The 72,089-nt window shown below is 36.2% G+C and overlaps 1 pseudogene; it reads right to left on the bottom strand.

Annotated features, from left to right (window-relative positions):
- Positions 1-38,297: 38,297 nt before the first annotated feature.
- LOC149189681 (MYB-like transcription factor EOBII pseudogene) lies at positions 38,298-69,160 on the bottom strand (annotated as a pseudogene).
- Positions 69,161-72,089: the final 2,929 nt, after the last annotated feature.

Raw genomic sequence — 72,089 nt, 5'->3', positions numbered from 1 at the left:
TTTAAAAAATATAACAAGGTTATTATTATTAAAAAAATGAAGACAAACATAAAAAGAAAAAATACTTTATTTAAAACAAAATTATAGCTTTATAATTTTGTCATATAAGATATTCCCACAGAAGAATCCATTACAACTATTATATATACGAAGAACTATGAATGTCAAATGACTATATATTTATAAATGCATCTCTATCAATGAGGATTACATAGTAACACATCTTTGAAACTCTTCCATATAGCATATAACAAATTCACATGGAACTAGAGCGTGGATGAAGACCACATGAACTATGACCAAAACACCTAGTATTTCCATATGACTTCACTTGATTATCTGGATATGTGGCTTGGAATCCAACTCTTAACCACCCATCATCAATTTGCAAATTTTATGGAAATTTTTATATTGTTGAATGATTTCTCATAGTTGTGCTAAGAAGCATTCTACAATATAATATAGGTGAGATGATGTAGTGAAGTGTTATATGAGATGTTGTAGTAGGTTCGTGAATAAAAATAATAATAATAAAGTATAATGTTAGTTGAATTAGAAAAATAATAAAAATAATTTAATCAATTCAATTAAATTTGTTATTATGTAATTTTGTTTTTATAAATAAAATTGGGAAAACATTTATAATATGTATACCACATTAAAGAAATGTAAATAATGATGATTGATATGTCATATTTTTATGTTTAAATTTAATTAGTAAACATATGATATAAATTAGGATCCATTTTACCATATAAATTAAACAAATAATTATTCTTATTATTAACCATGATATTTTATAATTTCATATTTAAATTTAATTAATCAATATATAAAACGATAATACATAAAATAATAGTACATTTGACTATACATATTGTATTAAAATTTTATAAAACATGTTAAGAAAAAATGTGAGGATAATATGTATGTTACTATACGTATTAATTAGTTGTAATAAAAGTAAATATAATAATATTTTTATATATAGAAATGTTAAATTTATATATAGTATAAATAGTAGTATTAAGAATTAATATAAGTTTGTCTTAACTCTGAATTTACCAAGGATAGAAAAGAATCAAATATTTACACTTGTGTAAATATTTCCTATTTTTTACATTCAAAAAGAGACTTACATCTTACTATTTTTTATCCCTCTTACACCATAGTAAAACTACAATTAATTAATATAAAATTATATTGGCTAAATTAGTATAAAGTGTATTGTACTAAGGAAAACTACATCTCAAATTGTCTCATGTACCTTTTCTGAAATTCCAAGTTATTAAACAAAAGAGTTACGAATTTACCTCGAACACGGTAGCCCTTCCAATAAGTCATGCTTAGTATTTTGTTAATATTACACTCGACTGTTAAGGAGAGGGCTCGACCAATGGGAGAGGAATTTATTGCTTGCTTGAAATTAGGAAAGCAAGGAGAAGCGCTCGACTGATAAGGAGAGGATGCATAAACAGGCTCGAGAACATAATAATATGGAGATCTATACAATGTTGACATACAATATTCTAAGAGAACATAATAATATCCGCCCTAGAAACCTATTATCCATCTATTTTTTTATAAATGGTTAGTATGTATACCTATATATGCCAATATGGTTCCTTTTTACAGTGTTTTACAGCTTTAAAATCAATACACAAGCTCATGGGTTATTATTTTGAAATATCTAAATCCCTCACCCCATTCCTATGTTAACCACATAAATCGTGATCAAAACACCTAGCATATTCTCATACTATCGTAACTGACTGGATTTGGCTACAACCCTTGGCCTTCCATGGATAGTCTATACATTAAATGAATATCCCTCCTAACAAGTTAAAATGACGAATGTGGTATACTAAATAAAGTTATGAATATAGATGGAAATTATAGATGGAAATCATGGGTTATTATTTTGAAATATCTAAATCCCTCACCCCATTCCTATGTAACCACATAAATCGTGATCGGAACACCTAGCATATTCTCATACGACCTTAACTGACTGGATTTGGCTACGCCTTTCATCGATAGTCTATACATTACATGAATATCCCTCCTAACAAGTTAAAATGACGAGTGTGCTATACTAAAGAAGAAAATTATGAATATAGATGGAAATAAAAAGGTATGAATAGATCATTATTAAAACGATAATTGTAAAATGGTTAGAAATATTTTGTAAAAATATTCAAATTATACAATTTGTAAACTATTTTATAATAATTTTATTTTATAAAGTTTAGGTGAATCAATGATGAATTAATTTATAATAATTTTATTTTATAAAGTTTAGGTGAATCAATGATGAATTAATTTTGTGAAAAAATATGAAAAGTTAATCTATATAAAATTTAATTTCCATAATAAAGAAAAACTTCATAAATTTAATATCAAATTAGTAATTTATAAATTATTAGTATATATAAGTATGAACAAAAATACATTTACTTATCACAAAATAATGTTAGAAAATTTTAAAATGAATAAGAAACATTATGAATTTTTCTTTCAAAATTTATAAATCCAAGCACCCTATTCTTATGTGCAATCTAATATTAGTAATCCAAAAATATTATACCATCCTAGATCCATCTTAACTCAAGATAGAGTTAACATGCATTTAGGTTGGTTTAATTTCTATAACTAAAGTATTTCCCTCTTTAAATAGGCTATATTCTAACATGAATACCATGGGTTCTCATAAACCTCGAACTTATTGTATCACCCTCCTCCCACATTTACCCAAGCAATCGACCAAGTGAGGTAAACATGTGATGAGAAGTTACTATGATATGATTCAACTCCCTATGTGTCAGTTAAGGAAGTGGAACCGACATAATGCATCACATAGATCTTCCACATCAGCAAAAGAACTCCCAGGATCCATCCCAACCAATTAGGTAATCAACCCTTGAGACCAACTGAATTTTTAGACCATTAAACCCTTAGATGATCCCTTGATAGAGACAAACATGCGTTAAGGAGGCTCGAGAAGTTCCCACAACATGGGTATGGATGCATCTGGGGACTTTTCTACCCAGTGTTGTGCCTATGTCTCCGAGATTTGAGCCACCCTTTTAGGCCCAGATCCCAGGTCACTACCTAGAACTCAATGACACTTCCAGAACTAAAAGATAACAATGGAGCAATGATACAAATGAAATTACTTGAATAAGGACTTGACTGGACCCCTTCTAGCCATGACAGACATTTCATCAAACGTGACACAAATATGTAATCAATATATTTAAACAACAAATCTGAGCATATGGGTCTTGTACTCAGCTGAGCATCGCTAAGAAGCATTGATGCCTCAAAACATTAGTTGCAATTTCATCCATTAGGCCATAGAGACATTGTTCAATCATTTACAAGTTAAAACATGATGAGATCCATACATAACCATTGTCATAAAACAGGTTCATAACCAACATAATAACAATAGAAATACCAAGGCAATAACAATCATATAATCCGCATATAAACCAGTATAATATTCATTAAATAATGAGAAATAACCTCATAATACTAATGTAAAGGCCAACTAGTTATGGGACTTCCATGAACCACCTGGTTGTATACATGGTTGAGCCAAATCTCTCTTTAGCCACTCACACACGTGCCATATTCCAGAATGAATGTGGGATCTCATAGAACACATCAATAAAAACCATCTAGGGCTTCCAGAGGCCAAACCACCTCAACCTATCAAACATTGATTCCACCTCACAGTCAGACATAAAAAAATCCATCATCAGATTGGTCTCTACCCAAGCCTTCCATGGAACTATAGTGTTTGTTCTCACCAAGGCTTCGAGGACTAGTAACTCAACCCACAGTTGTCATCGAGCTTCCATAGAACTTGTCCATCCATAGCTTCTAGGACTAGTAACTCAACCCACTAAGGGATTCCAAGCATTTATCCATCCAAGTCTTCCAGGACTAGTAACTCAACCCAAGTTGTTACAAGGCTTCTAAAGTGTTTTTCCAACTAGGGCTCCTAGGAACTAGTAACTCAACCCAAGCTAAAGGAAACATGAGAACCAACCAGAAAAACAAAAACATAAACTCACAACACCATGGATATCCAGGAAATAGCAAGGCAAATAAATTCCACTGTCAATCCAGGAAATCCTCCATGCCAATGACAGATCATGCCCAATAAACCACATGCATATTCCATGCATTCCAAAACTAGTGAGGAAAACATACATGTAACTCAGTATATGCAAGCAAAACCTGTTGTAGTTGTTGATCCCGATGTGCCCTTTCCTTTCCCGCTCTTCCTTTTCTTTCTTGCTCAAAAGCTCCAAGAATGCCACACTCTCCAAGAGTGCTCCAAGAAAACTCAAGTTTCCAAGAGTATGAGAGACAGAGAATGGAGAGAGAACTCCAAAAATGAACTGAAAAAAAGTATGTGAACTGATCCTCAGAAGCCTTTTTATTAATAAGGCCTCTATTTTCTTCATTTTCCATTATTTTCCTTCATTTTACTTCATAAATGCAACTTGTGACCTTTCACCTCCCTTTTCTCCTAATTTCCATTATTTTCATAAATAAATGTGCAAAAATTTCCATTTTTCCCTTCTAAAGCCTTTGCGATTTCCTTTTCCAATTTTCTCAGCCATTAATCAATCATCGTTGATCCCCATCACTATTCTTTTTCCCAACATTCAACTTGGAATACGTGCCCCATCAACTGTGGTTATTATTTTGCCTTTATTAACTTTTACATGGATTTTTCACCAAGGTTGTTGCAGAACCCTCCCCCTTGGGGGAACACTGTCCTCAGTGTTCAAAAACACCTACAACAAACAAGGTTGTTGTAAGAAAAACATACTACCCATGGAGCTTTATAACTTATCTCTTTATAGTATTTACAATGATCATCCTACTCAGAAGCAAACTAACATGACAACATAACAAGTATAACATCATAATAACATGACACCCATACCGCTTATTGGAGCTTTATAACATATATCATGGTAGTATTTACATCCATACATAGATTCACATATATCAAAAATCACCAAAACATGTGCCAAAGCATATACCAAAGACATATACCAAAACATTATCTCAACCAATGAATAAAGAAGGATGCATAGTCGACATATAATCCACAATCTCCCATGTAGCTTCATTAGGCCCAAAGTTATTCAATTGCACTTTAACCTGCTCATTTTCTCAATTCCGAAGCATGAGCATCTTCTCTGCCAAATGCATTGTGGTTTCAGCTGGAATTCTCCTTCTAGCTCCACCTACAATACATACTATTCAATCACATGATCAACATCTTTAACATACTTCTCAAGCAATTACACATGGAAAACATCGTGGAATTTCACAATCAGGGGCAGTGCAAGTCAATAGGCTACTAGCCCAATCCTCTCAATAATCCTAAAAGGTCCACAAAACCAAGGTGCCATCTTAGCACATGATCCAATCCACATGGAGCTCTTCTTTAGTTTGATGCGCAAGTACACATGTTCCCCAACCTGAAATTCATTGAACAACCTATACTAATATGCATATCTCTTCTACCAATCCTATGTTTCTTTCAAATTATTCTTTACCTACATTTGCTAATCCATGTCTTCCAACATGTCCGGTCCAATCAACACCCTGTTAACTGGATCACTCCAATTGATGGGAGTATTGCAACTCCGCCCATACAATGCTTGAAAAAAACTCATCTTCAAGCATTCTTGTTACCCATTAAGTGAACTCTACCATTCGAAGGCACTCTTCCCACTTTTGTTGTTGATACATCACATTCATCCTCAACATGTCCTCCAATATCCTGTTGACCCTCTTTGTTTGTCCATCTATCTATGGATGACAAGTTGTATAAAAGGCCAACTCTATGTCCAAACCTACAAATAAATCCTTCCAAAACTTCGAAGTGAACTTCACATCCTTTTTTGACACAATCTTCTTTCGAACTCCATGCAATTTGACCATGTCCCTGATGAAGACCTGTGTTGCATCACTCATTGGGAATGTAGACTTCATTGGAATGAATTTCATTACTTTTGTCAACCTGTCCACCACTACCAAGATGGAATCATGTTGTTTCACTGTCCTCAGCAAACCTATGCTAAATTCCATGGAAATGACCTCCAATTTCCACTCTGGAATCGTAATCAGTTATAGCAGTCCACCTAGATGCTTACACTTTTCCTTCACCTGCTGACAATCCAAGAACCTAGCCACAAACTCTGCTATTTCTCTCTTCAAGTTTGGCCAATAATAGAATTTCTTCATTGTTGTCAGCTTCTTATGATAACTCGGGTGACCTAAATATGGTTTCGCATGAAACTCCCCCAATATCAACTTCTTGGTCTCACTACTATCTAGCACATATATTTTGTCCCTAAATCTAACCAATATATCTATCGTGAGATGATGGTCCACATCCTATGCACCTACATCTATACCTGTACCTATACCACTACTTGTACATGTACTCATACCACTACTTGTACATGCACATGTACCACTACCTGTACCAGTACCTCTACTATGCTGCAACATATGCACAATCTCCATATACTGATCATCCTTCTAACCTACCTGCAAGATCCTACCTTGTAAATCTATCTCGTAGGAGCTCATAAATGCTATATGATTTACTTATGTCTACCTGCTAAGAGAATCTTCCACCATGTTCTCTTTACCTTAATATACACAATCTCAATGTCGAACTCATTGATCATGGGCAACCACCGAGCATGCCTGCCATTAAGGTTCAGTTGGTAAAATAGATACCACAAACCATTGTGATCACTCATCAATACAAACCTCCTACCAAGAAGATAATGCCTCCACATCTTTAATGCATGTATGATCACTTCCAACTCAAGATCATGTGTCGGGTAGTTCTACTCATGCTCATTCACTTCTCGTGACTCATAGCATACCACTTTTCCATCCTACATAAGGACACCTCTAACTCCTCCCTTGCAAGCATATGTACATTTTACAAACTCTTTGTGTAAATATACAATCTTTAGTGACTGGTGCATGTGTCAACAATTGCTTGAGCTACTCAAAATTGCTTGCACACTCCTCTATCCATTCAAACTTCTTACCTTTCCTCTGCAATGATGTGATAAGATAAGAAATTTGCGAGAATTTTCTGATGAACTTCCTGTAATAACCTGCTAACCCCATGAAATATCCCACCTCATCCACATTCCTGTGAGCTTCCCACTCCATGATAGATCTTACCTTTTTTGGGTCCACTACTATGTCATCCTTGGAAACCACATGTCCCAAGTAGTGTACCTCAGTTTGAAATAAGTTACACTTGTTGAGCTTAGCATTCAACTAATTATCTCTCAACAATCTCAACATTGCTGCTAAATGCTCGACGTGCTCTTCATCACTTTTAAAATATAACAATATATCATCAATGAATACAATAACAAACTTGTCCAAATACAGATGCAACACACTATTCATCAAGCACATAAAGGTATCTTGAGCATTAGTTAAACCAAACGGAACTACAACAAACTCATAATGCCTATACCTGGTCCGAAAATTTTTCTTGCAGATTTCCTCTTATTTAATGCATACCTGATGATATTTGGATCTCAGATCAATCTTTGAGAACACTATTGCTCCCTCCAATTGATTGAACAAGTCATCAATCCTTGATAACTGGTACCTATTATTGTGGTCACTTTGTTCAACTACCTGTATTCAATGCATAACCTCATATTACCATCCTTCTTCTTCAAAAACAATATTGTTGCACCCCCATAGTGATGCATTTGTCCTAATGTATCCCTTGTCAAGAACTTCATTTAACTGTCTCTTCAACTCAACCAACTCAGGGGTACTCATCCTGTAAGGTGTCGTTGATGTTGTAGCTACCCTTGGCACCAACTCAATAGAAACTTCTACATCTCTGTGAAGTGGAAACTCTGAAATATTTGCAGGAAATACATCCTGAAACTGTTATAGAACTGAGTAATTGCTCAAAACATATGCATCCTAAAGTTCCTTACCTTTGTCATTACAAATGTACATTTCAAATAACACACACCCTTTCTTATAACTACGCTTGCCCTACATATTTTTCACCATTCTAACTGATGTTTCTTTCTTCTTACCCCGCAAAACTTTTTATTCCCCATTGTCATCCAAGCACTCAATGGCTTTTCATAACAATCCACCTTGGTACTATGAAGGTACAACCAACCAATGCCCAACAACATACTGTATGATTCCAATGGTAATACATTCAAATGTGTTGAGGTAGGCATACAATTCAAATCAAATGCACAAGATCTTACCCAATGATGAACTCTCTTCTTGGCACTTGTATCCAATTGCACTAACAAGGACTTAGCATGCACTTATTTATTCAAACAACACTTATCCACCAAATTAATATTGACATAACTATAAGTATATCTAGATTCAATCAAAATAGAAACAACTTGATCACTAATCTTATCGTCCATCTCGATAATAGATGCATGGTGATCTACCTTTCTATTACCCAGCGCTACATAGACCTTAGGAATACTCTGCCCAATATCTCCCACTGTCTGTGCTTCCTAAGCACTATAGATCTGCAGTCTACCACCCTAATGTTGTGGATAATCTCTCCTACGATGATCTTTTCCACAAGTCTAACACTCTATAGGCTTCTAGACTACATCCTTGTTCTGCTCCTCAAATCGAAGTCCTTATCGTTTGTCAGATGCATTGAACTTCTTAAATTGTGTTACATTCCTTTTATTACTTGTACCCTAAGATATTTCTCACTCCTTGTCCGACTTTCATTTATTCTTATCATTACCCTTCCAATATTGCTTAGTCTCATATTTTCACTTTGATTGCTCATAATAATGCTTTAGCTTTCAGATGGAATCCTCCAATGATCTACGCTCATCGAACTAAATATTTTGTTTGAATGAAATCAGTAATCCACTAATGAATCTATGAATTTTGGCCTTCTCCTCCTAGAGGTAAGGCACATACCTCAACAGCTCCAAGAACCTGCTAGTGTACTCCTCATCTGTCATCGATCCCATCTTTATCTCATAGAATTATTTTTCCCTGTCATCATGGTATCTCTCTGATAGATACTTCTTTCGGAATAGCCTCTCAAACTCACTCCAAGTCAAGTCCTCCTCATGAATACCTCTAACATTCTTCACATCTTCCACCAAATATCTTCTTTACATTTGAGACCGAATGTAGCTATTATGGCTTTCATGTTCTCTAAATAGTCCTGCAACCTAAAGAACTTCCTCATGCCAAGCAATCATACCTCTGAATCCTGTGATTTCTTCCTGTCTCCATCAAATGTAGGTGGACTTTCTTTCTTAAACTCATTCGAAAAATATCCTCTGTCACTCCTCCTATAGGGATGATAACAATGTTGATCATAATTCCTGTGAGAACCAAAACTAGAATAGTACCTCCGTCCATCACCGCTCCTATCCAGAGTATCCAAAAACTTGGCATCTTTGATCGTGTTCTCTCCATCCAACCTGTACTCACCACAAGACTTGTTTCCATATGCCCCATTAGTTTTTTCATCCTACTCATTACTGATCCAAAGAGTTCCCTATCACTACAATTATGACAAACTCTGAAGTATCACTGCATTTACCTATGCATGTTTCTCCCATGCCTGTATGCTTTTGTCATTTTCTGCCTTACAACTCCTTATTTATGCCTTTAATCTTCTTAGTATGTCTGTGAAATCAGAAGAGTTCCCAACACCACATTGCTCATCTGATGCATAGGGAGAGTCTCGGGAATTATAGTCTACAATCTTGCAAGTCTTCTTTGATATTCTTCCTGCAAGATATATCATGCCAGCTAAACTAGATCACAACAAACCAACATACCTCAGCATAATTCAAGGAGGATACCTCATCTGCTGGATCAAAAAATTAGTGTAATACATGTATAACATAATCATGACAGCATATAGATATATAACACAAAAGCGTATAAGCATATAACCATCATTCTAGCTAGAATCCAATCATCAATGCATGACCATATCAACGACATATACCATGACCTCATGCATGGAAACAACCACCAAATCACTGTAAACTTGAGCACATGTGAATAGTAACTTTCATGAACAATGTATAATCAACCATACACTCATGATGACATAATCCACAACAATAACACCAACTTTCCATGGCGACCTCAGTGCATCCATAACCCATAACATACAAATGCAATATGCACATGATCTTACAACATAAGGAACACATATGAAACTGACATGAATGCATGAACAACACGCATCCCATCCAGTGCGAGGGGTGAACCATGCTCTCATACCACTCTGTAACCCCCTCCTCCCACATCTACCCAAGTAACCGACCAACTAGGGTAAACAAGTGACGAGAATTTACTATGATATGCGATTCGAAATTAAATAGGAACACAACAAATTATAGATATAACCATAAATAGAGAGATGAAATAGAGATAACACTTCATTTCATTAATATCAAATACTGAAATATGCTTACAAACATAATGGAAATAAATCTATCTTGAGTGATGGTAGTTATTTTTCTAGAAGATATGTGGCGGCTACATGCTTATGAACTATGTTACAATGAGGCTCAAGGGCCTATTTATTTGAAAAACAAGGGAAAACTCTAAACAACCAAAAACCTAACCTCGGGAGATGGAACACTAAGAGTTTGTGGGCCCTATTGGGGTTAGTTGGGCGGCCAACTTCTTGGGGTCATAACTTGCTCATATTATCTATGTTTGGGGCATACGATACCTTGTTGGAAATATCGCTCCGAGTACTACATGATTTGTGGTAGGTGGTTGTGGTCTTGCTGGGAACCTATAAAAACATCACTTAGGGGGTCAAAATTGATCCAGAAGTTCAAGACCTGAAAAAAAACTAAAAATAGTAAATGCTGCAATAAACAAGGAAACAGATGAAATTGACTGGAGGTCTAGGTGGAATAGGCGGTTGGCCACCAATATCCTCCTGGATCAATCCTCCCTCCTTAGGAAGCAATAGTCCCCATTGCATGCAAACCCTCCATGAGGTGAGGAAATTTCTATTGAACCTGGTCCGTAGTGAACCATTTGCCCTGGTGAAGGAGTTGGCCTACTTTGAAAACTCAATAAAACTAGATCCTTTGTTGGTGAGTATTCTTGATCTACTTGTCCATGATCTGATTAGTTTTGGCCTATTCCATGTCGTCTGGGTTAAGCTATGTTGGTGTGATTTGTTCTACAATGTCATATGTGTCTAGCTATGGCGGAAAGTATGGTCGCATGTGGTCTAAATTGAACATTGGGTGCAAACCAAGGAAAGGTGGAATGTTGAGCTCGAAGGCATTGTCCCCTACAACCTTGGTGATGGTGTATGGCCCATATCGAAGTGGGAAAAGCTTGTGGTGGGGTCCAACAAAGCATTTCTTCTACAAATGTAGCCAAACTTTGTCGCCCACTTGGAACCTGTTCAGCACCCAATGTTGATCATGGTGTTGCTTGTACTTAGAATTGGCTCTGTTCAATATATCATGGACCTATTGGCGGATGTGTTGAATGTGCTCAATGAAGTTGTTATCCCTATCGTCTTTGGAATGGATCTGAGCCGAATCTTCCAGAGTCACTACAAATGGTATGCCCACATTAATGGGACATAATGGCTGAAATCCCAGCCCTACGTGAAAGGGGCTGTGGCCTGTCAAGCTATGGAGATCTCTTTTTTAGCTATGTTATACATAGGGGATGCTTTCATCCCAAGTGAGTGGATGCTTAGAGTTGTACATGCGGAAAATGTGTACGATCATCCTATTGACGACCTCTGTTTGGCCATCAGTTTGGGGCTGGAAAGCTATGGACTTAGTAAGTTTGGTATCCAACATCGACCAGAGACTTGAGCAAAATTCATTTAGGAATCTTTTGTCCTGATTTGAGACAATGGACTGTGGGATCCCAAAGTGTATCCACACTCGCTCAAATAGGAGCTTAGAAGTGGCATGTTGGATAGTTGGTGGTGTATGGGTGGTCATGTTAGTGTTTTCATTAATGTTAATAAGGTTCATCATGATGATTGGGTGTTCAAAAGGAATTCGATGGTAGCTGTAGGCTTTATGTAGAGAATCATCATAGTAGCAAGCTTTGGAGAAGCCATAAAAATATGGCTATGGTGATGGGAGTTCAACATTCTAAGCACAAGAAGAAGAGTCAAGAAGGAAAGTGTGGCAGAGAGTTTGCAGCCATCTCAAAGGTAGAAAATGAACTCAAAGCCTACATTGGACCTTATCCAATGAAAAGTGCCCTAAAAGAGTTTTCCAACTATATGTAAAAGTCCAAAAATGGACTCCTAGATCAAAATATATGGTCTGCCAAAGTCTAGGGAATTGAATCCTTAAGAAGGATGAGATATCATAGCAGGCAACATATCAGATATCAAAACCTCAAAGATCATCGCATTAGGATATCTTCATGTCGGATATCGAAACCCCAGAGATCAACACTTTAGGACATCATCATATCGGATATCAAAACCCCAGAGATGATCACATCGGGGCATAGAAACATTGAGACATCAGCATATCGGGTATCGAGTATTAGAAATTCTTAAGAGATGAACCTTTAGAAGTTACAATATGTGATAGTGTTGACAGTACCAAAAAGCACCGAGTAATTCCAAAGAAAATTAGTGAATGATCTTGTTGCAAAACCAAGGATTGATTGGCCCTCTTCTCTCTCCTATGGCAGGACACATGGCGACATAAGATTGACTTCGAGAAGCTACAGTGACATCTGACATCAGCATGATGCAAAAGTCAGACAGGACAAGCGACAGGAAGTTTCAACATTATTGGGTGGCCTAATGGGCCAAATCTGGGTGACACATGTCACTGCTAAGGAGTCACCACATGGTGTAATGATGTCATATCAGAGGATGAAGACCTCATAACATTAGTGAAAATGATTTTTGGAAAAGTTATAATGGAAAGGGCTTCCGATATTGGGTTGACACTTGGTCATGAGAGTTCAAAGAACTAAGGGCACAAAGCAGTTATCAAAGGAAGTTTGGCCCTCTATAGGAGCCCAAAGGACTTAGCACCCAAGAATTAAGCCATTAGTCATGGGTCTAGTCATATTAGAATTGAAATGCTCAAGGAGCTAAGCATCAAAGGAGTTGAGGATATCAGGACTGAGAAATATCGTAACATTTCAAATGTGAAAGTTGCAATATTGAGAAGCTCTGATACAGTGCTAAGCACTTTTCATAGCTCTTGGTCCTATGAGAAAGGAGATTCCATAGGAACTGAAAACAAAGGGAGCAAGGGATATCAGGGAGTACAACATCGTAATGTTCCGCCTTTGTAAAGTTACAATATGGCATTTCTCCGATGAAGCAGTTAAAGGGTATATGCATCGATAGTTGGGAATTGAATGCAACCTTAGGGTAGTTGATCACTGAAATGGGATAAACCTATAGAAGACTCTGTAACAAGCAATCAAGGATGAAATTTTTGGTAGAGACAAATTTTCGTGAATGAAGGAAGCAATTGACTACTTGATGTGCACGAATGGTTGTGATAAATGAGAATAAAAATGGTCACCTCTGTGAACTGTCCAGTTCTGTGGAGCAATAAATGAGAATGGGGATCTCGGAGGAGTTTGCAGGTTGCCTAAGATTTAGTTTATCAGTATGGAACTCTACGCAGTTAGATGATAGAGAGTTGCAAGGTCAATCACTAATTTTGTACTATGACAAGAAACTGCCAAGAGATGCAACAATGGAAAAGCTAGAAATGTTGAAGTACATTTGGGGAGCTAAAGTGTAGATAGTAAAGATTGCCTTACGCAGAGTACCTGAGTGAAATAGAACCATCACCTATAATTAAGTAGAGGTCGGGGGGGAATTTCATAGATTTCTAAAGCATTGAGAAGATAGTGGTGTGCGAAGTGACAATGAAGTCGAAGCAGCAAGGAGTATACTGAGTGATACAGCTGCAAGTGCAGGAAGAGTGTTGTGTGGACAATAATGGGGGTATTGTTGAAGAGAAGTAAGTAGAGATCCCTTGACAGAGGAGGCAGAGCACAAAGGAAGTGTTGTTGTGAGAAACAAGTAAAGATCTATTGCATGAGAGCACAAAAGACAGAGTGAAGAATTTGAACCTGCAAATAACCATTTTGGTATTTTACTTGTAATATTGTATGCCTTTGTTTTCACTTTGAAAATTGTATGAAATAGTAGAACAATGGAAAGAGTAGGTTGGTGCCTACACACTGAAGAGGTTGGTGCCTCTTGGAAAGTTGGTGCTTGCTTACCAAAGGGGGTCGGTGCCTCCTGTGAGTGGGTGCTCACAAACAAATAGATGTAATTAAGTGGGTGCTTAATTTACATCATAAAAAAACAACAAATTTGGTGGTTTTTTCCCTCTAGGTTTCCACGTGAAAAACATTGTGTCAAATGTGTGTGTGATACTCATGTGATTGTTTTAAGAACACGTGTGTTTGAAATTGTTGATTCACTTCTTTTGTGAATGAATTCTCTCATAAGTAAAATAATATAAGACGAGATTGTAATCATAATATAAAAAGGAAAAGAGTTTCGGAATTATTGATTCACCCCCCCCCCCTAGCAATTCCTTATTTCAACAACTGGTATCAGAGTAAGGTTCCTTCAGCAACTGTCTAATCACTGAAAGGTAGATCTATAAGGAATTATGTCTAGGAAAGAGAGTTAAGAGGCTTACTCAAGTAGAATACTAGTATTTGATGGGATAAATTATGCATTTTGGAAAGTAAGAATGGAAGCGTATCTTATGTCCCTAAGCGTAGATGTTTGGACATCAATACTAGTAGACTACAATGTCCCTAATATTCCTCCCACTGATGTAGATGGTAAAAACTTATATGGGAATAATGATAAAGCCAAGAATTCCATTTTCTTTGGACTTAGTCAATCAAAACTTGTAAAATTTATGCACTGTAATTTTTCTAATGAAGTGTGGGTAAAACTTAATCACAGTCATGAAGGAGATGACAAAGTCAAGGAGGCAAAACTTCAGACTTTCAGAATGAGGTTTGAAAGCTTGAGAATGAGTGAAATTGAAAGCATAGTAGAATAATTCCTTAGAGTTGATGAAGTGACCAATATGATTAGAGGACTAGGTGAAGAGGTCAAGGAAGAGATTGTTCAAAAAATATTAAGATCTCTACCCATGAGATTTAATGCCAAAGTCTCATCTATTGAAGAAATGGCTAATTTAAAGGATCTCAAGATGGATTAGTTGCATGGTACTCTCATAACCTATGATATGATATTAGGAATAGAAAAGTCTAAACCTAAGGAATCAACATTCAAAGTATCCAAAAAGGCCAAGGAGCATAAAGATCATCAAGGTTGCTCCAGCTGTGAATCTGATCAGGATTTGGCTTAACTAGCTAAAAAATTGAAATGTGGCTTAGGAAAATATAAAGGGAAGTTTCCTTTTAAGTGTTTTGACTATGGAAGGGTTGGAAATTTCTCGTCAAAATTCTGTTATAAAGAAAATGAAAAAAAGGAAGAGGATCTAGAATTTGGAAACAAGTTTCAAACACATCAGAAGAAAAATATCTATAAGAAAAAGGAGTTCTACTGCAAAGAGGATAGCTCAACACCAGAGTCAGATAGTGAAAATTCGTTTGCGAATGATTCAGATAAGTATCTTCTTATGGATTTCAAAACAGACTCTAAGAAACAAGGTATTATGGACTCTGAAGAGGAAGAAGAAGAAGGAGTAGTGGAACTTGAAGGGGAACTCATCAATGCCCTTGATGAGTTAAAGAAAGCAAGGAAAAAGAATAAGAAATTGAAGGAACAGTTACAACATGTAGAGGAAGGTATGTATAACTCTGACAATGAGGAGTTTTCCTATCAAAAAGAAAAGCTTGAGGAAGCTATCAAGAGAAAAGATAGTCTAGTCCTTCTACTGGAAGAAAAAAATAACCTGTGAGAGACTAGAAGAGGAGATCAATCATTTGAAATAGTAGTTGCTCAAGTTAAAAAGGGAAATGATCTCACAAACATGGAAAGATGATATCATGTCTTTGAAAGTTAAACTAGAGGAGGAAAAATGAAAATAAAAAGTTCTTCAAGATCCGATCCAAGAATATATCTTGAAGCAGAGGTTGTCTCTCTAAGAATATATCTTGAGAAAACAAAGACCAAGAAGGTTTTAAATGAAAATTCCATTGAAAGGACAAGGAGACTAGATCATATTGTGAGTAGTCAAAGGCCTTCAGGAATTAAAACCGGCCTTGGATACTCTAAGACACAAGAATATTCTATGGGGAAGACAAACTTCAGGTCCCCAAGTTTTGAACAACCATAGAACCATGGGAAGAAGCATCATGAAATAATTAATGAAGGAAAAATAGTAGCAGAGAAACGAGGAGATTGTCAATGGAGAATGAATCAATCAGTCAAATTCCCAAGTTATTTTCCTGCATAATCTCATAATAAGTCCAACAATAGGCATGCCTATTTATTTTATGTTTACTGTTATAAGTTTCATACATTTCGAGATAAATCTATTGACTGTAGAAGGATCAAAGTTGAAAGAGGTGAAAATCCCAAATATAATATGTATTAGATTTCTAGAACCCAAAACTCATCTCTTACAAATCAAAATGTCTTCTCTCCCTTCCTATGTGAAGTAGAATTCTTCAAATGTAATAATGTTTGGAAAAAAGCTAGTGAGTGAAGATGCAGGCTTGAATACCTATCTAAGTCCCAAAATATTCAATAGTCATCTATCCAAAAGAACAAGAGGATCTGGAAACAAAAGACTAAAAAGGGCATGTAGTGTGGACTCACTTATCATCTTGTAATCAAGAAAAAAATAGTATGTTGATAGTGGTTGTTCCAAACATATGACTGGGCACAAGAGAAAATTTATGTCACTAAAAGAAAAGGACAAAGGAAACAATTTCACCTTTGGAAATAATTCTCTATCTAGAATCAATGGCAAAGGAACTATTAGTCTTAATAAAAAAATAGAAGCATGAAATGTGTTGTATGTGGAAGGTCTCAAGCACAATCTTCTTAGTGTTAGCAAAATGTGTGATAATGGCTATGATATAACTTTTCGATCTAAAGACTGTGAGATCTGCAACATGAAGAATGGAAAGTTGATAGGAAAAGCAATTAAAACCGACAATAATGTATATGTATTTGATGATTCTAGGGACAATTTTTGCTTAAGAAAAATGAATGAAGCATATTTGTGGCACAAGAGGCTTGGGCATATGAATTTTGATAGTTTGATAAAGGTTAGTAATATGGAAGTAGTGATAGGGTTACCGCGACCATCAAGACCCAATAACTTAATATGCAAGTCATGTCAATTTGGAAAACATACTAGGACTCATTTCAAGTCAGAAGCATTCTCCTCATCCAGACCTCTGGAGCTCATTCACACAAATATTTGTGGCCTGACTAGAGAAAAAATTTCAAAAGGAGAGAGATATTTCATGTTGCTCATTGATGATTTCACCATGATCACTTCGATTGTCCTCTTAAAAAAAAATCGAAAGCATTCAAGCATTTCAAGAAGTTTCAATCTTAAGTAGAAAATGAGATAGATTTAAATATAAAATGCTTAAGATTAGACACAGGAGAAGAGTACACCTCAAGATAATTTGAGGAATTCTATGAAGAGCACGACATCTGGAGGCAGTACTCAGTGGCTAGAACTCCACAACAAAATGGAGTAGTAGAGAAGAAGAATAGAACAATATAGGAAATGACCAGAGCAATGTTGGATGATGTGGGATTGTCTCACAACTTCTAGGGAGAAGCATCCCACACAACTCTATATCTTCCAAACATAACTAACCTTAGGCATAATAGTGATAAAACTCCATATGAGTTGTGAAAGGGAAGAGTTGCATCAGTTAAACGCCTTAAGGTGTATTGAAGCAAGTGCTCCATCAAAGGGAATGATAAGGATCCTCGAAAGTTTGATTCACATGTTGATGAAGGGATATTGCTCAGGTACTCTGCTTAAAGCAAAGGATATATGTGTTACAACAAGCGGAAAAAAAAGATTTAGGATTTCATTGGCGTGATAGTAGATGAACTAGGTTCACAACCTCAGTGCTCTAAAAGAAATATGAACTTAGATGATGAAGAAAGTTTAGATTTGATGCCCACGGATCTGGAGGAAATAGATTTAGATAGTGAAGGTGAGGAAGTAGGCACGACTTGAAGGCTATAGGCACCCTCCAAGTATGTACAAAAGGAACATCTTGAGAGTTAGATTCATGGAGATCAAATTCATGGTGTCCTGATCTGTATTTTTATGATTAGTTTTAGTGTGCTAATAAAAATTATAGATTTATACACATGTGCTTTCTTCTTGCTTTTTGTGCTAAGGTTTCCTTAGTTGTTGGTGCTTACAAACATGTAAATTTGCTTAATTTTATCAAGACATTCATGATAAAAATAGCTTCAAAAATGAATAATGAACAAAAAACATGTACAGTACAACAAATCATCAAAGAGACACATTAACACAGTGTTTTGATGAAGGAGTTCACCCCTCCTGGGCTACAGTCCTTGTTCTAGCTTCCATGGATTGGGCCTTTGTACTAGCTCAATGTGGAAAAAAAATATTGCTTATAAAGCTCTATGGCTCTTGATACCTACACCAATGTGTTTGGAAGGTCAAAATTAGCTAAGAACACTTCTTTCTGTTCTCAATTTGGTCGAAAATTCAGCAAGTTATGGCTCAAACAATTTTTCCTAGAAAACCTCCGTTAAATATGGAGAGACTCCAGTTAAGTCCACCAAATTTGGTGGTGGTTCTAAATTTGGTGGCTCCGCCAAAAATTCCACCAACTTAATCAATAGATTAAATAACTTCTAAGCTTGATTAACGATGCTCTAAATGCTCTTAGTGCTAGCATTGGCCCTTGGTCGCGTGGTTGAGGTCATATGGGTGGGGGTTGGCCCGCAGTGCTGGCTCACACCACCCCACCTCGTCGACATCAAGTTGTAGCATAAATAAATGTGCATGGCCACATATTTCAAAGTATGCAGTAGCGGTTTGTTGGTAATGCACGAAAATAGGAGGGGGAGGTCACGAGTTCAAACCTGCCCTCCCCCAATCACATTTTTTAATACCATAATATACACCACCCAAAACTTGGTTTAATGCGCCATTTGATATTTAATATGTCATTTTAAATATAACATATATCCAATGCAGACTTTGGGTTGATTAATATTTAATTAATATTTAAAATATAATATATATATATATAGTTTAAAAATTATATAATATAACATAAAGCTTATATATAAAATATATATAATAATATTTAATTAAATAAAATAAAAAATCAAATTCCACCTTAGAGGCCAATTAGGAAATTTCCCTTGCACACAACCACACTGGCGAATCCGGAGGTGACACTTGTCACAACCCCATTGGGTGAAAACTGAAGAAGATTCCCCTTGCTGATTGGACTGTCATGTTATCATTCTACAATATTTTTAGTTGTTTAGGGTAATGAACAATAGGCCTTTTCTCCTTCATCCAGAATCTGTTTTCGACGAAACGAATTGTTTTGCGATCTTCTTGATGATACGAACACAATCATATAGCTTTCGAGCCAATCTGATAACTTTGAATTTTTGAGCTAAATACTGAGCACCTAATCATTCCTCCCCACTAGAAGTCTTTTGGACCCCAAAAGATACTATTATCTAACAAGCAGATGATGGTACAACCCCCTCACCTTTCCAAGCTCGATCCAATTGGCTTTTGACGAATTTGGTTCCTTGATCTCCTCCCTCAGCAAATCAACATTCACTTCCCTTGAAGACCTTATTCTATGCATGTACTTGTCTTTGCCCTTTCCAAGCTGATCTTACACTATTTTTTGCACCATGTTCAGGCATTCATGGAAACTCATGGTTTTGTCCATGTCGCCATCAAAACAAACATCCTTCTTACCAAGATGACATAACAAAATGTAATGCAAATGGATGACAAATTTCACTACTTGGTTTACATCTCTCAAGCCCAATTGTACATCTTGAAAGTATGAAATTTTCTGAAAATAACTTTCATGTAAAACATAATGACGCTTGAATACAACAATTACATAACCAATAGGCCTAAAAGGCATAACAATGAACTTGTTGCTTATACCTCTTTTGTACCTTCAAACCAAGTGAAATTTTTGACAAGTATCCATCTAATGAAAGTGCATGGATCATTACAACTTAATCTTTACACCATGGAAATCTTCTGAATGAAATAAGATGGTGAAGTTTCTTGCATAAACCTGAAACTCAAATGAACCTTTCAAGTTTGAAATAGCATAAAAAAGAATTGAACTGATCTTTTGGTTTGAAGCAACACATGCCTCTTGTTGTTTGCCTCCCCACTGGAAGAATTTGCACACACATGACAATGCATGGCAAAGAGCTTCAAAAGAAGAAATGACAACAACAACTCTCCTGCAACATTGGGCTGCTCCCAACAAACCTCTTATCAATATGACGATCTTGGGCATTGGCCAATCAACAATGGCATCCAACTTGGAGAGGCTTGCCTTCAACTTACCTCCTCTAATATCATGGCCCAAATGCATCAAATAAGTGAAACCAAACTTGTACTTTGATATCTTCAAGACATCAAATAATTTCCCTTCATAAATGAAATGTACATAAAAAAACTTTCTAAACATGTGTATGTCACCCAAGTGGACAATTTCTTCAAGAAAATACTCTTTTTTCCGTAATTCTAATACATGCATGTAATGGAAGTGCTACAAAGAACATACAACATTAAAATCGATACAAACAATTCTTGTTTGGTGTTATGTATATTCTTGCACTGACCTCTTTTTACAACTTTTCTTTGGCAAAAACTACTCCTTTTGTCATATTTCTTGAAATACTTACCATTCCTCTTTGGCACCATAACCATCAATGCACAACATGGCATAAGGGCTGATTGAATGAGCCCATTGTTCAACAAATTTTTGCATTGCATTAGTGTCTCTATACTTTGCAATTTTTTCAGAGAAACCTCTTGCTGCAAAGATATTTCATGTGAAGTTTCTTTCTCCTTGAAGGACGATTCTTTCACAACCTGAAATAATTCATGACTCTGATGAAATAAACCAACCAAATCAGAATTGAAATTTGCATTACATGCAACAACACTTTCATAAACAATATCATCATTTGGCTTGAACATGAGAAGTACTAAACGTTTACTTGAATTCACTAGTCTTTTTGCCTCCTCGACATTAACCAAGGAAATGTCCAGCTTTTTGCGATGGCCTCTCACTATGTACTCCACACCATCCTTGAACAAGTGATATTTGTTTTCATTGCGGTAAAAGACTTCTTTCCGGTCATACAAATATGGACTACCCAACACCACACCCGAAATATCAAGCGGTACCACATCTAACTCTACTATGTCAACAAAATTTGCAATGATTGCAAACTTAAAAAACCATTTTCTTGTAACTTGTAAACTTGCATCTCTTGTTATCGATCCCAATGAGTATGGTTTATGGTGAGGTACATTTTCAAGATTTAGTATGTTGACTAAGTCTTCAGAGATTAGATTCACTTGTGACCCACGATTGAAGAGTGTGTCAATCTTGGTGCATTTATATATGACCCTAACATGAAATAACTCAATTCATCTCTTTTCATCTAGAGTAGTAGTAGTGTTACAGTTTTGTGAACTAGTGCTTGCAATATCTTGTTTTCCTTGATTCCCATGAAAGTAATTTTGTTTTCATCACCTGATTCAGAACCCAAATTTTCTTAAGTGATAGCAGTGGTTTTCTGTTTCCCTTTATTGTTGAACTTATTTGGTATCATTTCTGGATGCAATTTCTAGTAGTGGGCTTCATCATGCCCCTCTTTGGAACAGTGTTCGCATGTGATTTTCTCCCCTTCTTTCTTAACACTTGCATTCTTCTTTCCCTTCCATTTTCTTCCTTTCTCTTTCTCCTTACCCTTGGGTGGCTTTTTATCACTACTCTCTTCATAAGTGTTCTTTCCTCTAGATTCAAGGTGCGTGGATTGCACACATACTTCATCTAAATTAGTTGGATTGAACATAAGAATAGTGTGTTTAAGATAGGAATGTAAACCCCCAATATATTTCAGCAGTGCATCTTGAGAATTCGAATTCAATCCTAATAACAAAGCCCTTTTCCTAAACTCCTGTGTATAATCTTGGACTGCTTGGTCGTTAAGCTGCCTAAAATTCTACCAACTCATAATGGATTTTTGTAGATAGGCTAAAGGATAAAACTATCTTTTAATTGCATAAACAAATTCAACCCAAGTAATGGATATCATACCATGGATTCTCATTTCCTCTTGAGTCTTTGCTTCCCACCAAACTAGTGCAGCCCCTTTTAGCCTTAGTGAAGCCAATTGGATCTATATGTCGTCTTCTTGAAGGTTCTGAATTCTTCGATATACCTCGAACTTTCGAATCCAATTTTCCAACTTTTCTGCATTCACTTCCCCATTGTACATGGGAAGTTCGAATTTTATGTCCAATTTTAGCAATGGAGTTTTTCCTTTTGGGGTTTCGGAATGAGTATGGGCAGTTGCAGTGGCGGTAGTGGAAGATGATGCTGTGTGAGATGGTGAAGATGACGAGTATGGTGGAGATGGAGGTGGCTTTCTACCATTCCGTTTGGAATCCTTCTTCTCATCTTTTCTGTCTTCTGAGCATCCTTCTCCACGTGGAGGTTTAGAACTCTCTCCAACCATTCTGGTGTTCCTCTCTTTATAGAGAACTTTAACCATCTTAGTCAAAGTGTAGAAAGCTTTCTTGAATTCTTCCTCTTATGAAGGGGGATCTTCACACTCTCTTTCTCCAGACATAATGGCTATGGATTTAGGCTCAGAAATTTGTACCGATTGTACCTCTTCAATCTCAATTGAAGGTAAAACTTGAGGAGTTTCAAGTGTAGGTGGAATTGGAACTTTGGGTGTTGGATATTGTGCCCTTGTGGCTCTCCTTCTTCTGGGAATTACCTCAGGAGTTTCAACCAATAACTTCCCTTTTCCTCTCTACAACTTTAACCTTCTAATCATCACAATTTTGCAACCATTAAAATCCTAATTGCACAAACTCAAGCAAGAAAGCAATTCAACCTTGGGCTCTAATACCAACTTGATTTATATTTGTTTTGTTCTGCTAATAACAATTATAGATTTCTACACATGTTCTTGCTTCTTTCTTTTTATGCTGAGGTTTCCTTAGTTGTTGGTGCTTACAAACAGGCAAATTTCCTTAAGTTAAACAAGACATTCATGAGCAAAATAGCTTCAAAAATGAATAATGAACAACAAACATGTACTTTATAGAAAACCATCAAAGAGACACATTAACACAGTGTTTTGATGAAGGAGTTCATCCCTTCTGGGCTACATCTCCTTGGTCCATCTTCCATGGCTTGGGCCTCTATATTAGCTCATTGTGTTGAAAAGTTTGTTTACAAAGCTCTATGCCTCTTGATACCTCCACCAATGTGTTCAGAAGGTCAAAATTAGCTAAGAATAATTCTTTATGATCTCAGTTTGGTCGAAAATTTAGTAAGTTATGGCTCAAACATTTTTTCATAGAAAACCTCTACTAAATCTGGAGAGACTCCAATTAAGTCTGCCAAATTTGGTGGTGGTTCCGAATTTGGTGGCTTTGCCATAAATTCCACGAACTTAATCAATGGATTAATTAACTTCTAATCTTCATTAACGACGCTCTAAATGCGCTTAGTGTTGGCACTGGCCCTTGGTCATGTGGTTGAGGTCATACAGGGTGGGAGCTGGTCCGCAGGGCTAGCTCCCACCACCCTGTCGTTGGCAACAAGATGCAGCATAAATAAATGTGCGCGGCCACATATTTCAAATTACACAGTAGTGGTTTATTGGTAATGCACGAAAACATGAGGGGGAGGTCACGGGTTCAAACTCGCCCTCCCCCCATCACATTTTTTAATACCATAATATACGCCACCCAAAACTTGATTTAATGCGTCAATTGATATTTAATATTCCATTTGAAATATAACATTTAATGCAGACTTTGGGTTGATTAATATTTAATATATATATTAATTATATTATAATATATAATTTAAAAATTATATAATATAACATAAAAATTATATATAATAATATTTAATTAAATAAAAAAAAATCAAATTCCACCTTAGAGGCCAATTAGGCAATTTCCCTTGCACACAACCACACTGGTGAATCTGGAGGTGACACTTGTCACAACCCCATTAGGTGAAAACTAAATAAGGTTCCCCTTCCTAACTGGACTGCTGACTAGATTGCCATGTCATCATTCTGTCCCATTCTACAATTTTTTTAGTTGTTTAGGAAAACGGACAACAAGCCTTTTCTCCTTCATCCAATTTTGTTTACGAAGAAACAAATTGCGTTGCGATCATCTTGATGAGATGAACACAACCATATAGGTTTCGAGCCAATCTGAGAACTTTGAATTTTTGAGCTAAATACTGAACCCCTGATCATGTCCAAACTAAGAGGAAACTTGTTGGCAGTACAAGTTATGCAAATTTGGCTATGTTATCACGGATAGAATCCAAGAACCTCTATCAAGCAAGTAAAGAAAATTTCTAGGCGAAAGTTATGAATGAAGAACTTGATCAGATTGAAAATAATGACACTTGGGAGCTTGTTCAAATGCCTAGACAGAAAAATGTTATTGGAACCAAATGGATTTTCAAAAACAAACTAAATGAACAGGGTCAAGTAATCAAGAACAAAACTCAATTGGTCTACAAAAGGTATGCCCAAATAGAAGGGGTAGATTTCGAAGAAACCTTTGCACCAGTAGCACCAATGGAAGCTATCAAGATCTTTATTTATCTTGCCACTCATAAGAATATCAAGGTATATCAGATGGATGTGAAGTCTGCATTTCTCAATGGAGATTTGGAACATGAAGTTTACATTGAGCCTCTAGAGGATTTATACTCACTTCCGATGAAGGGTTAATATGGAAATTGAAGAAGGCTCTGTATGGAGTAAAAAAAAACCCCAGAGCTTGGTACGAAAGGTTGGATAAGTACCATCAGGAATAAGGGTTTAAGAAAGTAACAACTGACATTAATCTACTGAGAGTAGTTGTGTATCTGGATGATATAATATTTGGCAGCGATATGGAACAATTGGGGCACCAATTTGCAAAATGTATGTAAACAAAATTTGAAATGTCCATGATCAGAGAGATTTCCTTCTTCCCAGGTCTGCAAATTACTCAGTGTCCATAAGGAGTGTTTATATCCCAATCCAAATATCTCAAGGAAACTCTAAAGAATTTTGGGTTGGAAGATTGCAAACCAGTCAGCACACCTATGAGTACAGGCTGCAAGTTGTGCAAAGAATATGGAACAATGCTGGTAAATATGATTGAATATAGATCAATGATAGGAATATTATTATATATCACAACTTCAAGGCCACATATCATGCAAGTAGTGGGGTTGTGGCAATATTTCATCTGTTTTGATGTGAGAGTCTTGTTGTTGTTGTCAAGAGGATTTTCAAATATCTTCAAGGAACAAGAGAGTATGGTCTGTGGTATGCTAGGAGTGAAGAATTCAAGTTGACTGCCTACACAGATGCAGATTGGGTTGGAAGCCTTGGAGAAAGGAAGATTACTTCTAGTGCATCTTTCTTCCTGGAAAAATGCTTGGTGTCGTGGGTCAGCAAGAAACAAGTCTCCATTTCTTTGTTGACAACTCAGGTAGAGTATATTTTTGTTGCTACCTATTGTACGCAGATTCTATGGATGAAGAAAAATTTCATAGGTATTCAAGTAGAAATCAATACTCCCATTCCAATAACGTGTGAAAACACAAGTGCAAGTGTCATCAACATCTCTAAAAATCCAGTCATGCATTAAAAAGACTAAGCATATTACTATCAAGTTCCATTTCTTAAGGGAACGGGTTGCAACTACTATTGTCATACTTGAGTATGTGGCCACTAAAGAGAAATTGGCAGATATATTTACTAAGCCACAGACAAGAGAACCATTTGAATATCTCATGCAATAGATAGGAGTTGTGACTCCTCCCTCCAAATGACTTCATTTTCAAAGGTTGTGGCAGCTACTCAACATGTGGAACTCATGGGAGAGTAGGTTGCAATGGTTTAGGGGGTTATTCAAGAAGTATTTTTTGCCACTGATGTCAAATGGGGATAAGATTGACATTGGAGTAGACCATGCCTAGTTTGAGGGGGAGCTTATGGTGTTGCCATCAATGCCAAAGGAAGTGGATCGGCGCTGCACTACACTATATAGATATAGCAGTGGTACACAAGACTATTAACTGAGTTCTACATCCGAGGAAAGAGGTGGTTATCTGCTCGGTCACACATAATACTATAGCGATGGATGGTAGGCACGACCTATTCCTCTCTGTGCCCACAGCGCATAAGCATGATCCGCCTTACTCAACTATTCCAGATCGGCACTACTGGCCTCGAGATGTTACTTGGAGATGTTACTTGGAGATGTTACTTCAAGGTGGATCGGAGAACCGACCTAACTATTGGTTATATCAAGATTATGTTCGCCCGTCAGGTCATGCTCTTCTTTATTGCCATAGCTGCAGTGATTCCAGTGAATACTGATTCAGTGAAATTGAAACATCTATATTCTCGCCAGAGGTCATCTCCTCCATGCTGAGTGGGAAATGCATACGAGCTGGGTGAAACACCTTAAAATCGTGATGTGTTTGCATCTTAATTCCGAGGGGAACTCTCTATGTGCCAAGTCACAATTGGTGGTGTATGGGTGGTTGTGTTAGTGTTGGAATTGATGTCAACAAGGGTCAACATGATGATTGGGTGTTCAGGAGGAATTCCATGGTAGCTATAGGATTTATGTAGAGAATCATCACAGTAGCAAGCTTATTGGAGAAGCCATAAAAATATGACTATGGTGGTTGGGAGTTCAACATTCCAAGCACAAGAAGAAGAGTCAAGGAGAAAAGTGTGGTAGAGAGTTTTCAGCCATCTCATAGGTATAAAATGGACTTAAAGCCTGCATTGGACCCTATCCAATGAAATTTTCTCTGGAAGAGTTTTCCAAAGATATGTAAAATTCTAAAAATGGACTCTTGGATCAAAATATATGGCTTGCCGAAGTCCAGGGATTTGAAGCCTTAAGAAGGATGAGATATTGGAGCAGGCAGCATATCGAATATCGAAACCCCAGAGATCAACACATCGGGACATCGACATATTGAATATCAGAACCTCGGATATTAGTGCATCAGGAGATGGGCATATCAGAAATCGAAACCTTGGAGATTAGCATATTGGGGAATCAAAACATCAAGACATCGGAATATTGGGTATCGGTGTATCAAAACTTCTTAAGAGAGGAACCTTTAGAAGTTACCGTATCTAATAGTGTTGATAGTACTTCCGATATTGGGTTGACACTTGGTCATGAGAGTTTGAAGAACTAAGGTCACAAAGTAGTTATCAAAGGAAGTTTGGCCCTTAGTAGGAGCCTAAAGGACTTAGCACCCAAGCGCTAAGCCATCCTTCATAGGTCCGGCCATATGAGAAGGGAAATGCTCAAGGAGCTAAGCATCAAAGGAGTTGAGGATATCGAGACTGAGAATATAGTAACATTTCAAATGTTAAAGTTACAATACTAAGGAGCTCTGATACAATGATAAGCCTTAGTCACATCTCTTGGTCCTATGAGAAAGCGACTGCCATAGGAGTTGAAGGCAAAGGGAGCCAAGGATATCAGGGAATACATCATTGTAACGTTATGACTTTGTAAATTTACGATATGGCATTTCCCAATGAAGTAGTACATCGAGTTAAATGGTGTATGGGTAAAAAGCTATGGAATTGAAAGCAAGCTCAGGGGAGTTGATCATTGAAATGGGCTAAACATGCAGAAGACTCTGTAATAAGGAATTGAGGATGGTATTTTTTGCAGAGAAAAATTTGGGTGAATGAAGGAAGAAATCGGTTGCTTCACATGCACAAATGGTTGTGATAAATGAGAATCATAGTTGTCACCTCTATGAACTTTCAAGTTCTATGGCACGATAAATGAGAATGGGTCTCTCGGAGGAGTGTGCAAGTCGCCTGAGATTTAATTTCTCAACATGGAACTATATGTAGTGAGACGATAGAGAGTTGAAAGGTCCATCTCTGATTTGGTACTATGACAAGAAACTACTAGAAGACACAATTGTAGCAAAGGTGGCCATGCCGAAGTACATTTGGGTAGATAAAGTACAAACAGTAAAGACTTCCTTGCACAGAGTGCCTTAGTGAAACAAAACCATCACCTGCAATTGAGTAGAGCATGGGGGGAGTTGAGCAGATTATTGCAGCATTGCGAAAAGAGTGGTATGCGAAGTGACAGTGAAGTCGAAGCACCAAGGAGTATACTGAGTGATACAACAACAAGTGTAGCAAGAGTGTTGTGTGGAGAATAGTGAGGGTAGTATTGAAGAGCAGACAACAAAGAGCCCTTAACAGAGGAGGTAGAGCGTAGAGGAGGTGTTGCTATGAGTAGCAAGTAAAGATCTGATGCATGAGAGCAAAGAAGACATAGTGTAGAATTTGAATATGTAAACAACCATTTGTGTATTTTACTTGTAATATTGTATACCTCTATTTTTAGTTTGAAAATTGTATGAAATAGTAGAACAATGGCAAGAGCAGGTTGGTGCCTACACACTGAAGAGGTTGGTGCCTCTTGGAAAGTTGGTGCTTTCTTACCAAAGGGGGTCGGTGCCTCCTATGAGTAGGTTCTCACAAACAAAAAATTGTAATTAAGTGGGTGCTTAATTTACATCATAAAAAAACAACAAATTTGGTGGATTTTTCCCTCTAGGTTTCCTTGTGAAAAACAATGTGTCAAATGTGTGTGTGCTACTCATGTGATTGTTGTAAGAACATGTGTGTTTGAAATTGTTGATTTACTGCTTTTGTGAATGAATTCTCTCACAAGTAAAATAATATAAGAAGGGACAATAAGAATAATAAAAAAGGAAAAGAGTTTTAGAATTACTGATGCACCCCCCCCCCAGCAATTCATTATTTCAACATGGCCTCTGCTATGTACTCATCTTGCATGCCACCATAATGGATATCTTAGAGAATCTATCGACAACCACAAAAACACAGTCGTTGTCGTGCTTAGTAGAAGGAATGCCCAACATGTAATCCATGGAGATGGATTCCCAAGGTCAATTGGGAGTAGGAAAAGTAGTATATAGGCATTTCTTCTTGATGGTTGGTTTGGTAATGGCACAAGAAGTGCAAGATCGAATGTACTTGCCAACATCCTGAAGAAGGTTCAACCAATAAAAATATTTATGCAATAATTCCACTGTTTTCTCTACTCCGAAATGTTCAGTGAATCGATTGTAGTGCGCCTCCTAAATCATCTTGGCACGCTCGCTTGAAGAAACACAAATGTGCTATGTGAATCCTGGAGGTGAAAATTTAGAACTTTCTTACCTTCTAGGAGTGTCTGGTATGTGCAGTCTAATTCTAGATTTCTCTCGTAAAAATGTGGCCACCCCAAAGTCTCGTTCCAATAAGAGTCAAGAATAATGATTAGCACTATGACTGGTGATCGACTAAGGTAGTCTACAACATTATTATTTGTTCCCTTCTCTTACTTAATGTTCGGATGGAACTGTTGCAGATATGTGGACTATTTATGACGGTGATCATTTTGCAACCTCCCTTATGTTTGTATGAACTGTAGGGGTCGACGGTCTGTGTCGATATTCGTTTCCTTCCCTAGAATGTAGTTCTTCCATTGATGGCATGACTACACAATGGACTACATTTATTTTTCATAGGTGGGATACTTCTGGACTATGTATGAAAGTGTCTCACTGTGGTAAGCCACTAAATGACCCTGTTGAGTAAGAACTTCACCAATAACATAGTTTGAGGCATCTGTTTCAATCTCAAATGGTTACTGCAAATCTGGTAATGTGAACACTAGTGCAGAGCCGAGGTGATGCTTTAAGTCGGTAAATGCCTTCTGTTGGATTTCGAATAAAAATAACTTTACTTTTTCTCCGCCCTTGGTGACTTGACTTAAAGGCCAAGTGATATGAGAGAATCCCAACATAAACCTACAGAAGAAATTGGCAAGACCCAAAAATATTCGGAGCTCTGTTATAGTGGTTAGGGTTGGCTAATATTGAATGACTTTTATCTTATCTGGTTCCACATGCACACCCTTCTCATCAACAATGTACCCCAAACATTGAACCTGGGTCATGCCAAAAGTGCATTTCTCCAAATTGGCACACAACTTTTGTTGACGCAAGGTTTGGAGGACTTGTCGAATATGGTGGAGGTGCTCTTACCAAATATGGCTGAAGATCAAGATGTCATCTAAATACACCACCATGAATGTATTGGTGAAGGGTCACAAGATGTTGTCCATTAATCTTAAGAAAGTTTTGGGGGCATTCGCCAACCCAAAAGGCATGCTCGACTATTCAAAAAGGCCCTCCTTGGATTTGAAGGAAGTCTTCCACACATCAGAGGGTTCGATAGGCACCTGGTGATAACCGAACTTTAAATCAATCTTACTGAAATATTTGGCCCCCTTGAGCTAGTCCAGAAGGTCATCAATCCATGGGATTGGGTAACTATTTCGTATAATGATCTTGTTCAGTGCCCGATAGTCAATACAGAGTCTTTAGGTCCCATCTTTCTTTTGTACCAATACAATCATGGGGGCTTCACTGGGGGAGCACTATCATACCACGTGGATTCATATTGGGGGATATATATTAAGGAAAAATTGACATAATATATTGGGGGATATATAGGGGGTAAAGGGTTTTTATATTGGAAAATAAAAAAAATGGAGTTTAGAGTTAATGAAAAAGTTAAAATTGGTATAAAAAATGTTAATGAAAAAATGGATACCTACAATATCTAGTGAAAGTAGTAGTTTTTTAAATTGGAAAGCTATATTGGGTTCATATTGGTAGGGGGTTAAATAATGTGATTTTTAGAGAGATTTTCCAATATGTAGTCAAATTAAGGGTATTTTTTTAATATGCCACCAACTCATGTGATATGTCAGAGGCTCACTTAGTGAATCCCCCGTAAATACAATCGGGCTCCCATAGGGTGATGAGCTTGGCTTGATGTGCCCTTTCTACAACAACTCATGGATCTTCCTCTTGATCTCATCATTCTCCAGAATAAAGCACTGATATATTGGTCCATTGGGTAGCAGCGCACTTGGGGTTAGATCTATGGGGTTCTTGACCTTACAGTGTAGAGGCACCCCTGTAGGTGAGGAGAAAATGTCCATGTACTCCTCTAGACCTTGTCCATCTGTTGTTGTTGTGCGGAGGAGCCCTGTCTGGAAGATGTGGCCACAATCTTCTTCTTGGCTTGAGGGAAAATCATAAGGAAAACAAATTTCCTAGTCTATGAAATGATCTTACTTCATTTCTTTGCAGTTATCAAAGAGATGGTGGTAAGTGGGGTTACCTCCAATATCTTGTACAACTTATTTCCCAAAGTAATAATCAAAGAGTGAGGTCTAGACTCATATACAACATGTTTCTTCCACAAGTATGGTCATCCTAATAATTCATCATAAACTTCAAGAGGGGAAACATCACACAGTACCTCATTCGTGAAGGGCTTGATGTTGTAGGGAAGGCGGAACTACTGGATGACATGAAGATCTTGTCCTTGGTGAATCCACCGATGGTGTATGACTCTGGATGTGATGTAGTTAATAGGCCTATCCGTTTCATGACCTTTGCTGAAATGAGGTTCTTTTAGCTCCCACTGTCGACAATGAACTGTAGCGGAGAACCCTTCACCCGCATCTGTGAGTGGAAGAGGTGTTCCCCCTCCTCTAGATCTTCAGGCTCATTCTTCTGGATCTTGGTGGTGGCCATGGTGGCAATTGACTTCGCATCAATGATCTACTTCCCATTATCATTCCCCTTGTTGAGTTCTGACTCAGAGTCGGAACATGCATCTGATTCGGAAGCCTTTAGCTCAACCACCAGTGACTCCTTGGCCCGACACTCACCTGTGTTGTGAGTGGAGCTCTTATGGAACTCACACGATTTTCTGTGTCCTTCTTTGGATTCATGGTGTTGTTCTTTCCTTGAGGCTTCGGTGGGTTGTCTTGGGTTGCCCCGTCTTGGATTTGTCCTTTGCTCTACGGTTTGGGGGCACCTTTCCCTTGCTTTGGATTCACAGATCCAAAGTCTCGCTTCGTCTGTTTAAACTTGTGCTCAATCTTGACAGTGTATCATTATGTTGTGTCGAGCAAGGAGATGTACAAGAACTCCATCTCTTCCTAGATGTATCTCTGTAGGCAGTCACAGTACTTGAGTACCAAATGCAATACATAATCCTTGATACCCAACCTTTTGTGAAGGGTATGAAAAACATAGGTGAACTCTCACATGTCTTGGTCCCTTCACTACCGCAGCATGGTCCACTTTATGTATTTATCCTCATAACTCCCAATAGGGTAGTACTACTCCTTGATGGAGACCTAGAACAAATTCTAAGTGGGTGTGGCTAAAAATAGTGAGGGTGTACTTTCATGCTTCTTCTCACAGCAGATTCTCCACTAGTCCTTGACGTGGGGGACAACTTTGAGAACTGTGAAGGTAATATTTTCCCTACTCGAAAAATTATGAACAAAAAATATCCTTCTAGCTGATTTTAACCATTTATCTACAGCATCTCCATCTATCTGACCTTCAAATATGGGGATGTCAAAGTTAACTTGTATCTTAAAGGGTGTGGCGCTTCCAAAGTAGCTGCTGGAAGAAGATGTGTCATCCTTGGGCAACCGCTAAACGATTTGGGCAAAGTTATCCATCATCATGTTCCTCTGTCGCTCGAGGGTTTCTTAGAGCAATATTTTGAAAGGATCTCATGCCCCCTTGTCTTTATTCTCTTCTGACATGGGAGGCCGATGAGATTTGTGAGGCTGGTCTTGCAAAGGTTCGACCAGTTCGAGCCCTCACTCCTTATATCCTGACCTTGTTGGGGACATGCAAAGAAAAATATAGAAAGAGCAGACTGCTCTGATACCACTAATCCGAACTTAAACAAGAACACAACAAATTACATATATAAGCATAAATATAGAGATGCATCAGAAATAACACTTCATTTCATTAATATCAAATACTGAAATATGCTTCCAAACATAATGGAAATAAAACTAGCTTGAGCGATGGTAGCTTATCTCTAAGAAGACATGTGGTGGCTACATGCCTTTGAACTGTGTTACAATGAGGCTCAATGGCCTATTTATTATTTAACAACAAGGGAAAACCCTAAACAACAAAAACCCTAACCCAAGGAGATGGAACACCAAGAGTTTCTGGGCCCCATTGGGGTTAGTTGGGTAGCCAACTTCCCGAGGTCGTAACTTGGTCATATTATCTCTATTGTCCGAGTACGATATTATCTCTCTGCGGACCTCAAAAAAACATTGTTTAGGGGGTCAAAACTAGGCTCGAAGTTCAAGGCCCGAAAAACTGCTAAAAATAGTAAATATTGCAATAAACAAGGAAACAGATGAAACCAACTAGAGGTCTAGGTGGAATAGGCGGGTGGCCACCAACATCCACATAGATCAATATGATTCTGTCAATTAATAAAGTGGAACCAACAAGACACATTAGCAACAGAACTCCTTGGAGCCATCCCAACCAATTAGGTAACCAACGCATCAGACCAACTGATATTTTAGACCATTAAACCTCGGGAGGCTCCCTTGATGTGGACAAGAATGCGTCAAAGAGGCTCCAAACTCTTCCAAAACATGGGTATGCATGCGTCTGGGGACTTGTCTGCCAAATTGTGTGCCTGCGTCTCTGTGATTGTAGCCACTTTTTCAGGCCCAGAGTACAAGTGACTACCTGGAAATCAATGACACTTTCAGAATTAAAAGATAACAACGAAACAATGATACAAATGCAATTACTTAAATAAGGACTTGACTAGATCCCTACTAGCCATGACAGGAATTTCATCAAACATGTCAGAAATATTTAATCTACATGTTTAAACAACAAATATGATCATAGGGGTCTCGTACTCATCTGAGAATCGCTAAGAAGCATTGATGCCTCAACACATTAGCTTTAGTTTCATCTATTAGGCCACAGATAATTTTTCATTCATTTATAAGTAAAAACATGATGATATCCATACATAACCACTGTCATAATACATCTTCATAACCAACATAATAACAATATAAATAACAAGGCAATAACAACGATATAGTCCACATATAAACCAATATAACTATCAGAAATAACAAGGAGAAATAACTTCATAATATTAATGTAAAGGCCAACAAATTGTGGGACTTCCATGAACCACCCAACTGTAGACATGGTTGATCCAAATCTCTCTTCAGCCAATCACCCTCGTGCCATATTCCAAGCATGAATGTGTGATCTCATAGAACACATTAACCAAAACCAACCAAGGCTTCCAGGGGCCAAACCACCTCAACCCATCAAATAGTGATTCCACCTCATAGTCAGACATCACAAAACCAACATCAGATTGGTCTCTACCCAAGCCTTCCAGGGCTCAAGAGTGTTTGTTTCAACCAAGGCTTCCAGGACTAGTAACTCAACCCACCAAGGGCTTCTAGAGAGTTTTTCCAGCTAAGGATTCCAGGACTAGTAACTCAACGCAAGCTAAAGGAAACGTGACAACCAACCAGAAAAACAAAGAAATAAACCCACAACACCATGGCTATCCAGGAAATGGCAACGCTAGGCAATTACACTTTCAATCCAGGAAATCCTCCATGTCAATGACAAATCATGCCCAATAAACCACATGCATATGCCATGCATGTCAAAACTAGTGAGATTAACACACATGCAACTCGGTACCTGCAAGTAAATCCTGTTGTAGCTGTTAATCCTAATGTCCTCTTGCGCTTTCCTGCTCTTCCTTTGCCTTCTTGCTCCAAAACTCCAAGTATGCCACTCTCCAAGAGTGCTCCAAGAAAACTCTAAGTGTCCAAGAGTATGAGAGAGAGAGAGAATAGAGAGAGAACTCCAAAACTGAACTCACAAAAGTCTGTGCACTGATCCTCAAAAGCCTTTTTATTAATGAGGCTTCTATTTTCTTCATTTTCCATTATTTTCTTTCATTTTCCTCCCGACATGCAACCTGTGACTTTTCACCTCCATTTTCTCCTAATTTCCATTATTTTCACAAATAAATGTGCCAAAAATGTCGTTTTGTCTTTTTGAAGTCTTTGTCAATGCCTTTACCAATTTCCTTAGCCATTAATGAATCACCAATGATCCCATCACTATGCTTTTACCCAACTCATCAAATGAGATTATTAGTTTACTTTTATTAACTTTTACATAAAATTTTCACCTAAATTATTACACTTATTCTTATTATTTTAATTTGAAATTATTTATTATTTTAATAAAGCTATTTTTATTTTTAATATTTTATTTACATAATACCATAAGACGTTATAACATATTTTCTATACTAAACTAGAAAGCACCTTGGCCAAATAATTCACATAAACAAAAAAAATTGAAAAATACAATTATTCTAATAAATTTAATAAGAAAATAGCATAGCACGCTTTTTATTTGATGATTGTACAAAAAGTGTTATAGCTGTCGAACTTAGCTCTATCATTTGAAGAAAACATAACATACTCTAATTACATGGCATTGAAAATATATTGGAGTTTATATATATATATATGAATTAGGTTTTTCAATATTTCAATGTTATTGTTAATGATCATGTTTGCATGTAAACTTATTAATTGGGGATAGTTCGAGATTTTAATTAATAATAATGTGTTTAAATTTTATTTATATATTAATATTATAATTTTTTATTTTTTATTTTTAATTTGATAAGATTTTTTTATTTTGAAATTACATGTTCATTATTCATCTTACTACAAGAGAATAGTATAAGAAATCTTGAAATTTCATTCCATAACAATCACCACTTGAACTACTCCAAATAGACATTACAAATTTATTTATTTATTTATTATTATTATTATTATTATTATATATATATTTAAAAATATTTAAAATAATTTGTATTTCAAAAATGTATTTCTTTATTTAAAAGAAAAACAAAAACAAAAAAACAAAACCATCCACTTTGTTTATAATACACTTTTTAAAAATATATTTTTGATTGAAAAGCCACCCTAAGAAATTTGATGATGATGATGATGGTGGTGGTCGTGGTGGTTAACGTCCACTGAGACCAAATTGGTTTATCGGACCTATAATTTTCTTAGTTTTTAATTGTATGGCTCCTCGTCTTTCTTGGTGAAATTGGTGCTATAGCTTTCTCTTTTTTCTCTATGGTCTTCCAACTTCCTTTATCTTGCATCTCCTTCATCTCTTCTCGTTCTTGGGACATTGATGTCTTAGCTTCCCAATTTGTTGTGTTCATCCTTTTGAAGATAGTCAGAGAAGAAGTTTGGTCCAGGTGATTTGCTTTGCTATTAAATGAAGATTCATTTTGTGTGGTATTCGAATCCTCATCACTGTTGATGCTTGACGGGTTGTCGGCGGGGCTTTCCCTCTGCTTGTTTTGAGAGTTGTTTCTTTCTTGCCCAATTTCTTGTGATTCGGGGTTTTCTCGAGAGTATTCTTCTTTGATGACAGTGTAGTGTTTTTTTGTGCTCCTTCCCACCATGTAGATGTGTGATTATTTTTTCTAGCATTTTTCTGAGAGGCTTTTGGGCAATTCCTCTGTTTCTGGGCACCTGCAGTAAAATTTTCCAATTGCATTTCCAATGGCTTTTAGTGAAAAAAATTTCCAGAAATACAAAGATAGATTTGGCAATCTCACCCAAACTAATGCTAAAATTATGATTGTTATGGAAAGAAGACACACTTAACCCATCATTAATTTATTATATAATATTCATATTTACTATATAATATTCATATTGCTTTTTTCCATCCTACTTCTTGCGGGGGAAGGAGATTGGGTATAACTGGATTTGGTAGAGCTACTTCTTATTATGGAAGGAGATGGCGTATAGAGCGGTGTTTACCAAATTTAAGGCAGTTGTAAAAAATTTTAAGAAATTAATATCTGCAGTAGTGGTCACATAATACAACTCACGAATTTCAAAAACTAATATTATACAGACGGTAAATAAAAGAATTAAATAACAGTGACAAAGAGACACATTATATAAGTCAACCTTCCCCAATTCCTACGCTTGACCATGTAAAAGAGAACTGATGATTGATTCGATTATTTTTGGAAAATGTTATGCACTCCGCCCAATTTATGTTCAGCGGGTTGCAATTATCTCCGTACAATCACCAAGTTATGTATGGCCAGACATGTCCGTGGTGAGATGGAAAGGCCGATGGCAAATGCAGGACGTTTCAATAATCACTAGGAAATACTAATGATATGAAAAAAATAGAGAAGAACCTCTTTAAGTCTTTGCCACGTACATTAATCATCCACTGTCAGGTATTCATTGCACTGCAATCATAAAATATTCAAACGGAAAAACTAGGCTAGAAGTGCTACAATGTGTAGGCATTTAGAAATTGTAATACGTGAAAATGATCATACTGCAATTCGTAATATATTTCACCGGAAGAATTAGGATATCAGGCAAACAACGTGTTAGAAAATTAGAAATCGTATATCTGAAAATGCTCGGACTGCAATTCATAAGACATTTACCCCGAAAAGCCAGGATATTAGATAAACAATATGTAGAACATTAGAAATTGTATTCTCTGAAACCGATAGGACTTTAAAAACATCAGGTAAGAAAAAATTAAATTGCTGGTGTCTACGAAATCCTAGCTGTGATCTACCTGTATAGGCAAAGAAAATAGATACAGTAAACTATTCGAACCCATGGTTTCTTTATTGTTCTTTAATATGATTTTCTGCCATCCCCACACCCGCCGGACTGTGGACTGTCCATGAAACGGTCGTGTTGTTCATCCATGTTCCATAATACACCTGAATAATCCATGTAAGTGTCATCATCGTAGAAGGGGTTTGGGGAAGCTACCATATAGGAAGATGGCGGTGTTTGTGCATTTTGAGTGGCCCCATCTGCAAAGAACTCAGAAGATAGCAGAGTTGAAAGCGGACCCAGTGAAAAATTGTATGGTAACCAATAGTTATTTTATTTTTCGAAATCTTCCTCTAAAGCTGGGCCGGGTTGCCCATCGGCATTGACTTGAAAAGGACCGGGAATTTCTCCATGGAATCCGTAATCATAATTTTCTTCAGTAATCGGAATTGCCTGCGACGGAATCTCGTCTTGCAAACATGGGGTTGTGTTTGTCTGAGGAATTATCTCATCACTGCTTTCCCTTGTAATGCTGGTTGAAGGCTCTGCACTGTCTAGGTCATAAGCTCTTGGAGATAATGCTGTCACGCAGTAAGAACCCGTTGAACTGTCTAGGTTGTCTGCCTCAATGCCGCTGCTGCCACTCTCAGCTTGTACATTCTTTCTTTTCTTGATAACTGTTCTCCAATAATTCTTGATTTCGTTGTCCGTCCTTCCAGGTAAACTCTGTGCAATGCGAGACCACCTGAACATTTTGAATTAGCACATATTTATAAGAGAGATGATCATCATTAACTTCCACAACATTTATATGGTAGATTACACCACTAAGTTGTATGGTCAGAATTGACAAATACATAGAATTTCTTAACATTTTACTTTATTTGAGAAGTACGAACAGTCCTCTTAGATCACCAGAATTTTGTAGTAAAAAAAGAAGAAGTGAGAAGCGCTCTCAGATCACCATTTTATTTTTATTTAAGAAGCAGGAGCAGCCCTCTTATATCACGATAATTTGGTAGAAAAAAGTGAGACACTTTTTAGACCATTACTTTATTTTTATTTAAGAAGCAGGAGCAGTCTTTTTAGATCACCATAATTTTGTAGGAAAAAAGTGAGAAGCACTCTCAAATCACCATTTTATTTTTATTTAAAAATTAGGAGCAGTTCTTTTAGATCATCATAATCTCGTAAAAAGAAATGAGAGAAAAGCTCTCAATGTTCTCATCACTTTAATTTTGTAAAAAAAATGAGAAGAACTATGGGATCACCATAGTTTTTCAGAAGAGAAATATTTTAAAAATTAAATCAAATATAAATATAATATTAACTATCTGAAAAGAATTGCAATAAAGAAAAAATAAATTAATTACCAAATACCAATATGATCATTCATTTTATGAGTACATACTTGTTCCCCAAAAGGTCATGGAGTTTGACAATCAAATGCTCCTCTTCGGGAGTGATCTTGCCGCGTTTGAGATCAGGCCGGAGATAGTTAACCCACCGTAGTCTGCAGCTTTTTCCTGTTCTCTTGAGACCTGCACAATATATACATTTCAGGTACTGCCTGGACCCATAAGCAAATCTGCACAACGAATTAATGTTCGTGTTTTCTGCAAATGGTCATTATATCACATAAAAGCATTTCATCAAAACCTTCACCAACAAATTGCCCTGTGCTCCATGCAATAATAAGAACCCAGGACACAGAAAACACTAGAAATTTGTACTGCAGACGTTAACCAATCACAGATTTATGTAGTCACATAGTTTTATTCATACATACCAGCTGCTTTGGCCAGAAATCTCCAGCTGCCATCCCCGTGTAAACTTATATACCTAATCAGCTCCATATCCTCTTGCATGGTCCAGGGACCCTGCTCCATATCCTCTTGCATGGTCCAGGGACCCTTCCTGGTCTGGGTTTGCTCCTCATATTCACTCGCAGAAGCCAACGAAGAAGTACTCTCCTCCATTAAGTTAGCCCACAAGTATGTAGCTTCCTCAAATTCTAATCACAATGCTCTTTTTCCCCTTTTTTCCTACAACGCCGCCTCTTATTTGGAGATGGGACTTGTTTTTCCTAATGTATTATCCAAATTTATTAGCAATTTTTTTAAAATTTGGAGTTGAACATCGATCAGGGAAGAAAACTCAAGCTATCATCGTTGTAAAGGTGGAATACACGATATATTCAAATAGAGTTTAAGTTGATGAAACTCTACTCTTGAATGTATCCTGAAGCAATGTAAGAAAACTCAAACTATCATTCCAAATTATATTTCACACTGGGAATTTGGATAAGGTGCATCTGTGTATAGCTAACAACGAATGCAACCCAGTAAGCCGGGCCCTATCGAATTTACAGGTGACCATCTTGACGCCATTTATAGGCATCTGGATTCTGTACAGGGTGCCCAGCAGGGAAATTTAGAGACAGACGGACAGAGTAAAGGAGATGGAAAGATCTGCCTTGGACCACAGGTATCACAACTAAAAATAGGAGTTTTAATAATTCTTAATGCACGTGAATGACCATTTCCAGTAACATGGTTATGACATTAAAAATTCTCCAGGCACGTGGAATTTCCATATGCAGCCCCACTTAATTAACCTTTTGCAACCGGCGTTTCAGCGTTGGATTGGAAAAACGCAAGCGTGGCCAAAGACCACGTCATAGTATTTAGATTTAGAAAGCCGAGGTACGGCATGAAACAGCCATGGAAAATCTGGTTCAACAATGGCCTTTGGAATTCCTAACCATCGTAATCATGGAATTAAATTATTGAAATCTAAAAACAGGCCGCTACGTGGTTTCAAATGGTAGGGTGGAATATACATTAATTCCGTCCGTGTTTTGTTAGGTTCAATATCACAGCTAAGATGATATCGACGACCTGCCACGTGGATCGGGGGTGTTTTGTTTCCCGTAAAGTGGGGTTCATTGGGACGCTTGAAAAAAGGGTTTATTCCCCAGAGAATGGTGGCTCAGACACGCGTCAGTTGATACGACAAAATGAACTGATTTAGGATTGTCTTCAGGATCCTGGTTAACTAACAGTGATGTCTCTAAACGTTTAGCCATCTTTTTCGCTTTGGAATAAATGCTCATTTCGCGTAATTGTTTTCAAATTGGATTAGGAAGCGGATAAAGTCGGAATATTTATTTGTGAGATTAGTTTTGATGATAAGTGGGAGCGGTCGTTGTTTCATTTTTATTTATTAAGCTTAAATTTATTATTAAACTTAAATTTATTATTAAATAAGTGTAATTAATTAAATAAGTGTAATATGTAGTGTTTTTATTTAACATTTGTTATATACCGGATAATTTTAAATAATAATAATTTTATTGATATATAATAAATATATATTTAAATTAAATATATTTTGTCAGACCAGGTAGTAACTCCATAAGGCAGAAATAATTTGACTGTATTATTCCATCAGGTAGGTCCTCGTTATATACATGAGGGAGAGACTCTTTAGTTCATCTCCCGATGACTGTTCATATTTCTTATTTATCTATTTACAATAATTCACCCAATCACAAGGATTAGGTGTCAACATTCCCCCTCTTAATCTGAAGGGATGTTGGTGAGTCCAAGCATCATTCTGAATCGTTCAAGCTTTTCCCTTCCAAGTGCTTTGGTGAAGATGTCTGCAATTTGCTCATTTGTGGAACAATGACGGAGATGGATTGTTTTGGCCTCAACATGATGTCGAATCAGATGATATTTAGTATTGATGTGCTTCGTTCAATCATGGAACTTTGGGTTCTTGGCCAACTTTATTGCAGAGATATTGTCAATCATGAGTGGAGTTGATTGTACTTGTTTTACCTGCAAATCTTCAAGAATTTTCCTGAGCCACACAATTTCTTTTGTTGCTTCAGCTGCTGCCACGTATTCTACTTCTGTTGTGGAATCTGCTGGAACTGATTGTTTGCGTGATCTCCAGGAGACAGCTCCTAATCCAAGACTCATAGCATATCCTGAAGTTGATACCCCAGTTTCTTTGTCTCCATCGAAGTCTAAATCAAAGTATCCAATCAAACTGAAGTCATCCACCTGTGTATACTTGATTTCAAAGTCTTGAGTTCCCTTCAAGTACCTTAGAACTCTTTTTGCAGCAGACCAATGTCCCTCACAAGGCTTTTGCATAAACCTGGAGAGGATTCCAACAGCAAACGAAATGTCTGGTCTGGTAGTAGTTAAGTAGTTGAGACTTCCTACAAGCTGACTATACTTTGTTGCATCCTCAAATTATTTTCCTTCAATAGATGTGAACTTTAAGTTTTGTTCCATTGGAGTAGCAAGAGGATTGCACTTTGTCGTGCCAAACCTGTTCAACAGATCTCCAATGTATTTCTTTTGAGAAAGAAATATGGACTTTGGATGTTGGGTTACTTCAATGCCAAGATAGTAATGAACATAGCCCAAATCAGTCATTTCAAAACTTTTCCCCAATTCCTTCTTTATGGATGCAATGTAGCTTTCATTGTTCGCTGTCATCAAAAGATCATCTACATATACCACAAGATATACAACTGTTTTGCCAACTTTCTTAACAAATAAAGTTGCATCATCAAGATCAAAATGTTTGAAATTGAGTTTCAGAAGATGCTCAATTAGTTTTTCATACCAAGCTCACGGTGCTTGTTTGAAGCCATACAAGGACTTCACAAGTTTGCATACTTTATGTTCATGTCCTTTCACAGCAAATCCTTCAGGTTGGGACATAAAAACATTCTCTTTTAGATCTCCATTCAAGAAAGCAGTTTTTACATCCATTTGATGGACTTTCCAACCATTCTGAGCTACTAGTGCAAAGAGTGTCTGGATGGTACATTTTGCTGTGGGGGAAAAAGTCTCCTCATAATCGACCCTTTCCTTCTATGCAAAACCTTTTGCCACAAGCTTAGCTTTGTGCTTGTCAAGTGAGCCATCAGCTTTATACTTGTTCTTGTAGACCCACTTGCAGCCAATTGGTTTGGTTCCAAATGGAGGATCAACCAGCTTCCAAGTGTTGTTCTTTATGAGGGCATCAAACTCCTTTTGCATCGTTTCTTTCCATTCATCATGAGAAGCAGCTTCTTTGAAGGAAGTTGGTTCAAAATCTGTAGACAAGTTCAATTCACAATCATAAGAAACATCCATATCAACAGGTGAATTAGAGTCATCTACATCACCTCCATTTTGCCAGTTTGAATTTTTGGTTCCTGTCTTTCCAACTTCATCAGGATGAACACTTTCAAGTGTGTTTGTCAGCCACTTTGGGGGACCTTCCTCAGATGGTCCAGGCTGCTCTGTTGATTGAGTTGGGACTGAATCAAGATTGAATCTCCCAATTCTATCAATTACATCACTTAAAGCATCATCCATTGTTGGAGTTTCATGTGGGGGAGAGTGTTCTTCAGAAAAAGATTCCACATGTTGATCTAGTATAGGAATCCCCCCTTCAAGATGTGGAATCTAATTATCAAATTCTTGAAATGATTTTTCTTTTGCGAATCTATCCAAGCGATCAAGTTGCCGCTCAACAACATTGTCAGTTTTGGATGATTCAAGGAAAATTACATCTCTATATACAACAAACTTCTTATTTACTTCATCATAGAGACGTATGCTTTGGAGGTGTTTGAATATCCCAAAAATATACACTTACGACTTCTAGCACCAAGTTTGTTTCTATGTACCTTTGGTATCAAGGCATAACAAGTGGAACCAAAAACCCTGAGATGCTTTACCGAAGGAACATGTCCATACCACATTTCATAAGGAGTCTTGTTTCTAATAGCATTAGATGGACATCTATTCTTTATATATGCAGCACATAGAACAACATCAACCCAAAACATTATCTTTACATTCTTGAAAAAGAGCATGGATCATACCATATTTAAGATTGTCCTATTCATTCTTTCAGCTACACCATTCTGTTGGGGATTATAAGGCACAATTGTTTGATGTTTGATCCCATGTTGGCGAAGATAGTTTTCAAATTCATTTGATGTGTATTCTTTTCCATTATTAGTGCGAATAGACCCAATATGAGATTGTGCATCATTTTCAATCCATTTATGAAAATTCTTGAATGTTTGAAAAACATGAAATTTTTTCTTCAATAAATAAACCCAGAACATTCTGGTGTAGTCATCAATAAATGTCATGATATATTTATTTCCATTTGCAGAAGGAACAAGCATTGGACCACATAAATATGAATGAATGAGTTCAAGTTTTCTATGTGCCCTTGAATGTGAATCATGAAAAGACTGTTTTCTATGCTTTCCTAGAATGCAAGCATCACATTGCTTAAGTTTCCTAGGAATTGTAGGCAAACCAGCGACACCATTTTTCTTCAACAAGCGAAGATTGTCATAGTTCAAAAGTCCAAATCTAGCATGCCATAATAAACTTGATGGAAGTGTACCTTCTTCAAGATGAGAATTGTATGAGAAATGTTGTGCATGAGCAGAGGTTCCTTGTAGCTTGATAAGCCTTTCTTCTTCTATTCCCCTCATGACAAGTGAGTGGTCAGATGCTTTTCTTACCTCAAGCTTGCCATCAAACATATGAATGGAGTGACCTTGCTGGCAGATGTGGACTAAGGACAACAAGTTTCTCTTGAGCTGTGGGAGATATAGAACATGATGCAGAAGAAAGTCTGGAAGACCAGGCAGTTTAAGCCTGATTGTGCCAAGCCCTGATGGCTTGATTTTTGATTGATCTGTAAAGTATACTACTCCATCAACATTGTCAGTGAAATCTTCAAAAAAATCTTTTCTATGAGTCATGTGGCAGGTTGCTCCTGAATCAAGCAACCAATCATTTTTCCAAGAAGCAAGTGAAGCATTAAATAAATCTTCATTTACTCCAATGTTACATTATGCCACAACATGGTGAGCGGATTCAGGTGCTTTACCTTTGGTTGTATCATCAGTTTTACCTTTCTGTTGGTTTCTTTTCTACTCAATTTTGTCCCATGGTAGCTTGCATGTAGAGGCATCATGTGATCCATTTCTTTTGCAGTGAATATAGTGCAAATCTGCGTTTTCTCCTTGAGAATGTCTGCCCCCCTACCTCTAAAATATCTTCCTCTTCCTCTTCGTCCACCTCTTCCTCTTGTAGAATCTTGAGCAGGATGATTTTCTTTATGAGCAAGGCACATAGTCTCTTCAGAAGATTTAGGGGTTGTCTTCTTTCCAAAAGCTTTCTCTCTTTCAACAAACTTTTTCATAAGAGAGTCAAAGGTTATATCTTTGAGATTTCCATTTGCTTGTAATGACTCAAGATAATTTGAGTAAGTAGGATAAAGTGCCTTGAGAAAAGCGATAAGAGTAATATCCAATTCAACCTTAGTGGATTTGATATCATGCATTATAGACTTTACTTCAGATTCAAGAGCAAGAGGACCATTATTTTGTAGTTCAAGAGTGAAGAGTTTAATCATGAGTTGAACAACTTCAAGTGCAGAATGTGAGTCATAGAGTTCTTTCAGCTTTTGTAAGGCTTCAAAGGCAGTTGAATATGACGAAATATGGCGACTCACCTCTTCATTTACAGATGCAGCGATCAATGCATAAGCTTTGTTGTTCTTGTCTTCCCAAATGACGAGCTCTTTGTCTGAGGTAGGCTGTACTGGTTCATTGTCTCCTTCTTCAACACACACTCCTTTCCACAGCTCATTGAAAATGAGGGTGTGTTTTATCATCTGGGACCATTCAGGATAGTTCTCCTTGCCAGTGAGAACTATTCCCACCATAGATATGATTGAATGCATACTGTAGCAAATAAAATTTCTACTGCAAAACTTTTACTCTTAATGGAAAAAAATATAGTTCTGATGTGACTGGACAGAAAACTCAAATGTCAATTCACATTCATCTGCACAACATTAAAGTATATAATATGGTAGTATACTAAGTCCAAAAAAAATAACCCTCAACAGCATAAAGCACTGCGTCCACTAAAGTCCGAAGAACTTAGTCCAGACGTATTTGGACTCTCAATATCACAAGTTAACATATATGAAGAAATGGCCTACTACCTTTTCTTGTTTGATTTAGAACCAATAAGTATATAAACCCCACAACGATTGTCAGAACGGGCGCTTAAATATTTGTATGTCCACGTTTCGAATAGCCAATTTTAAAAACTAGTTTTTGTTTGTTCGAACTGTACAATGATTTAATATATCAAACCAGCTAGAAGGCGGAATATAATGCAAGGCTCACCTCGACCGTGTATTTGGATGGCACTTATTTCAAACGTTATATCAGTGGGTAATAAATGAATGCAATGGTAGCTTTAGAAACGAGACTAACGATGCGACCACACAACGATTGCATTCCTGAGCAGATAGGGTTTACCCTAGCCATGGTGGCCGCCGCCGCCTCTGTTCAAAGAATCTTTGTTTGCTGATACAGTGATGGAGTCGAAAGCGAGGTATTCGCTTTAGGTCCCGTGTTGGAGTGGAAGGCTTAAGGCCGGAGGCATACGCATATCAAGCATCGACATTGATAATGAAATGCGGGTCTTCTGAAGGCAGCTCGGGCACCAGCAAGTTCGCCACTAGTACTCCTACAAGAGATTATTACAGACCTTGACATATGCGCCATTCCTACTCCTTTGCTGAAGCTACCAAATTTACTACAAACAAATGCAAATGAAACATTGATGGGAATATCTGATTGAATAGGGGGGTTCACTAAATGGGACGTGAGCCGAGAACTTGCAACCGCACTATGTAGGGGAATCAGAGACTCTACGCATAAAGAAAAGCAACGTCGGAGGATAGGTATGTCTCAGGCCAATTAAAAAGCAGGTTACTGACACCAACATATACCAAGTAGCGCTTTGTATGAAATTATTATAGAGAGCCAGAGAGTGCAGGTAATGCAACGTTCAGACCTGGCAGCGACTGTGGAGGGGGCAGGACTTTATATATGGAATATGGCAGATAGAGGGCGCAGCTAATTGTATGGAGGAGCAGCGCAGGTATATGAGAGCATACAAGGGAGTTACGAGGGACAAGAGCTAAAAAGGAGCTGGCTCTGATACCACTTGTTGGGATCACGATTGTCGTTACACCAAAACCCGCAGGTGTTAGTAAACGGACGCATCGCCAGAGTTAACGGATCCTTGAGAGGCGGTTAGTCCATGTCACGAAACACACAGGGAGTGCTGGATTATCCAATGCCCAACAATCTCCCCCCCAGCGCGAGCCGGGTGTGCTCTGATACCATGTCAAGCCAGACAGTAACTCCATAAGGCAGAAATAATTTGACTATATTATTCCATCAGGTAGGTCCTCATTATATACATGAGGGAGACATTGTTTAGTTCGTCTCTCATTGACTGTTCATATTTCCTATTTATCTATTTACAATAATTCACCCAATCACAAGGATTAGGTGTCAACATATTTTAATATAATTTTAAATTAATATAATAAAAGTTTTTTCTAGAAAATCAAAATAAAATATTTCTAAAATATTTTGATTTTGAAATGAGTTTAGTTTTTGGGCAAATGGTATTGATAAACCATAGCACTGGTTTATGGTATTGTAACAAACTCTATTTATAAGTTAATAATATCAATGATAAAATAGAGGTAAATATCCATGGTTAAGAATCTTGTTATAGTGTAAGTATTAGGTTTTGATTTAAAACATGTTATAAAATTAAATTAAAATAAAATATTTATAAAGTATTTGGATTTTGAAATGAGTTATGGTTTTTTGGGCCTGTGGTATTGATAAGCCATGGTGTTGGGTAATGGTATTGTAAAAAAGTCTAAATTATTATGACACTTAAAATATTTTTAGATTTTTTAATTTTCAAAATATTTAGTTTAATATTTTCTTTTTTCAAAATTTTAATAAAATTTATAGAAACTGTTTAAAAATTACAAACTAATTGAAAGTCAAAACTTTTTTTTTCCTTACCAAAATAAACCATATAAACACATATAAAAATATATAATTTCGATTTTTTAGAATGTTTTCATGATTAATTACATAATCACTCTTTTTGGTTGATGTTTCCACAAAGATGAAAAATCCCATCTATCCACATGTTTAATAATAAGAAGTTAGTTAAAGAAAATTTATCATTAACCGATTATGATTAATTTCCAAAAAAATATGGAAAATAATTAAAATCCAAATATTTATAAATAAAATTTAAATTTTTTTTATATATTTTATATTAGTATCATCCAAAATTATTATATTTAGTATTATACATAATCTCCAAATATTCTCGCCAAGTCTCACTAGCATAATTAGTTTGGGTCTTGTGAGCAAGGTGACCTAGGATTAAAACTCATGAGGTGGTTGATGTGCTAGGGAGGGGACACATGCTAAAAATCCAGGTGACTTCGATGGACTAGATGTCCTTATTTTTCAATACAATTCTTTCGGCAAATCACATTTCAATTTTTTAATAAAATATTTAAATTGAATGTTTAATAAAATAGTGTTAATAAAGGTCTTGGATACACGCTAATCGGTTCTATTAAGGCACTCCTCGACGTGAAGTCACTAGTACACTCCTTGAAGTGAAGTGATCGGTTCACTTCCCCACCTTGATCGAGGTGATGGCCCTGATGGAGGTGATATATCACATCACCGCTGCACTCCTTGATGTGAAATCACTAGTTCAATTCCCCACCCAACTGGGGGTGATATATTGGACATGATAGAAGATGTAGTTTTGCCAAACTTAAAAAAACAAAATAATAAAGCTATTAAAAAATGATTTTCAAATATTATTTAAATTCTTACTCTAACTATATAAATTATTATACCACTGCATAATAAATAAATAATAAAAGAAAAATTAAAAAAAAATTAAAAATTTAAAAAATATAACTAAATTAATTTACTAAATATATAAAAAAATTGATTAATTATCTCATATATAAATAAAAATGAATAAAAAATAAAAATACATTAACAAACCAATAAATTATATGTGTGTGTATGGGAGAATAATTGATCACTCATTTATAAGTAAGTAGAAATATAAATTATGAAAAATGGAGAGAGAGGAGGGGAAAATATAACGAAGAGATAAAGGAGAATGAGAGAGACAGATCTAACAATCACTAATTTTCCACTCATTATCTATATTCACCTTATTATTTTTCAATTTTGAAAGTTTCTCTCAACTTGGGGATAGAAATGGTCAATCCTAACAATAACTCGCACTCTTCCACAAAATTATTATATAGATAAACAGACAAAATATCCTACTATTTTATAGTTATATATAAAATTTTATTATATATAATAATATAAATGATTTTTTCTAATCTAAATATTATTATATATCCATATATTCCTATTATAATAAAATTATTATATATTATATTGTTATATATTAAATTATATAATTATTAAATATCCTTATATTTATATGATTTTCGTTTAGAAGAAAAAAAAGGTTAAGTCAAAGAATATAGGCATATAATTTTGGGTTGTGACATAATTTTAATTTTTTATTAATATTATCAAAATTAAATTAGTTTTTTTATTTTTAAATAAAATTTAAAATTATTATTATTAATTTAAATATTAAGAAATAAGTAATGAAAGTTTTTGAAGATCTCTTAATAAAAATAAAAATGAAAATATGCTTTATTATGAACCATTAAAAAGAAAGTATAATCCTTTATGGACATCGAGAGAATAGGCTGGCCCAAAATCTAGAACAATCTCGTAAAATTGAAAGTATGTCCTCTTATAAACTAATATAGGGTCCTATCGGCTCTTATCCCTCATCCAATATTAAAGGGCCATTTCATGTGGAATTATTATTATTAAGTGCCATTCGTGGATTTTTTTTTTAAATAACATGATGAGTCAATGATCATTCACAGAGTCATTATCAATAATTACTCTCAAGGTCAGTTAACTATTAAATTAGGATAAACTTTATTAGTGTAAAAATAATAATAGAATAAAATAATATAAAGTAAAAATAAAAGTTTAATTATTTTACGTTTTTGGTAATGATTTTTTTGCATGGTTTGGAATGCATTTTTAAGGCATAAATAAATTCAATGTCTTGAAAAGTTTGCACCTAGTCTTTACAAATTTAACAATTTAAATCTCATATTCTAAAAATGTCTGGCTAGATTTTGAAAAAAAAATATTGGAAAATATATCAGTGAAAAGGGAAAATTGTAGAATATTTAGAAGATACTTAAAAATAGGAAATTTAACTATTTTTTTTTTTTTTTTTTTTTTGCTAAAATCTAATGATACAATCTCTAGTGAAATTTGGGTGGGTGCATAGAGATGATGGCCTCAATTGTGGAAATGGGTGTTAGAAATAAGGACAATACTGAAGGAGGAGGTGAATGAGTATTGTAGTAATTTTAAATTTTTCTTTCACTGTTGAAGATTACGATGACACAAATAAATACATCAACAACAATTCATATCAACATCACAAGAATAAATACAAACTATCACACATGAATTCTTCAATTTTTTCTTCAATTTACTTCACAAAGGAAAGCTTCTACTTGTTATTACAAAGTTTTCTCACTACAACCAGAAGGAAGTTACTACTCCCTAATTTATCAGCTACAACTGAAAGGAACAACAACCCCTAGTTTATCAGTTAACACTAAAAGGAGCTACAACCCCTAGTTTATCAACTACCACTAAAACAAGCTTCAACCCATAACTATTTATCAGCTACTACTGGAAAGAGCTACAACCCTAGATCTACAAACTACCACTTGTTTGATTTCAATGAATCATATTTCATGCAATTTCAAACTCAAATCATGAAAGCTACTTCCTTACATAACCAAATAAGTATTTATCATTAATCACTCACCGAAAATACCATAAAATCACCTTCAACAATCTCTGACTGATCAATACACCATACACACAACCAGCATCAATCCATAACCAACACACCAACATACATCTTGTGAATTTGATTATCCTTATAAATATTTTAGGATTAATATTTTTAGTTCTTGAACTCTAGTTATCATGCACTTAAATTCCACTAATCAAAGGTTTTGATCTCATTAAATTCTTGTTTCTCTACTTTTGGAATGTCCTCTTGATGTGCAAAACAAGTCTTCATTATCTGATCGATTGTCTCAGTGAGTAAAACTGAGTTTAACGGTCATTTTCCACCATTCTAGTGTTTTACAAGTTATAACAGTGTTTTCTTATAAAATTAGTTCACTCCAAATTTAGAAACTTTGCTAAACCCGCTTCTAAAGTTGTTCATTTCGCCATCCTAGCTTCTAATTTGTTCATGACTTTGTTTTTAAACTTTATGCACTACTTGTTTGGTTGTAAACCTCTAATTATGGTGTAATCAACAAATTCACAAGTTGTAGACCCATTCACACATCATATAGGCTCGAACACTTTTCTCTAGAACCAAAGGGCTTATCAACTGTCTATTCATCCTTCTACACCCTTGTTCCATACAACCGTAGATAACCACATATTGGTCCAAACTTTATCTCCTCACATTTATTTCTCAACAAAAGCTTAGTTTCACTCCTTCAATAACCTTTGAGGTCATTTCATCGAAGGTGTTTCCTCCAACGAGATTTCTTCTGAGGTCTTTTCCTCCAAGGTTATGTGTCTCATTGGACCACACCACTCACACTTGGACCAATAATATTTCCACTGCGATGACCTTTCTACCACTTCATCTTGGAGCTAATACCTCAAGCTTTATTTCTCATACCTTTCCGCTTGCGCATTCTCAAAAAAGCTTCTAAGGAGTTTGTTCTGGGGTGATGTTTCCTTGCCACAATGATTCCACTTGAGTCTGCTAATTGTTTTCCACCTCTCAAAGGATGCCACATGTCAATTGTTGAGTGGTTCCATGTGACACCCATTTTTGGCCCACTTGGACACCCAAAAATATCAAATTTGCATGCCACATGTCACACTCAGATTGGGCCATTTCATGCTAACTTCAGGTTGCTACTATGTCTCCTTCGACCAATAAAACACACCATTCTTCCTTATTCAATTTGTCCATGTGGCCAAATCCATGTCTCTGGGATGACAGGAAGAGGGTTCTCGAGCCTTAGTTTTTCATCAAATTCTTCAACAATTGTTGCCCTTCTTTCGATTACTTGCCTATGTTAATTGCTACAAATCTCAAGCTATAAATCTTGGTGAGAAATCAAGCTATATCTAGGAGAAATACCCAAGGGGTTTCTTCTGAGATTTTTGTCTCAAGACTGATAGTTTGACTGGAACTATGCCTATTCTCCAACTCCTGACATACTTTTGTTGCGCCACCAATACCATTTAACTGCCACGGTTTTACGTGGACCTCCCAAATCTTGTTTCATGGAAAATGGGGAGGAGGTCTCGCCGAGATACCATCAATATTTGATCACTTTTTTTGACATTACCACCCAATGCGGGGCTCCCACAGTAGTTAAGCCACTAGTGGCTTGGGCCCTCACAATTATGTTGATGGATTTAAGGGGACAAGTGGTGCACATTTTCTATCGAACTTGGATAGGGTTTAATTGTCGTTCTCTGCCACCTACTTCACTAGTTGCTTTGCCATGTTTTGGTAAATTCCAAACGAGCGCCAACTAGAAAACCATCACCAAATTTAACTCTACATTATTGGACCCTTGGCAATATTTTTTGATCTAGGAGGTCATTTGAAAACTTCTATATACCACTAGAAAGATATTTTAGAGCTCTATCCTTCTCAGTAGTTTAAAATAGTCCTTCAGATGATCTGTTATACCAAAATTGGCTCCAAGGTCTCTACACCTTGACCATGTTTTTCTTTTCCATACTTTGAGTTGACCCTATTCCTTGATCATTCTACTTGCAACCAATTTTTCCTTTGCCATCAATGACAACATATTTATAACAATGGGGCCATAAGGATTTTGCACACATAAGAACATGTTCGTGTTCCTCGACATCTTGACTTGGAAAATCCTGAGTTACCAAACAAAACACCAATAAGGTTTCTAGCTCGCCATGGCTCAGGAACACACACACATTCCTAGGAATGCGCACACACTCTAGGAACATGCACATTGTTTTGATAATATTTTTTTATTTATGTGCTCGTGGAACCATTTTCTACTATATTAGGACCGTGTGACACATTTTTGGCAGAAATTGAGAAAAAATCTTGATTTATGAATAACATTGAGCACCAAATGAACATCATACCTCGTCTTTGGAGACCAAGTAAGTTTTCTAATATTTTTATTTTTTATTTTTTATTTTTTTAATTTCATTTAAAATTGGAAAAAAAAGAAACACCCAAAATACACACAATCATTGTATTAAATTACATGGAAATTGGTTAATATGGAATATAATCAAAATCCAAACCCACCATCACTTGACTAAAATTTAAAACAACCAAACCTAAACCAAGAACCAAGAAATCCAAATAGTGAAAGCGATGCATCCTTAACTACATTAAGATCACTGATATAAGATATTAAAAACACCAACAAGTCATGATGATTATCTCTTGCAGGTCATTAAACTCAATTCCACCATCAATCCCTAATGCCCAAAGCCAGTTAACCAATATTTTTTATTATAGGGCTAGAATGTCTAAACACTATAGAACCAATCTAAATAAAAACTAAATTAGAGGTGTCAACATTATTAAAAAAAGTTGTTTTCTTTGTTTGTTGGCTCAAGAGAGAACCAAACTTTACTAGTCAACAAAAAATCCGTTTTTATGGATTAGTGCACCTACCAAACATTTCTAGGCAATTGGATGGATAAGCGGTTTTTTGTATTCAATAAACCTCCATGCAATAATTAGGAGGTACCTCTATACTTCTTGAGGAAGTTGTAGCTGGAGTTTCGGCTGGGAATCCATGTCAACTACTTTGACATGGGACAATTCCAAGGGCCAGGTTGTGGCTTTATGCAAGATAGACAAAGATCCTAGATGCAACATGCACTAAGTCCTCTTCCACCTAAATGAAGGCCTAACCTGCTACCCAATACCTTCTACGGTTAAAATGAAAAATTGGGAAACACTTTTTGGAGTGTAGGGGGGAATTGTGTTGTCTTTTCTAAGTTTGTTGGTTGAGAAAAATATCAGAAAACTTTATCGTCTGGGAGTTCAAATAATTTCTCATATGAGAGTTTTATTATGTTTCGTTCAAGAGTTTGGTGAGGCTCAGTTAATCTCAAGTTAAAAAAATCTCAGATGAGAGTTTGATAATTTCTCAACCGAGAAGTTTAGTGAAAACAATTCTTGGGGACAAAATCTCCTTTGAGAGTTTAGATTCTAATTAAAACTGTCAGGCAAAATTTTGCATGGTATGAAAAAAAGAAAGAGAAAGCTTGTCTATTGTTTCTCTTGCAACAAGAACTGGCCCACAAAAGAAACTTGTCAAGTGCTCTTGCATTTCTACCACAACAAGAACTGGCCTGTGAAAGCAACTTGCCAAGCACCCTTGGATTTCTCCCACAATAGTAATTGGCCCGCAAAAGTGGCCCATCGTTTCCATTTCCCTTGCGACAAAGCATTCATCATATGTAAGTGAATTTTTTTCTAGGCTTAGGGTTCAATGATTCAAGAAACTCATCATGTGTCTTTTCCCTACTCTGCCTATCTATTATTGTTGTAATATTAATACTGTATAGTTGATTGGGTACATTATAACCCTCATTTTCGTCATGATTTGGTAGAAAGAACTCATACTTCTTCCCATCCCTCTTAATAATTTCTATTGATTCTTGTCCATGCTCCATATGAAATGATAGAATTGTTGAATGCATGTGAAAATAATCCAATACTTTGAGTTGAAAAATTGGTCATATCTCCCAATGGTAGATTTTTTATTCTTTCATGAGTAACCTAAGCTCATGTACTATTACATACAATTAGCATCCATTCATCCATAGAAATTCAATTAATAAGAAAACTCCATGTACTATCCTACAAGGGGAAAAACATACATTGAGGCTGCTAAAATATAGCTGGTAATTAAAATGAGTCTTGATAAATTCCTTGAAATACCTTTAGTTAAAAAAATTGAAATTGTATGAAGTCCCTTCAAGACTCTCCAATGATGTTTGGCATCTCTCTATCAAGTATTAAAGCAAAGTTTATATGTAATGTTTGGGAAATCTTTAATTTGAGTTCACTATCCCCAATAGGCCTTAACATTTGGAAAAAACTAGGCAGCTGTAATTTTTCTATGCAGTTGTAATTTTTCTAGTAAGTAGTCATCATCTAGAGAAAATTGGGAGCATGGGTCTAAGCACTAAATTTCTAGTAGGAAAACATAATAGTGAGTTTCTGAAGAATCTTTTTAACTTCAATATTTGTTGCATATGTTATGAGATGTAAGAAACTAATGTTTTTACTATATAGATGTAAATAAATGAGGGTGGCCAGCGAAGTACATGACTTAAATCTTTGCTATGTTAGCTAAGTATGCATCCTTTGTATGTATATCATTATATTGAATATATGATAAACAAGAGAGCACATATATTGTGGTATAATGTTACAAGTAGCACAAATCTCTTTCATTCTTCTTGTACATATTATCCATGTACTAGTCTAATTATTAAGTTTGTAACTTGTATGACTCAAAATATTTTGTTGTTCTGGACCCATATTTCTTAAGAGGGTTAGAAGCATAGGTTACCCTCAATTCCATTTCCTAACAGATAGGTTGTGAAATCATTTGAAATAGCCTGCAAATTTACATCCATAAATTACTCAGTTTTATCATTTTTCTTACTAGTAGAATTTGGCAGAATTATGGAATACACATAATGGAATCCATGTTGAAAACAACCACTCAATTATTAGTTTGTTAATATAAATAATCTCATCATTACTTTAATGTTAGAAAATTTACGCGAAAACGATATTAAGATCAACAAGTTATAAATGTGAGGCTCCAAGGTTAGCACTAACTATATACAATAATAATGTGGATAGCTCCTATATAGTCACCTATAGCATACCCGCCTTTTTGTTGCACAAAAAATTGTACTAGATGCATAGTTCACAAAAAATCAAGGACGAGGGAGGTTTCCTAAACAACTCGACCTCTATGCTTCTCTATAACCATCCATCTCTCTTCCCAAGTCCATGAATTACTCTTTTATTGCTAGTTATGGTCATTTTCATATTTGAATCTTAGTCTCAAACATGAGAATTCAACTTCTAGAATTTCAATAATGCTTGTATATGAGAATGGTGTGATTGAATGAGTGAATAGGAGTTAGGATGGTAAGAGTGTGCACAATAGTGGAGGATATTTGAATTTCCAATTAATATACCTCAATACACTCTTTGGTTAATTTGTAAAACTCTTTTTGTATTCATATTTTTGCCTCATTATATGTTGGTTGGGCTCTATTATTCACCATTCATTATCACCACTATCAGTTTGCATTAAGAAAAATATGAAACTAAGATTTGGTTGTTGCAAACTAGACCCACCCTACCTAAACTATTCCTATTTAGTGTTGTCTCTTGTTTGCTTTATGCAATGGTAAATTTATAGCCTATGTATTATGTTGTCCTGAATTTAAGGAAACAAAGACTTGTTTTTGTATCTATTTCTTTGTATATGTGTAATTAATATTTGTTCATTATCTATTTACTCTTTCATTATTTAGTTGTGCATGTGTATGTGAGTATGTGTGTATGCATTAACAATGATATTTTTTATTCCTATTTTAAATAATAATATGTTGTTAGCAATTATTGTTTTTTATAAACTTCATGTGTGTTAGTGTTCTTTCTCAAACTTACTTGAGATTATGGGTATTTGAAAATATCACACTAATCGAAAAGAAATTTAAAATGAGAAGGTAACATATCTATAATTCATTTTTATTTATTTATTTCACAATTGGGTAATTACATTTGCCTACCCACTAAGAGGTCCCTTGTGTGCTGGTCCCACCTTTTATATTCATATGAAATCAATGTAATGGAAAAATATTTCTCAACTACTACCTTAATGTGATAGATGACCTTCATGAAGTCCCCTTCACCTTAATTGAGATGTGTGATCTCCCTCAAATGTCTAACTTTGTTGATGGGGGCTATAAGTCCCTTGTCAAATCTAAGGTTTCACCACAAAGATAAGTCCCAATTAAAATTCAATTCATTTGGAAAATGGAACTCATTAGAATATGACCATGCTACCTTTGTTAATTTGATGAAACAAAAAGCTTTAATAAAGAAAATGCAACCCTAACCCATGATTCCTAGCCATGTTGAAGAACAAAGAAATAGATACATAATTGATCGAAATATACATTATAATAACCAAAAAATATTTTGATAAAATTAAAATTATAAATTCAAAGTAACTTAAACCATTAATGTAAGTTAGCTTAAGATTTAAACAATAAAATAAAAAATCTTCATATGTATTTTGTTGACAATTATTTAAAAAACAAACGAATTATACAAAACATATAGCATAATAAAAGTATACAACATATTAATTGAGTCTCATAATTTAATTCCCAAATGCACCAAAGGAAGAAAATCCTAAACATTCAAGTGCATACACAAAATAAATTTCTCCAAAAGTGATTAACAAGATTCCAATACTAAAAATATGAAAGTAGTTCCATACCATGAAGTCTCAAAAAGGCATTACAAAATCATCTTCATCTATTTATCTATATTAAATAGAATATAATAACTATAGAAAAATAGAATGACTCTTTACCTAACTAGTTGGACTCATGATTTCATTAACTCCTCGTTCATTAACTCGTAATTTTTCTCTTATTAGTCCCTGCCTCCAGCATAGCAGGGACTATAGCGATCGATCGATCATTTGACCGCCTATTAATTGATCAGTTGACCCGTTTTTTTTTGGGTTTCTTGTATTTTAACCAAAGTTTGATCGTAACAATTTTATTCAGCTAAATTTTATCCAAAGTTTTAAGACTGAAAGCATTCTACCTCTTATTAGAGGCTTCACATGGCCCGATGCAAGAAAATTGCGGCAATACCATTTTATCCAAAGTTCAGCCGGCCAATATACTTCGAGGCCCTTTCGAGGTCCTTTCCACATGTCTATCAAGGCCCCTTCCACATGGGTATTAGCATGCAAGGCCCCTTCCACATGGCTATTAGCATGCAACTCTGGTATGGTAAAAGATAGTCAGCGCAGAAGGCTCAAGCAGAAACTAGGGCCACTCCTTCACTATTTTGTCGCCGCCTGCCCAGAAGAGTCTGCAAGATTTCAATTCCAGCCTTTGGACGTGCTCTGTTATCTACACGCTTGAGTCTGCAAGATTTCAATTCCAGCCTTTCGACGTAGTTCATAGCTAGTTGCACCAGAGAAAGGCAGTGGCATTGTAGTTTGCGACCTGACAGACCTGGTATGTATCAGACTATCTTTATGTATTTGGGCAAGGTAATAACTAAGATTAATAAGTTTGAATGAAAAAAATGCTCTAAATTTTTCTGAGAATCTCTAAGTATCTCTTATCTATGTAAATAATAGCCCCGAATTCGAGCGCTGGGAAAAAACATCAGTGCAGAGAATACAAAATAATAGTGTACATGCGTTAAAGGCTCGAAGTCATACATACATTTCAAGATTGTTAAAATATTTTAAATGCTTATTACCTGGCGTTGTTCTAGCTCATGCCCATTCCAAAAGACATATGTCTGAATAACATCTATTCCTCCATCTTTAGACTTGGCAATAAGATCGGGCCACATCTGTTTAATAACATGCAAAAAATTTAAGCAAATTGTACAGTTAACAATAAACAGAAACATAGCTAAAATAATACCAAATGCAATACAAACCTCTGGGGTGCTTCGGGGGTAATGTATGGACCCAAAAATTAATAATGTATGCTGTGACATCGCCTGGGAGCGCCAACGGAGATTGAAACCAAATGAGCAGCAAGCCGAGTATCAAGGCATGCCAGGGCAACCAGAATTCCCATGGAATTAGCAAGAGTTGACAACATAAGAGGTTGGTAAGGCCAAAACAATGAAAACAAATATGCCGAAGATCTTACCTTGAAGCAAAACCCTAATGGTTTGAGCCTGCGTGTCCATCTCTTCTGCAAAACATGAACCGAGTAAAAATACCACAATAAGAATAGGATAACATAGTGATACTAAAGAAAGCATCTTGATATTTCTATTTTCAGATCCATGTGCTCCAATACTTAGAAAGAACCAGTTTGTTGTCAATACATATTGATAGAACAAAATGACAAAGTGGTATTCAAGACAGCATCTTGAGATTCCTACATTCAAATCCATATGATCCATATTCAGAAAGAATCAATTCGATGTCAATATAAATCAAAAGAAGAAAATGAACCATTTTTTAAGATGAAATTGATACACCTCCTGATGTAAGACAAATTTCTAAACCTCACAGACGTTCAATGTCCGCACTCAACCTACAAAATGAAGTCAACTCCTGCAGCTTCGTAGAGTAACTTGATGGCATAAGTTGATATTTTTCGGCGTTCCGGGTAGCAGAGTGTGCCATTCCCTTCAATTCTTAGTGGATCAGTTTAGAAATGCGAGTTGTTGTTGGTTACTTGCATGAACAGGAAGGAAACAATCCTCATTTCACTTTCATGCCTTCAGGAATAACCGGTAGCGAATACCCATCTTGTATGCAAGTTCTCTTCTAGATCCATTTTCCCTATTTTTCCCTGTGCATGAATGCCGCTATTAACTATCCTCCTGCAACCAAGTATGAATGCCGCTATTCACTACCCTCCTACAAGCAAGTATGCTGCACTGATTCTTAAGCAAGTATTAATGCCGCTATTCACTACCCTCCTGCAAACAAGAATGGTATGCAAGTTCTCTTCTAGATCCATTTTCCCTATTTTTCCCTGTGCATGAATGCCGCTATTAACTATCCTCTTGCAACCAAGTATGAATGCCGCTATTAACTATCCTCTTGCAACCAAGTATGAATGCCGCTATTCACTACCCTCCTACAAGCAAGTATGTTGCACTGATTCTTAAGCAAGTATTAATGCCGCTATTCACTACCCTCCTGCAAACAAGAATGTTGCACTGATTCTTAAGATTACTACGGAATATTTGTAGATACGATATTCAATTGCAGATTTCAATTGCAAGGCATAAAGGAAATTTCAATGGCAGGGCTCGATCAAAATCGAGGTAATCAAGCTCAACAGAGAGACTCCAAGTAATCATGTGGCATCCTCCATGTCTTGCATGGTTGTTTTGGGGAACTGAGTAGTAAGGCGCGTGGCCTTCATGTGGGGTCCACATGGCGCATGAAGTTAGTAGTTTATAATTTTGGTTAGACAAAGCACTTTTGTCACTTACAATCTCTGCATGGCTTACAGGTGCCTCACTGTGAATTCAAGGGTGGTTACCCCAGGCTTATTGAATGAAATTCGAGCCAAGAAGGAAACATTAACATAATACCTGCAAAGCTGAGTTAAAAGATAGAAAGAAGCTGCCATGTCAAATTTTGGACAGAAGGGTGGCCACAACGGGAGATTGAGACTAGACAGTAAGCAGGAAAGCGCGTATAGCCAGCGTTCCAATTTTCACAAGATAGAAAATGAGTCAAATGGAGGATAAAAAGTACTAAAAGATGAAATGCATTAGATTCCAAATGCTATAATATTATATTTAGTTAATACTGGTGTGCATGTATGCCTTGGCTGAAAGGACATGCTTTGTGACAGCCTAGTGTTTTTTGTGAAATTGTGTTTAACGCTTTTATATATTTCTCAGTGATTAGAAAGGTATATGTCCACATTCTCGGCCTGGAGTGTGCTTTGCATTTTCTTGAATGTGGTTACTCAATACTATTGATTGCATATAACTATCCGTAGTTAGGCCAACATAACTTATGTATAGCTTAAGCTATGAGATAGGTGAAACAATGATCATCTGGAAATGGTTTTGAATAGCTTCTGTAATACATAAAACTCTTCCTTGGACCGTGCATTATTCAATTGCCATGAAGCATTGCCTGATTCCATTTTATGTATGGACATGACTTTTATCAGATGATATTAAATGAAGCATTATCTGATTTCCTTTTATGTAAATACATGACTTTTATCTAAACATATTCTGATATTTGAATATGTACATCTTTTAAAAAATATCCCTTACTAATTCTCTCAAGGAGCAGTTTTGGATGACAGATCAGTGTTCCTTTATCTTAAGTTTTTCAGAGAAACTCAAACTTTGAAAATGCATGATTATAGACTTACGCTGTCAGCGCAAATATTTATTGTCTGTCCAAGGAATTTTAAGCACTTATGTTACTAGAGTGTTGATGGTTAGCTTTCCAATCACAACATCCTAGAAACCAGAATAATAACGAGACTTAGCTTGCAAATGCAAAGGAAATAATATGCGTGATTTTGTTGACGTACATGCCACTGTTTGTTCTGTATGACTGAGTATCACCAGTAATCCTGCAAGAACATAGCCCACCCTTGAAAAAATGGAAACAGCTTCCATCTCTCACAGTAATTTCTCGTCTGACAAACTTGGAGATATATTTGGTGGCACTGTGGCAGTCACCACACACACGAAGGTTTTTGGTAATTCTAATAAGAGTTCCATGCCCTGTACTAATAATCCCAAAAGAAATTCCCAGTCTCTCACTATGACTGCAAAGCATGTGTTCATTAATTTCCTCCTCCACATCGTGCAACACAAAATCTGTCTGAGTCACATAACCTACCTCCTTGATCTGCTCATCTAAAGTCTACAATGCTGCATATATATTTTTAGACTGAGGGTGTGACTTGTCTCCCGCAATGAATTTGTGAATACTGTAATTAATCTCGATCAAGCTGCATCCCGATGGCTTTTTCACCCCTCTCTCATTCATCATTACTCTTACCTTTCTTGCATAATCCCATTGAGAAGCTGCAACATAAATATTTGACAAGAGGACATAACATCCAGCATTTGCAGGTTACAATGCAAAGAGGCATTCTGCCGCTCTTTCTCGTAACTCAACACTGCCATGAATTCTACAGGCACCAAGCAAGGCTCCCCACACAGCAGCATCAGGTTCAATGGGCATGGTTTCAATCAACTCTAGCACGTCATCTAGCAGCCCTGCACGACCAAGAAGATTAGCCATGGATGCATAGTGCTCTAGTGTGGGTTGGATGGCATAATCTCGCTGCATACGATCGAAATATCGACAACCTTCGTCCACCAACCCTGCATGACTACAAGCAGACAAGACACCAATAAAAGTAATTTCATCTGGTTCCATGCCTGTCCGCTGCTTTTGTTCAAAGAGGGCAATGGCAGCCTCACCATAACCGTCCATACCATATCCTGCAATCATTGCATTCCATGAAAAAACATCTCTGTTAGACATGTCGTCAAACAAGGTGCGGCTTATGCAATCGATGGTAGCTGGCAATCAGCGCATGCTACTTTGTACGGTGGTAGTGATGCGTCCGGCACAATGAGTAAGTCTACCGTGCGAGAAAACTGTTGGAAGTTTATGAGAATAGTTATAAGCTCAAAAACATTACATTGAATTTGGTGGTTTCGTTGTTTTTCTGAACTTTAATACCATATATTACCTTAGTAATTGCATAGTGTAATTTTTGACAGATGGTGCCTGCGGCTACGGTAATTTGTATAGCCAAGGGTATGGTTGGAATTGGTCAAACAAATATGGAAGTGTAATTCATACAAGTGTAATTCATGCACACAGGTCTGTTCGAACCATATTACATCTGGTAAACATGCATGTTGATGTATTTCACTGTGGACAAGGAGTTGACAAATGGGCTCACTTAGTGAGTTTCTCAATCCCGGCAGGGACTACCACTACGATAGTGGCTCTCTTGTTTAGTATTGCGTATAGAGCGGTCTTCACGAATTTTGAGGCAGTTGTAAAAGCTTTTTAAGAAAATACGAATTTCAAAAACTATATTACACAGAACGTTAATAAACGAATTAAATAACAGCGCCAAAGAAACAAATGATATGTTTCAACCTGCACGTATTCCTACACTTGACCATGTAAAAAAAATCGATGATCGATTCAATTATTTTATGTGATACACTGCCGAATTTATTTTCAGCGGGTTGCGATTATCTTTATACAATCACCAAGTTATTCATTTCTGTATGGCTAAGACATGTCCGTGGCGAGATGGAATGGTTGATGGCAAATGCAGGACATTTCGATAATTACTAGAAAATACTAATGATATGAAGAAAATAGAGATGAACCTCATTAAGTCTTTACGAAGTACATTTATCATCCACTGTTAGGTATTCATCGAACTACAATCATAAAATATTCACATGGGAAAATGAGGCTAGAAGTGCTACAATGTGTAATGTGGAAAATTAGGCTAGAAGTCCTACACTCTTTCCACAGTGGCAAAAGTCTCGGACTTGATGGTTGGACTGTGGAATTATTTACTCATTTCCATGATCTTTTCAGTCGAATATGGTTAACTTTGTTGAAAAATATCGAATTTTCGGTATTGTCCACTCTCATCTAAATTCCACTTATATCGCCCTCATCCCGAAAAAGCATATCACCCACTCTTTCTTTGACTTCAGCTCTATTTCTCTCTGGAATTTAGTCTACAAAATCATTTCCAAATCCATTGCTAACCGCCTAGATCCCATCCTGTCAAAATTCATCTCTCCACAATAATTTTGTTTCCTCAAACATTGTGAAATACATTACGCTGTAGGTATGACTCAGGAATGCTTACATTCCATCTAGTCGAAGAATCTCGAAGCTACTATTATGAAGGTTGACCTAAAAAAAGCATTTGACTGTCTGGACTGGGGGTACCTGAGATTGGTCCTTCACAAGATTGGTATACAACCTCCGGCCATTGACTGGATAATGGCCTGTGTCACAACCATTCAGTTCGTTGTAATTATCAATGGATATCTGACATCTTATTTCAGGGTGGGCAGGGGCCTTTGGCAAGGATGTTCACTATCGCCCCTCTTATTCATTCTTGCATTGGATGGATTAAGCTTGCACATATATGATGTTGTGGCCACGGGACTTTTCTCTCCTCTTAAGATTGGAAGAAATATTCGGATATCTCACAGTTTTTTTGTGGATGATGTACTTATTATGGGGCTTCTAAACAAGTTTGCATGGTTGCATTTATTTCAATTTTTTTATAGATTTGGAAATGCTACGGGTCTCAAAATGAATCAAAACAAATCGGTTATAATGCATGCACTGGAGATTTCTGAGACCACTGAATATATTGCTAATTTATTTGGTATCACTTCTGAATGTATTTCTTTTGGCTTAAAATATCTTGGTTTTCATTTAAAACCCTGTAAGTATAGGATTATGGACTAGCAATGGCTAGTTGACAGATATTTCTTGAAAATCTTCGGATGGGAACACAAGTGTCTATCTATGGGAGGGCGTTTCACACTTGTTCAAGCTGTGATAATGCAACTAAGTGTCTACTGGGTGCATTCATACCAATTTCCTTCAACCATCATAAAGAAACTTGATGGAATTACAACAAATTTTATCTAGTCCGGCATGAGACAAAGGAAAAAGTACCACCTCTCAAAGCTGCACCTCATCACTCTTCCAAAGAAGATGGGTGGATGGGGCATCCTCGATCTTCGGCGATTTGGGCACGCTCTCTTCCTAAAATCCATATGGCGTGGGATATTTGGTACTGGTATTTGGAGCCAAGTCATTAACCAAAAATACTTGAAGAATATTGACTTCAAACTCTGGTTGCGATTAGGCCACATCGGAAAATCTGCTGGCTCAGCCATATGGCGTAGTTTCTCCAAGATTGAGAAAACATTTCTCGATATGCTTGCTTGGAAACTTGGCACTGGGCATCATATTATTATAGGCCGTGACCACATTCGGGGTCTGATGGACATGGACCCTTTCCCGGACTGCATCATTCAAAGCTTAAACCATAATGGGATCTTCTTCTGGCACCAAATCATTACTGCCTGGGAAAATGATTGCCCAGTTTGGAAAAAAGCATCTGAATTAAATCTTATGGGCACTGATGCGGCTGATTGGGAGAGAATCCGCATTCAAATGAGATTGGTTGGTATATACCGTGACGAGGTATGTGACTCGATTACCTGGAATGGTAATATGACTTAAGATAATATTGAGGTTCTTGATACTTACTACAGACTTTGCTGTTTGAAAACAAACCACCCGGGGGATGGCTGGTTTACTAAATTTTTGAGCCCGCACCTCCCCATAAAAATCTCCATTTTTCTGTGGTTCGTATGGAAGAACAAGAACTTGACCTGGGAGAATCTTCAAAAGAGGAACAGGTCTGACCCTGGTTACTGTGTTTTATGTGGGAATGCTGCAGAAGACACTCTACATCTCTTTATAACATGCTCAGAGGTCTCCATACTCTGGCAACACTGGGAAAAAAAATTGTTTTCTTGGTACCGAACTTTGGAGATATGGAAAACTAGTTGACATGGTGGAGCAACCAAAATGGCATGTGACGCCTCATCCCTACTATATTCATTTGGGAAATATGGAAGTGGCGAAACAACATTATTTTCAATAGCCACAGAGAGCCTTTCGGTTTCCTGTCCTTTGTCCGTTCGAAATCTTCTGCTCTACGTCATCATCACAGGGTAACATCTCACAGGGAGGTGGCCACCTGTTTGCCAACAAACTGGGTGTCAGATTCCTTGAAGCATATTTGAATGGCCGTTTATTCAGTTTACTTCAAGATCGTTGGCGAACACGAATCATCTGTCAACTCATCGTCCACGTTGGACTCCAAATCTCGTTGAATCTTGCTTTTTGATTGGTCAAATCCGGTCGATCATCAGGACGCATCTCCGCCGTCAATCTGGGCCCCCTAGATCCTACGGTTGTCCTTCATATCGCGCGGGCAAATCGCACGACGTTTACCCGCGCGATGTGGGTGGTTTTCTCTCTCATCCGCCGGACGCGTGTCGCTCGATGTGTGGCATCAGGCGGGACTCAGCCAAAACTGCTTACCACCTCGAAGCCTTCCGATATCCTGCCGGTTTGTGGAATCCCGCTCTACGGAACCGAAACCGTTACTTTTCCGCCTTTCATAGAAATTTCGGGTCCGGGCATTTCGGGGCTTTCCTTCACTGAGGGGGATGCCCTGCGATACACGATTAAGTGCTATCAAAAACCACCCCCATTTCTTGATTTGATCTCCCGTTTTGCCAGTTTTGCACCATCGCGCGTCCACCATGGGCCAACGGTCTGCGCGCTCGACCGAGGGTCCTCGTTGCTCCGCTTTGGCCACAACTGTCACCATCACGAGGATTCCTTCTGATAGCTTTGATTTTACTTGGACTTGAATCTTTTAGCATAATTGAAACAGTCATGAAAACTTAGAGAGTGTTTTAGGATCCAATTCGGATCACTGGGGGCTGGACTTGGAACCAACATAAAGGCAGAGGTTATGAGACTGTGGGGGCTATTGTGGTTCACCAAATATCTAGACATACAAAACATCCATGTATTCGGTGACTCCAAGGTTGTTACTGATTATGTGGGAGCACATGCCAATATCCACAAATCCTCTCTACAGGGCTGGCTAAAACAGATCAAGCTGATATGGACCCTTAAACAACCCTCCATTCAGCACATATGCAGGAATCTAAATTTGGAGGCGGACAGATTATCAAAGCTTGGAGTGCGGGAGGAGCTAAATGGTTTTCATGTGAACATTAAAACGCAGGGAAATTGGCATGATGTTGGGGTGTATCCAATTCCCGGATAACATGTTTTGGTTGAATCCATGCTGCACTTAATAACTTTCTTTCTTTTTTGAATATATGTAGAATGATACAGGTCTATACTAAATGTGCCTTCTAAAGAAAATCATCTGATCTATAAGTATCTTTTTGAAAAAGTCATTTGTAGAAAAACATCTCTATAAGTATCTTTCTGTGAAGGCCATTTGTAGAAAAACATCTGAACTGTTCAGTATTTTTTGAATTGCTGATAGACTGGTCTCTTATATTAGTTCTATCCAGCTACTATATCTGAAGAATGTAATGTCAATACTTTCATGATTGAATATAATGTTTCTTTCAGCTGAAAAAAAGTGCTACAATTTAGAAATTGTAATCTGTTAAAATGATCACACTGCAATTCGTAATACACTTCCCTGGAAGAATTAATATATCAGGCCAGCAACGTGTAGAAAATTAGAAATCGTATTAGTTGAAAATGATCAGACTGCAATTCATAAAACATTTACGCCCAAAAGCCATGAGATTAGGTAAACAATGTGTAGAACATTAGAAATTGTATGCTAAAATAAGCACGTAAGAAAAAAATTTGAATTGGTGGTGTGTACGAAATTTAGTGATCGACCTGTATAGACAAATAAAATAGAAACAACAAACAATTTGAACGCATGGGTTTTTTTATTGTTCTTTAATATGATTGTCTGCCATCCCCACACCCGCCGGACTGTGGACTGTCCATGAAACGGCCGTGTTGTTCATCCATGTTCCATAATACATCTGAATAATCCATGTAATTGTAGAAGGCCTCTGGGGAAGCTACCATATCGGAACAAGGTTGCGGTGTTTTTCCATCTTGAGTGGCCCCATCTGGAAAGAACTCAGAAGATAGCAGAGTTGAAAGCGGATCCATTGAACAGCTGTAAGGCAACAAATAGTTATTTGATTTTTCCAAATCTTCCTCCAATGCTGGGCTTGGTTGCCCATCATCATTGTCTTGAAAAGGACCGGGAATTTCAGCATGCAATCCGTAATCATAATTTTCTTCACTAATCGGAATTGTCTGCGACGGAATCTCGTCTTGCAAACATGGGGTTGTGTTTGTCTGAGGAATTATATCATCACTGCTTTCCCTTGTAAAGCTGGTCGAGGGCTCTCCACTGTCTAGGTCATAAGCTCTTGGAGATGATGCTGTCACGCAGTAAGAAACCGTTGAACATTCATAATATACTCGGTTGTCTATCTGAATGCCGCTGCTGCCACTCTCAGGTTGTACATTCTTTTTTTTCTTGATAAGTGTTCTCCAATATTTCTTGATTTCGTTGTCCGTCTTTGCAATGCGAGAACATTTTGAATCAGCACATATTTATAAGAGAGATGATCATTAACATCCACTACATTTATATGGTAGATAGGACCGCTAAGTTGTATGGTCAAAGATTACATAGAAATTCTTAACATTTTATTTTATTTAAGAAGTACGAACGGCTCTCCTAGATCACCGTAATTTTGTTAGAAAAAAGTGAGAAGCGCTTTCAGATCACTATTTTAGTTTTATTTAAGAAGTAACAGTAGCATTTTTAGATCACCATAATTTTGTAGGAAAAAGTTAAAAGCACTTTCAGATCACTATTTTACTTCTATTTTAAAAAAGTAAGAGCAGCTCTTTTAGATCATCCTAATTTCTTAAAAAACGAAGTGAGAGAAAAGTTCTCAGTATTCTCATCACCTTAATTTTGTTAAAAAAAATTATAAACCCTCTAAAATCACCGTTGATGTTATATGAGAGAAATATTTTGAAAATTAAATGAAATATAAATATAATATTAACCCTCTAAAACAAATTGCAATAAAGAAAAACTAAATTAAATACCAATATGATCATTCATTTTATGAGTACATACTTGTTCCCCAAAAGGTCATGGAGTTTGACAATCAAATGCTCCTCTTCGGGAGTAATCTTGCCGCGTCTGAGATCAGGTCGGAGATAGTTAACCCACCGTAGTCTGCAGCTTTTGCCAGTTCTCTTGAGACCTGCACAATATATACATTTCAGGTACTGCCAGAACCCATAAGCAAATCTGCACAACGAATTAATATCTGTGTTTTCTGCAAATGGTCATTATATCACATAAAAGCATTTCATCAAAACCTTCACCAACAAATGGCCGTGTGCTCCATGCAATAATAAGAACCCAGGACACAGAAAACACTAGAAATTTCTACTGCAGACGTTAACCAATCACAGATTTATGTAGTCACATAGTTTTATTCATACATACCAGCTGCTTTGGCCAGAAAACTCCAGTTGCCATCCCCGTGTAAACTTATATACCTAATCAGCTCCATATCCTCTTGCATGGTCCAGGGACCCTTCCTGGTCTGGGTTTGCTCCTCATATTCACTCGCAGAAGCCAAGGAAGAAGTACTCTCCTCCATTAAGTTAGCGCACAAGTATGGAGCTTCTTCAAATCCTAATCACAGTGCTCCTATTTTCATTTTTCTACAACGCCGCCTCTTATTTGGAGATGGGACTTATTTTCCCTAACGTATTATCCAAATTTATCTGCAATTCTTTATCGATCAGTGAAGAAAACTCAAGCTATCATCGTTGTAAAGTTGGAATACACGATATATTTAAATAGAGTTTCAGTTAATGAAACTCCACTCTTGAACGTGTGTTGGACCAATGAAAGAAAACTCAACTATCATTCCAAATTATATTTCACACTGGGAATTTGGACTCAACTATCTTGATGCCATTTATAGGCATCTCGATTCTGTACAGGGTGCCCAGCACGGAAATTTAGAGACAGATGGACAGAGTAAAGGAGATGAAAGGATCTACCTTGGACCACAGGTATCATTATAAGAAATAGGAGTTTTAATAATTCTTAATGCACGTGAATGACTATTTCCAGTAACATGGTTATGACATTAAAAATCGTCAATGCACGTGGAATTTCCATTTCCAGCCCCACTTAATCAACCTTTTGCAAGCGCCGTTTCAGGGTTGGATTGGAAAAACGCAAACGTGGCCAAAGACCACGTCATAGTATTTATATTTAGAAAGCCGAGGTACGGCATGAAACAGCCATGGAAAATCATGATTAACAATTGCCCTCGGAATTGCTAACCATCGCAATCATGGAATTAAATTATTGAAATCGAAAACCCGGCCACTTCGTGGTTTCAAATGATAGGGTGGAAGATACATTAATTCCGTCCCTTTTTTGTTAGGTTCAATATCACAGCTAAGATTATATCGACGACCTGCCACGTGGATCGAGGGTGATTTGTTTCCCGTACAGTGGGGCTCATTGGACGGTTAAAAAAAGGATTATTCCCCAGAGAACGGTGGCTCAGACACCCGTCGGTTGATACGACAAAATGAACTGATTTGGGATTATCTTAAGGATCCTGGTTAGGTTAACTATCAGTCATGACTCTAAACGTTTAGCCATCTTTTTCGCTTTGGAATAAATGCTCATTTCGCGTAATTGTTTTTAAATTGGATTACGAAGTGGATAAAGTTGGAATAATTTATTTCTGGGATTAGTTTCGAGGGTAAGTGGGAGCAGTGGTTGGTTTCATTTTTATTTATTAAGATTAAATTTATTATTAAATAAGTGTAATATGTAGGGTTTTTATTTAATATTTGTTTAGGGAAAAGTAATTGATAATTTTAAATAATAATAATTTTATTAATATATAATAAATATATGTTTATATTAAATATATTTAATTATAATTTTAAAATAATATAAAAATTTAATATATTAATTTTTTATTATAGAGTTCAGCCTTCTGTGATCCGACGATGAATTACACTAGTTGGTTCGAAACGCGTTGACAAATGATACTCCATGTGATTTTCGCTGAAAAATCTCTCACAATATTAATTTTTTATTTATAAAATTAAAATAAAATATTTATAAGATATTTTGATTTTGAAATGAGTTTAGTTTTTGGGCAAATGGTATTGATAAGTCATAGTATTATGGTATTGTAACAAAGTCTATTTATAAGTTAATAATATCAATAATAAAATAGAGGTAAATATTCATGGTTAACAATCTTGTTATAGTGTAAGTATTAGATTTTGATTTAAAACATGTTATAAAATTAAATTAAAACAAAATATTTATAAAGTATTTTGATTTTGAAATGAGTTATGGTTTTTTGGGTGTATGGTATTGATAAGCCATTGTATTGGCCCATGATATTGTAAAAAACCTAAATTATTATGACACTTAAAATATTTTTAGATTTTTTAATTAAAATTTATTTTTAATTTTCAAAATATTCAATTTAATATTTTTTTTTTTTAAATTTAATAAACTTTATAGAATTTGTTTAAAAATTACAAACTACTTGAAAGTCAAAACTTTTTTGTTTTTTTTACCGAAATAAACAATACAAACACGTATAAAAATATATAACTTTGGTTTTTGAGAATGTTTTCAAGATTAATCACATAATCATTCTTTTTGGTTCCACATAAATGAAAAATCTTATCCATCAATATGTTTAAATTAATATTAAATTATTAAATAATAAGAAGTTGGTTAAAGAAAATTGACCATTAAAATTAATTTCCAAAAATTATGGAAAATAATTAAAATCCAAATATTTATTAAGAAAAAATAAAAAGTTATTATTTTATATTAGTATCATCTAAAATGATTATATATAGTATTATAGATAAAAACCTTTCGGATTAATCACATCATTAGGATTTGGTGGACGTTTCAAACCAACTAATGTGGTTCATCCTCAAGACAAGGTGTAAAAATCAAACAATCTTAAGGAATAAATAGCAAGGATGCATTATAGCCCAGGGTTAATATTAAATTAGTAATTAGGTTATAAGGTTAAGCAAGGTTAAGAGTGGGAATCAAAATATTCTAAAAGGGATAGCAATTATTCATTATTATAAATCGGTTATAAATTAAGAATACTCCAAAAAATAAGGAGAAGGTTAAGAATAAAACATCACTAATAACAATTGTTAGGAGATTATGAATATATTAAATACTAATGAGGTTTAGAACTAAAATATTATATACTATACATAATAAGTTAAAGAGGAGTTAAGATTTAAAATATTATATGTTCATGAAGTAAAGCTAAGAATAAGAGATAGAATTAAATTATTATATGCTAATGAAGAAATTAAGAGTTCAATAGAATAAATTAATTATGCTAAAATAGGGTTGAATAATGAATTAAGATAAGAGATAATATATGTTATCAATGTATAAAGAAAAGGAGGGGAGGGGATATTATTAAAATAAAGAATTTAGGAGCTAGAGAAATATTATAATTAATATAATGATAATAAGAAAAGGGGAGGGGAAGGGACAAG

The sequence above is a fragment of the Pinus tabuliformis genome, chromosome 3_1 (genome assembly GCF_031772625.1).
Source record: "Pinus tabuliformis cultivar Carrire ecotype Pingquan chromosome 3_1, CPIR1, whole genome shotgun sequence".
In the NCBI taxonomy this organism is placed as follows: Eukaryota; Viridiplantae; Streptophyta; class Pinopsida; order Pinales; family Pinaceae; genus Pinus; species Pinus tabuliformis.
This window is presented reverse-complemented; position numbering and strand designations above follow the sequence as displayed.